The sequence below is a fragment of the Grammomys surdaster genome, unplaced genomic scaffold, assembly GCF_004785775.1.
Source record: "Grammomys surdaster isolate TR1022 unplaced genomic scaffold, NIH_TR_1.0 310, whole genome shotgun sequence".
Classification (NCBI taxonomy): Eukaryota; Metazoa; Chordata; class Mammalia; order Rodentia; family Muridae; genus Grammomys; species Grammomys surdaster.
Window position 1 is genome coordinate 880541 of NW_021604729.1, and position 70119 is coordinate 950659.

The window sequence follows — 70119 nt, forward strand, 5'->3', positions numbered from 1 at the left end:
CCTTGCCCTGACCCTTGCTAGTAGGAACTTAAAATTCCATTTAAGACCTGCCAGAGCATTGTGACACCCACTTGAAACCCCAGTACTGGAAGAGAAGCAGAGCTAGGAGAATTTGAGACCTGCCTAGCCTACACAGGGAGACCTGTCTAGCCTACATAGGGAGACCTGTCTGGCCAAACTAAACCAGACCAGAATAAGGCAGTGGAAGGCACAAGCAGAAGTGAAGGAGGCAGGAGAGCAGAGGTGGAGGTGGGAGCTATGGAGGAAGGTTTCTACTTAAATTATTCTCCGTGGGTGAGGAATTGCTTTAGGTCTTTGAGAAGCAACAATTACTGCCTTTAGCCACACTCCTACTAAGTAGGGAAATAACACTTTCATTACAGGTTAGTTACTCTCTCCAGTTATTTGTTGTCTGAGTGCCTTACTCTTAAGGGCTGACTGCTGAGTCTTACTCTTCCACTATCCTGCCTGCAACAACATGCTCTTGCTTCGAATTATGGCCAGGGTTCATAGCTCAAGCTTGTTGGAAACATCTCTCAATTTCCACCTGGGCATACGTTGTCTCCAACACCCTTGCACTTTTTGGGTCGCAGGAGAATCACGTTATAGCACCAATGTTTTCCCGTGTACTCCTAGAAAGGACATTTTACCTCCAACGGTTTTGGTGTTTCTATAGGATTTTGTTGCGTCAATTGGCCCCAGGTAAGCCTTGTTGTGCACCGCAATGGATGCGGTGCTTTTTTTTTTCTTTTTTTCTTTTTTAACACATGGCAGTAGAAAAGAGAATGGTGGGCCCAGGGCCGATACTCCAATTATTCGGCCACACCGGGCCACTAAGGCCCAACACCATGACGCAGGGAATGGAGAGTTCAGTTGCGAGGTGCTCGGGTCTCCTGGGCTCTCTCAGCCTTCGTATAAAACCTTATCCTTCCCCTAGACCACAGTAAGCGGTTGACGGCGGGCGCTGTTCCGCGGATGGGCGCGGCCGGTGGGTTGACCATAGAGTAGCAACGGCAGGCAGAGCGGCCACAAGACCCGGCGGCTCCTTGCTGCGCTTCCGGCAGCGCCGCATTGCTCCGGGCGCTGCAGCGTACGCAGTTTCCATGGGGACTGAACATGGCGCCGCGAGGTGAGACTCTAGAGGTGTGTGTCTTTGCCCTTTCTCCCACTGGTACCTGCCAGCCCCTCCACCTCTCTGCTTTCCAGAGCTCGACCTAATCCTCCATGTCTAAAAGTTGGGGTCTTACTCTTCACTTGTCCGAATCGGGCTTGGGTTGCTCTGACCACAGCGAGTTACTGCATGGATGCTCGGATACTGTACTCTTAAAAATCCCCGGCTGGCCCTGTTCTGGGATGGCTCAGTTACGAATCCTCCGACCTTGGACAGAATTAAGCTAGTTTCTGTGCCCGAATTTCCCCTTCAGAAGTGACAGGGTTGAATATTTGAGGTGCCTCTCAGCTGTGATTATAAGCAGAATTGTCAGAGAAGTCGACCTCAAAGTGATTCCCGAGAAAGGAGGTTAAAGACAGTTCCCTCCACATCAACACTCACTTCATTAGCAATCAGAAGTTTCTCCATCATTTACAATAACCATGTGTTTTCTTCAGATTACACAGAACCATTACATAGAACAGAGTAGAGCTCCAGCTGCCCTGCCCATTCTTTGTGTTGCTTTTTTTTCAGATAAAAGATTGTCCTCAACCCCTCTGGAAGTCCTGTTCTTTCTGAATGGGTGGTACTATGCTACCTATTTCCTGCTGGAGCTCCTTATTTTCCTATACAAAGGTAAGGCTGGGCCTAACTGCCTCTGCCCCAGCAACCCTTTTTCACTTTAGCCTACTCCAAGAACCTTCTATCTTCTGGTCCCAGGAGCATCTCCACTGCAAGGGAGAAGATGTCTCTCCAACTAATGGCTTTAGAATGATCAGATCAAATAGGAAGTCTTTCAGCAAGTCCTGAGTTTGAGAAATGTGGGCTTCTCCATCCCAACTCTTCCCCATCTCTCTTCACTGAAATATTCAGATCTGTGTACCATTATAATTCAGTCATTTGGCAGAGTCAGGACTTCTAGACTTAAAGCCTGTAGCTGTAACAATCTATACCTTGCTGAGTTATGAAATGTTAAGACTAGTATCCTTGTCCCTGTCCCCAGGTGTGTGGCAGTCCTTGTGGGAATATGGGGGCTGCTAGATAGTGTTTGTATACTCTGGCTTTTACACCTGTAGGTCTCCTGCTGCCATACCCAACAGCCAACCTAGTCCTGGATGTGGTGATGCTGCTCCTTTATCTTGGCATTGAAGTAATACGATTATTTTTTGGTGAGTGTCATTCAGAAAATATTTCCACTGTTTATGAGACATGCTGGAGCCTGTAACTTGATTAACAAGGCAAAGACCATAACCTAGGCTCACTATCAGAGGCTGGATCTGGTAATGTATACCATTGCTTCCTCCCTGAAGCTTCAAGCTGCTGCTTCACATTTTAGGTCAAGATTTACCTGTGTGTTTGAGTGAGGCTAGAAGCGGGTTTTGATCTTAGACTATTCCTTTCCAGTTGCCTGACTGCTACAAGAGTGCTTGCTTCTTCTCTTTGCTTTGAGAGCATAAAGCAGTGCATTCCTAAAGAGCTCTCAGATTCCCTCCACTTCTCTAAACAATGATTTCTCTAGAAGTTTTTAAACACCAGAGACACAGAACACAAGTGCTGATTACTTAGAACATATTACCCTAGTGTTAAAATACAAACCCAAAGGAGAAAAATGTTAAGGGACACTAAGAGTCACTTGAAATAAGTCATTATAGAGGAACAAAAAACCATGCTAAGGTGAGGATGGTGGTACATGCCTTTAATCCCAATACCCACAGGCAGAGGCAAGGGGATGGCGGATGGCTATGCATTCAATTAGACATAATGAGTTCCAGAGCAGACAAGGATGCATAATGAGATCCTAGCTTTAAAAAAAAAAAAAAGGACAAAACTTACCAGTGTGCTCAAACTTAGTAAAGAAAAACAAGGGAAAAAAAAAGCGAAGAAAAACAAGGTGACATTTTTGTTTTGTTTTACATATTGGCAATAGCAAGAAATATTTATACAGTACACTATCCATATTTGGCTTTTGGAATACATATTTTTTGATTAAAATTATTTTATGTCTATGGATATTTTGTCTGTATGTATGCCTGTATACCACATGTATATCTGGTGCCCACAGAAGTCAGAAGAAGGTCTTGGGCTAGAGATGGTTTAAAAGAGCTTTTAAACCTGTTTTTGCAGGAGGACCCCAGTTTAGTTCCCAGCATCTACATAAGGTAACTCACAATTGCCTGTAACTCCAGCTCCAGGGGATCTGATGTTGTCTTCTGGCCTTTGTGGACACACACAAACATACAAGTGAGAACTAAAAGTTGAAGGAGGAGAAGGGAGGCGGAAGAGGAAGAGAAGGAGGAGGAGGGAAGAAACAGGAGGGAGGAAGGAGGGAAGAAACAGGAGGGAGGAGGGAAAAAACAGGAGGAGGAGGAAGAGGAGGAGGAAGAGGGAAGAAACAGGAGGGAGAGAGGAGGGAAAAATAGGAGGAGGAGGAAGAGGAAGAGGAGGAAGAGGAGGAGGAGGAGGAGGAAGAAGAGGAGGAATAGGAGGAAGAGGAGGAGGAGGAGGAGAAAAGGGCATCAGATCTTCTGGAACTGGAGTTACAGACTGTTGAGCTGCCATGTGGGTGAACCTGGGTCCTCAGGAAGATCAGCAAGTTCTTTAACCACCTAGTGATCCATCTCTGTAGCCCTAAAGAACAGATATTTTTAATGCACTTAAATTATTTTCCATATTAATTGAAGTTTTAATGTACACATACATTTACATACACATGTAATTATAGCTATAGATATTTTATATAGTTTTTGTTTATAAATTGTTATGTATATACACGTGGATATAAATGTACAATGTGTACACGCACACACACACAATTTGGTTTTGGTTTTTTTAAGCTAGGAGACCAGGATGATCTTGAACTCTTAATTCTGACTTTAGCCTTCTGAGTGCTAGGATTATAGGTATGTGCTTCCATGCCTGGCTCATAGGTTACTTTTTTGTCTTTTTCTTTTTTGAAACAGGGCCTCTTTATGTAGCCTTGCCTGTCCTGGAACTCTCAATGTAGACCAGGCTGGCCTCAAACTCAAAAGACTTACCTGTCTCTGCCTCCCGATTTTTTTTCTTGATACAGAATCCTATTGTTCCCTGGGTAGAATCAGAGTGGAAACGGCCTCTGGAGTAAATGATGTTAATCATGTAATATCCTGAAGCTTCAAAGTTTTTAATTCAGTGGGACTTAAGTTTTATTATTTATTTTTAAAGATTTATTTATGTATGTGAGTACATTGTTGGTCTCTTTGGACACACCAGAAGAGGGTATTGGATCCCATCACAGATGGGTGTGAGCCACCATGTGGCTGCTGAGAATTAAACTCAGGACCTCTGGAAGAGCAGTCAGTGCTCATAACTGCTGAGACAGCTCCCAGGACTTAAGTTTTAAAAATGATATTCCCTGCTAGAGAGATGGCTCAGTGGTTAAGAACACTGGCTACTTTTCCAGAGAATCAAGATTTAAGGCCTAGCATCACATGGAGGCTCACAACCTTTTGTAATTCCAGTTTCAGAGAATCTGATGTGTTCTGACCTCCACAGGCACCAGGTCAGGTACATATACACAGTGCACATTCATATGCAGAAAATAAGCAATAAATTAATAAAATATTTACATATAATAAAAATTATTCAGGGTAATTTTTCTCTGTTCTGTCCATCTGTCACACCAGATACTTCCTGAGGTGAGGAAAAAAAACAGGCTGAGGCCAGGAAAAGCAGTCACCATTTGAAGTTGACTGTGGGGGCTCTTTTTTTATAGGTACAAAGGGAAACCTCTGCCAGCGAAAGATGCCCCTTGGCATTAGTGTGGCATTGACTTTCCCATCTGCCATGATGGCTTCCTATTACCTGCTGCTGCAGACCTACGTGCTCCGCCTAGAAGCTATCATGAACAGTATCTTGCTCTTCTTTTGTGGCTCAGAGCTGCTGCTTGAGATACTCACGCTGGCCACCTTCTCCAGGTATTACAGCTAAGGGCTAGACTCCCCACCCAGATATGGATGCATCGCTGTTTGAAGGCCTAGAAGATGTAGAAAACTGGATTTAAGGGGATGTCCATGGGGATGCTTTTCTTAGGTCCAGTAGATAGAAAGGTTCTATGTATATGTGTTCTGCATCTGTATTTTCACCTTTGTGTATACACAAATGTTCAAGTGTGTGTGTGCCGACCAGAGGCTGATGATATCAAGTCCATTCATAACTTATTATATTGGAGGGTCTTTCAACTTGAACCCAGAGCTCTTCAATTTGGTTAGAGCAGCTAGCCAGCTTACCCCAGGAAACCTATTTCTCCTTTTATGGGTGCTGGTCCTGCCTGTATGCCTGTGTGAAGGAGTCAGATCCACTGGAACTTGAGTTAAAGTTGTGAGCTGTTATGTGATGCTGGAAATTGAACCCAGGCCCTTTGGAAGAGTAGCCAATGCCCTTAACTGCCTTGCCATCTCTCCAGCCCTACTCACTGGTCTTTTAACTGTTTTTTTTTTTTTTTTCTTTTTACCTTTAGTATGGACAGGATCTGAAGTACAAGAATTCCAGCTGGTAGTCCATCAGGGTGACAACACATATCCATCTGGTACTTCAGCCACACTTGTGAACAGTGGTAGGTTGAGCTGACCTGGGAAACGTTTGTGTGGTTTTTCTTCAGCACAGACATTACCTGAGGCCAGTGGCACCATCTTTAAGGCAGGATCATCAGCAGGAGACTCTTTCCTTTTGTTGTAGGGAGGGGCAAGGCTGTCCCCATCTTGGTGTTTCTAACAGCTTCCTAATGACTTCACGTTCTCTTCTGTGGTCATCATGGCCAGAGCTCCTTGTGTGGACCATCTAGTTTTGTTGGGCTTCCAGCAGAACTTGAGCCACGGCACCATGCACATCTATCCTACATGACCATGGAAAGCCGCAAAACGGTGGGCTCTTGGGCTGATTCCAATGTGTGTTTTCCACCCCTCCTCAACCCCAATCCTGCTCAACGACATGGTGATTCAGAGCCCATTTAGTAGTTCATAGTAGTATTTTTCTATTCTGATCATGAAGCAAACACAAAATTTTTAATAAAAAATATTTTCTGGTACAGGGCTGGTTGTTTTTTCCCTATGATGCCTCTTTAGGTTTTATCTCTTTAGTGTTTTCTGAATCTGTGTTTAGTAGTAAGCTGTGACACAGACACTCATGGGGCATCCCACCAATCCTTTCCTCTCATCCTCTCATGCCCAAGTTGCAGCCTGAATCCCAAAGGCACTGTCATTTTGTCTTCTCCAGTTCTTTGGCAAAAGACGGTAAGTGCACTGTCTCTGCAAGTCTCCTTGTGTCTAAATTCTTTCCAGCATAGGCTAGTGTAGTAAGAAATCTACTTCAGGAAGCCCTGAGGTCAGTCTCTGTGTCAGGAGGATCCTATGCTGTTTTTTTTTTTTTTTTTAAAGCTTTCTGAAAGCTGTTATTTTATGGGTCCCACAGCCCAAAATGTTTTTGTTTTCTCTGTGTCCTTGCATCTTAGTTGTCTTTGAGACTACGGTGGACAGAACAACCAGAAAAAATAACAAAAGGGTCTAATAGGTACTTCCTCGGTGTTTCAGTCTCCTATCTTATGAACACCAATTTTCTGCTTCTCACACTTGCTTTCTTTAGCTTTGCTCTGGTTAGTGGCACAGAATAGAGGAACCTACTCTCTATGACTTCCTGACTTCATTTAGATGTTTATCAATTTCAACTTCTTTCCCAGGAGCACAAATGAACAGAAAGCACTGTGGTGACACACACAGCTTTAATCCCAGCACTTGGGAGGTGAGTTCCAGGACAGGCAAGGCTACACTGAGAAACCCTGTCTCAAAAAACCAAAACAATAACAAATGAATAGAAAGCTCAGCTAAGTGGAAGTGACTTATACTTCCAGTTTTTAAAATGCACAGGGGCTTTAGAGACTGTACTCCTCCACTATACAGGCTTAGAGGTGAGGAAGTAAAGGCACCTTTGGGAATATAAGCCTGTTTTACAAGTCAGTCTAAACAAAGTAAACCCAGCCAGGGCATGGTGGTGTATACCCAGATTGCCACCGAGGATGAAGTTTAATGACTAAAGTTGCTGATTAGGATAGGATGACATTTCACCTCAGTTATGTGGAAGCTTAGTTAGTCCACTGGTTCCCATGCTCTTGATGCTGCTGGAGCCACTTAGTCATACACAAGAGAGACCAAGGCAGTGGCTGGATGCAGTGGTATACCTTAGTCTCAAGCATTTGGAAGCAGAGGCGAGAGGGTCACAGTTTTGAGACCTTGGGGGGTCTCAAGACAGCTCCAGAAGCTTTTCCACAGACCAAGCATTTTGCTGTGATCATGAAGCAAACATTATATATAATACATACATGTTTTTACATTTAAGTTAGGGATGTGCCTCATGTTTATGGTTAGTTTCAAGTGATCTTGTTTCAAACTCCCAATGGTATATTGTAGGCATACCACTGTATCTGTTTCATCTTTTTCAGTGTTAAAATTATCTGGACTGGAAAGTGAGTGTGGCTACAAGCTGTGGGTGTTAAGAGGCAAGCTACTTTACCTGGAGGCACCAACATCCTGAGACAGTACATCTTTGGAGGCATAAAAAGTAGATGGCTGGAGTGTTAACTAGATGGAGCAAACCCAGCACTTAGCAAACAGCAGGCAACTAAGATGCAAGTGATTATTGATTCCAACATGAAAACACACATCTCAGCAGTAAGTTACTAAACTTTCTAGCTCCTCTAACGAAAAATTTTAAGCTTATCTGCTTTTCTTGATATCAATACACACTATCATCTGGACTGCACTTTTTGTCATATAATTCTACCCTTCACTTAAAAAAAAAAAAAAGTTAAAGTGACTTAATTGGGCATGGTAGTATTTGCCTATAATCCTAGCACTTTGGTGTAGGTGAAACAGGAGGCTCAGGAATTCATTGCCAACCTGGGATATAAAAGACTGTCTTAAAAAATAAAGGGCCAGCCGGGTGGTGGTGGCACATGCCTTTAATCCCAGCACTTGGGAGGCAGAGGCAGGCAGATTTCTGAGTTCGAGGCCAGCCTGGTCTACAGAGTGAGTAGTACAGGGCTACACAGAGAAACCCTGTCTCGAAAACAAACAAACAAAAAAGGGTCAGTGTGATGGCTCAGTACATTGAGGTACCAAGCTTGACCAGAGTTTGATTACCCAGGAGCACAAGGTGGAAAGAGAACAAACTTTGCAAGCTATCCTCTGACCTCCAGACATATGCCTATGTACATGCATGAAGGCAAGCAGACACACAGGCACTAATAAGTACATGTAAAAATGACTATAACAACAAACAACAACAACAACAACAAAACACCAGGTGATTGTTTTTATGACAGATGCTGAATCGGATTCCTCCATTCAGGTTTAGACACAAAGTTGAGTTTTAGAGACCAGCTCAGTAACATCCTTGGGTAGTAGTGACATTTCAGTACTTCAATCCCTTGTGTTCAAATGATAAATTGGTAAGATGCTACTACTTTGCCAGTGGGTCTTTATTTGTGTTGCTTTAAAAGGAAAGTTCTTCTGGAAATCCCCGAGTACTTCTAAGCTTTCTAGTTTCTACTTCTCAAATTTAAATGTCAATTCTGTCCACAAAACATATCCTTAATATGAAGGCAGAACAGCAATTATTCTCATTTTTGATGAGAGACTGAGGTTACATTGCTTGTCTATGGTAAAGGAGATGGAGGACCTAAGTGTTCTTCCCAAACAGGACACTACCAGAACTCCACAGGGTAGGAAACACAATCTGCAAGTAAGACTTGGGAACTGTGAGTGGTCAGGATGACTTAGAAGTGCTCCTTAACTCAGACAAAGGACAAACAGTGAGAGGTACAAGTAAAGAAAGATTCACATTGGACTCCTAGGGGGCTCACCATGTCAGCTACAGCTGTAAAGAAACCACTGCCAATCATCAAGTTACACTTAAGAACCTGAGGTTATCCTATATCACACAGGACCTGTATCAGTTCGTACCCATGCCCGACACCTCAACAAATCTATTCAATGCAGAATCCGTAAACAGCTCACACCCCATTTATTATTTAAAAATATTTTGTTACAAAAGGAAAAAAATACAATGCAGTATAAAAGATTGACATCGTCATCAAGTTTATTACACAATTTCCAACCTATCAGAAAGACAAACAAATCACCGACAACAGGGGGACAGGGCCTTGACCTTTTGAGGACTGGGATTTTTTTTCTCCTTTTGCCATGTGGAATAAAACTAAAAATTATGTCACTGAGTTAAAATAAAAGTGGGGAGAAAATAATTCTCTGGTTAAACAGCTTTTCTGATATTTTATATTTTGTTTTTCCTTAACTGTCACTTTACTTTTTTTTTCTTCTACATTTTAAAAAGACACCCTGAGCTGCTTTCAAGAATAAGCATATCACTTAACACTTAGCCAATCTGGCTGGGTGCCATGTTGGTGGAATAGGGATTGGTTTAGGGGACAGGAAAATAAGCCACAACTTGTAGCCTCTGTCCAAAGGGAATGTCTCTCCAACCTTGGAGGCACTCCCTCAGTGACTGAAGGGGTCTATCAGAAGTATGCTGGGAAGAGAGAAAGTATCCAATTCAGTCTCCCTCCCCCCTACCCTCTGAGTCTGAAGAGTCTCCAATGACCCTATGCCTTACATACCAAGTCCCATCTCACATGTCGCGTCTCTTTTCACATTAGATCTCACAGGCTCTGCAGATGCATGCAGAAAGAACATCACCCTATGGTATTCCAGGACTGTGGCTACCTCTATCAGGAGCAACCTATCACAATTTGGATGCTTAAAAAGCAATTCCATTTGCTTGTGCAGAAAATGGTCACCAGGGTGCTGGTCCTTACAACTCTGAGCTGAGTTCACTAAAGTCTGGCTCCAATTCTTCTCTGCTCCTTGTTAAAGGCTGGAATCACCTCCAGGCAATGTGACAGGGAAAGTATCAGAGTAAAAGGATAAAAAAAAAACCCCCAAAAACCAAAACAAAAACAAAAACTCACAGTTGTGACTTTACCTGCCTATTAGTGCTGAGTTATCCCACAGTTAAGTCAAAGTATGTACCTTGGAAATGCAAGCCTATGCTTACATCAAACCTGAAAAAGAGCCCATGTGAGTAGGCTACATACTGCTCAAATTGCTTTCTTCCCCACACTTCTGGTACTTTTATTAACTAGGGGGTCCTCATTACTGAGGTCCCACAACATCCCCAAGTCCAAAAAGGCAGTACCCTCCTCTAAAACAAGGAAGAAGCCTTCTTGGGGAAGGATTCCATGTTAAATGGAAAGCCTCAGGGAAAGGAAACACCTAAGAGCTGGTTATTGCAACAGACAGACAAGCCTGAAGCAGCAAATGGTGGTATCTGGCTGGCCTAGGCTTCCGGCAGATAGCAACCTCCTGGGTTCTGCTTCAGAGGGGCAAGTCCACTGAGGAGTCAGATAGCAAGGAGTCAAAAGGATTCAGCCCTCTAGGAGGCCAGGGAAATAAACCGTCAATATGTGAGGAGAAAACTGAGAACACTTGTCTTCTCACAGGGTAGTTTCTGTTCTCATGGTCCCTCCTCAATTGGCTAGGAAAGTAAAGGAGTTGAACAAAGTGGTATGTTAGCAGGGTTGGACCCTCTTGGCCCCATCAAATCTAGTAGTGAGGGCAGAACCCTGGGCATTTTTGGCACACCCAGTCACTTTCCTAAGATCCCATATAGAGGATCCATTTTCTCTGGGAAGGAAATTTTCTCTCAGTAACCTCACCACTGACTGCTCCTGGGCAATCAGAAACTCAGGTTTCCTTGGACAAAGCACCATTCTCTATGGAGACTATGGGCCGGACATGTTGCTGTCTTCCTGTCTGCCCTCATTCCCTACCCCAGCAAGTCTTAAGGTTCTTCCCCCCTGGCAAACAGGAGGTGTGGGATTGGGAGGGCTGCCAAGCCATCTTCAATCCTGTAGGGCAGGGGTTTTGCCTGGAGGAAGTTAGGGGTTTGAAAGAAGGGAAAGGGGTGGAGCGGCCTCCGTTCTTTAGTCCTGATCAAGGTGAGGAGATGCAAGTCCATTAAAAACAAATTGCTTCCACCCAGACTCCTGCAATGAAAGCACCAGAAGAGAACACTAGTTAGAGGCCACTCTCTCATCAGTGGGGGCTTATATGAGATAAACTGGCAATTCTTGAAATCACAACCTCAGTCAGAATACAGGCAGAGAAAGCAAGCTTAGCAAAGTAGAATAATGTGGGTTGTCTGGCACAAATAATGTGAGGGAGTGCCTGCAAGAAGCACAGTGAAGACATTAAAAAAAAACCCCAAACGGTGGCATATCACTTTTAGGTTAAGAGGAAAAAAATAGACAATGGAATAAGGTTTCTGAAAGCAGTTTGAGAATATTTTAGCTGGGAAAGGTCAGAAACTAACATTTTAAGAAATGTTGCTTTAAGGAAACAGGTTCAGAAAATTTATTCTGAGGAAGTCATAGCTTACCTTAAGGGCAAGGAAAAAAAAAAAAAAGAAAGAAAAGAAGAGAAAAGAAAGCAAGAAATGGGAGGGACAATAGCAAAATACCAAGTTGTGTATTTAACCAAATCCATCAATCCCCTAGTACCCAAGAGATCCTAGCAAGAAGCATGCACTTCCACTGCAAACTCCTCAATACCTGTTGTTTTCAAGTAGCCATGGTTAAAACAGACTACAAAACCACCCCCCCACCCCACATACCCCAACCAAAACCCCACAAATCAAACCAAAACACAGATTCCAAAACTTATTCATGTGCACATAAGACACACAGCACAAGAGCTGTTCCAGGCTGTACTGAATAAAATACAAATGATTAAGACTTTCTCCATCTAATAGTCGTGGGTATGGACTCAAAAATACAAGAACACTAAACCTGAATGACCTGTCCAAGAACTAAAAGGAGAGCATAGAAGAAGGAAAGAGTAGTAGTTATCAAAAACATCTGACAGCCTTACCTAATAGAAAAGCTCTACTAGGTCTTTTGTCACATTGCTAATCTTAAGGTCCCTAGCAACCTGAAACCTGTTGCAGCTCACATGTCTCTGCAGTGAGGACCAGGGGCAGCTCACATGTCTCACATGTCATTGCCAGATGGCAGTATGTTTTATATCACTTGGTGATATAAAATAGAACCAAAGGTCAAACGGAAAGAGGAGAATTAAATTCAGGTGTAGACAGTTTTACTAACTGAACCTGGAATTGCAGACATACACAAATGCTTAGCCTTTATAAAAATACCTTTGAAAAGAAGCTTCGTAAGCCTGGCAGTGGTGGGCGTAAACCTTTAATCCCAGCACTTGGGAGGCAGAGGCAGGCAGATCTTTGGGAGTTCAAGGCCAGCGTGCTCTACAGAGCAAGTTCTAGGACACAGGACTGTTACACATAGAAACCCCGTCTTGGGGGGAGGGGTTGGGTGTGGGGGGAAGGGGGAGAGAAAGAGCCATCCAAAAAGATATACACACATATGCTATGTAGAAGAGATCTGCATGCTGCCTCCTGAGCTGGCACTATTCTTAGCTGCTACTCAGAATTGGAATGATCTTTACCTTGCTGGCTTCTCCAAACGTGCAAGTATTTGTCTCAGTTTCTATAAAGAAAAACTGAAGCTCTTAGTGCCTTCTTTGTTTCCTAACATACAGGCTTCTGTAGCTTAGGCTTGCTTTGAAATCAAGACCCAACCTCCCTACCTTAGTCTTCCAAGTGTTGGGATTACTGGTATGTATCATCACAACTGGCTCAATCTTTAAACTCAATCACACCTGAACAGAAAGCTCAGTTTTCAATGGATCAGGAGATTATGGATGAAGTGAGGATGATTCTATTTCAAGTAAGAAACACCCTAAAATAATGGGACAGTTACAGAGAGTTGAACACACAGACCACTTAGGTATACCCTCAAAACTTCAAAGCATACACATGCATATCTTGAAGAAATGGCATTTGTGAAGTGTCCTTACAGAATGAGATGCACAGGATAACTGGTACATCAAGGGAACTGGTGTTGGCAGTAGTGTCTGAATGCATACAGAAGTCAAAGATCTCTCACTTCAGTTGGCCCTTCTGTCTCAAACCCCAGAGCTGGGGCCCTCTCCTGAGAAACAGAAGAGGATGCTGCTGTTCCATTGTAGCCTCTGCACAAAACATGCCTTTCCTGATCAGGGAACACTTACTCACAGGACAGAAATACAATTGTTTGTAAGTAAAGATGCTGTCAATGCTGTTCAAATCACGTGGAGGATTAAGTTCTTTACACAGATCTGTATACAACATGAAATCTTCTTACAACTTAGTAAATGAAAATAGAATTCAGACTACCATGAAAATTAAAGATGATTTTTTTTTCTTCTCAAAAGAGGGAAATCGCTTTAAAGCATCTGATTCACTTGTACACATATGTTATGGGAGACCAGGAAAGAAGTGATATAGAAAATTTACCCAAGAGTGAGTTTCCCTTATTTTGCCATAGGCCTGTACCAGTCAAATAGATGTTTTCTGTAACTACCAATGAAGGACTTCCAGATGGATCAATGAATCTTGCTGACAATTTCACTACCAAAAGGTTATCAAAGGAGCAAATCCACCAGAATGGTGATAGTCAGTCATCTATGCTAGTAAAGTACACCAAATAAGGCTCTAGAGACTACAACTGCTGCTTTGTATAGACCAAGTAACAACTCTCCTTCTGGTCATTTAAAAAAAAAATATTATTATTCTTCAAGATAGGGTTTTTCAGTGTAGCTGGCTGTCCTGGAACTTGCTTTGTAGACCAGAGTAGCCTCCAACTCTGAGATATGCCTGCCTCTGCCTCCTAAGTCTTAGGATTAAGGGTGTCCACCAGCCCAGGCTCTCCCAGGTTACTCTTGTCCCAACCAATTCCAAAAACTACATACCAATACCCCACAATTCCATAAACCATCATGTGAGGTGATTTTTTTTGGGGCAGGGGGAGGGGACGACAAGGTCCTACTATATAGTCCTGGCTGACCGTGAACTTGTAATTCTTTTGTCTGAGCCTCCTGAGTACTAGCATTATAAGTTTGATCACAACACCCTGTGCTGGCTGTTTTGGATTTTAAGTAATGCTTCAACTGTGCTAGCTCAAAAGAGAATTGATGGTGCTCCTTAATAAAGGGATAGACTAAGACACCCATGCCCACCTTGCCCAGCCCCAACAAGAAGGAAGGCCAAAGCCACTTGAGGGTTCCATCTTCATTAGCCTACATTTCTACAAGCTATATATATTAATGTGGACACCTTTCAAAACGCAACCCATTGCAAAAATCTAGAGACAAACACAGAACCCATTCAGAGCTTAGCTGCTGGCTCTATGCGGGTTATCCTACATTTGATAATTCTGTGAGATAAGAACAGAGAAAGCCTATTTGTTTTTTTAAATATATAGAGAAATAAGGCACGGAATTTGATGGGTGGGATGATCTGGGGGGAGACAAAGGAAGGGAAACCATAATCAGAATACACTGTGTGAAAAATATTAAAAGATTAAAAAAAAAAAAGAATCATGAAGCATGAAGCTTAAAAAAAAAAGGAACAGACAAAGGTATAAACTGAAAGTCACTTTTATCATTCCATTTACTTTCTGTAGAAGATGACAAAACATCCTCAGCTACAAGTCTGTTTAAGTGCCAGGCTGCTTTTAATACCGATTCTTAAGAGGCAGTGGCGGAAGGGATTTTCTGAGTTCCAGGCCAGCCTGGTATACATAAGGAGTCCAGGCCAGCCAGGACCACATAAAGAGACCCTGTCTCAAAAGACCCAGAGAGGTTGAGGCAGATAAAGCTAACAACACAGAGGGCAAACACAAAAGTAATGCTTTCTTGTCTGTTAGGAGGCTGTCCCTATGCAGAGTTTTACAGACTTTTTAAAAGGTTTGAGTTTACCAAGACCTATGAAAATGCATAAGAAGTGAGGGTTCCAGCCGGGCGGTGGTGGCGCACGCCTTTAATCCCAGCACTTGGGAGGCAGAGGCAGGCGGATTTCTGAGTTCGAGGCCAGCCTGGTCTACCGAGTGAGTTCCAGGACAGCCAGGGCTACACAGAGAAACCCTGTCTCGAAAAACAAAAACAAAACAAACAAACAAACAAAAAAAAACCACTGGCTGCTCTTGCTCTTCCAGAGGACCTGGGTTCAATTCCCAGCACCCACATGGTAGCTCACAACTGTCTGTGACTCTTGTTCTAGAGGATCTGATACCCTCACATAGACATACATATAGACAAAATACTAATGTATATAAAATAAAAGTAAAAAAGAACTACAGAGCCTGCTCAAATATATTACTTTAGAACAATCAATCAGGTAACAGACCAGGTAGATCCTTCTAGCCATATTCTAGTCTATTTTATACAGCTCCACAGAAACAGAACCAACATCCATTCTTTCTTACACCTCAAACAATCCTTGTTAGTAGCTTTCAGTTGGGATTGCAAAATAGTGTGATAAAAACTCAACAGTCACAGGCTCATCCTCCAAGATGGAGAGCTTTCTGTGAATGAAAATATAGAAAAGCAGAGCTGAGGACAGGAAGCCCAAATCCTGCTGAGGCAGTCCCTGAACCAGAAGAGCTGACCTACCTTTTTAATCATCCACACCAATTCCTCAAAACTCCCACCTTTAATAAAACTTACTAAAACCAAAAATATCTCAACATCTCTAAAGCCGTTAAAGATTTTTCAGAATCGTTTTCTACTCTAAAGCTTTTAATGGATATCAATTCTTGAAGTCAGTAATATTTTATCAGAAAAACTAAGGTAACAATCTCTTCTGCCTTGATCAGTTTTCCCTTTTACTTGAAAACTGGGATTTAAATGTAATAATACATGATATTATTATTGATAATGATAGTAACAATGGCTTTCATTTATTAAGAACTTGAGGGAGGAGGGCAGAACATTTCTATTACAAATTTTTTTGTTTTGAGACAGGGTCTTACTTTGTAGTCCAGGCTGCCCTTCAACTCATGGCAATCTTCCTGCATTGGTCTCCCAAGTGCTGGGATTACAGGCATGAGCCACCATACCCAGTTCACATACAATCCACTGGCCAGGAACAGGGCTTCTTTCCCACCTTTCTCAGTGGTGCCGGTCCCGTTCTCTATCCCGGTGTCTCTCATGCTCCCGGTTCCTCTCTTGGAAATAATCATCATGCCGGTCTTCATTATGAAGCAAGTCTCGGTGCCTCCTGCTACTTTCTCGGGACCGGCTGGGTGACCTCTCCCTGGACCGATGTCTTTTCCTGTCAGAAACATCCTTCAGCCTCAACCCCAATGGCCCACACCACATTCTTTCCAAATGAGGTTTTGTATCTCTCAATGTTTGCCTAAAGTCTTCTCTATCATAGGGACACTGTCGGAGGATCTTAGCTTCTTGATGCTTAATCTTTTGGGGGGAAATGACTGACAGACCTTTCTAATGTACTGAACAGACTATTTAGAATTTTCCAATTATGATTTTACCTTTACAACAGGTCTGAAAGCCAAGTACTAGGACTTCTCCCCTTAAGTTCTCAGAAAGTTGCTAACTTCCACACTCAAGATGGCCATACAGATAATTAGCAACAGAACTGAGACTCAAACCTAAGCCAAATGGTTAAAATCCCCATGTGTCCACCTAGCCCCAGCCTCCCAATTCCCTGACCCCATGGTGTCAAGACTGAACCTACGGCTTCATGTGCTAGGCAAGAAGTCTGATCACTGAGCTATGTCCCCTGATCTTGAAGCCTATGTTCTTTTTTAGATTCTTTCTCCTAAATGAGGCCACTGCCTCTACTGAACGAAAGTTGTAGACATTAGCAATACTTAATTAATGAAAATGTCTCATTAATCTTTTCTCCTTAAAGATGTGAATGTAAGGGGCTGAAGAGATGGCTCAGCAGTTAAGAGCTCTGACTGTTCTTCCAGAGGTTCTGAATTCAATTCCCAGCAACCACACGGTGGCTCGCAACCATTTGCAATGGGATCTGATGCCCTCTTTTGGTGTGTCTCAAGACAGCAACAGTGTACTTATATACATAAAATTAATAAATAATTCTAAAAAAAAGAAAGAAAGGAAAGGAAGAAAGGAAGAAAGAAAGAAGAGAAAAGATGTGAATTGAGCCCAAAGCAACCAACTCACCTAGAAGAGCTTCCACTGGCACCCACACTGTATGACTTGGCCTCTATGCCATGAAGACAGTCCTTAAGAGAGGAGATGAGGACCCGGCAGCGCTCATCATTGGCGACTCGGGACTGTTTGATAACTGCAATGGCTGTGAGTAGTGTCTCAATGGCGTCACTGTAATCCCCTGATAGGATGGAGAGAAAGGCCAAGGATGAGCAGAAGCAGCAACCAAACTGGACCAAAAGGAGAATGCAGGAGGATATAAATTGTCTCTAAAGAGCCATAGTAAAATGGACAAAGGAGACATAGTAGGTATGAAACTGAGTAACAGCTGTAGTCTAGTATGAAATCTGACATATTCTAGTGGCCTTATAATTAGTGAGTGCATTCTTGTCCAAGGGCCACTTGACAATACCGATGAAAATAAATTGTCCTAGAGCTGGAAAGATAGCTCAGCTATTAAAATCACTTGTTGCTCTTGTAGAGGACCTGGGTTTGATTTCCAGCACCTACATGGCTCACAACCATTCATATCTCTAGTTTCAGGGAACCAGATGGGCCCCTTGAATCCCAGGAATGTATGTGGTATATATACATATGCAAAACACACATAAGTTTAAAAAATAAACTATTTTTTTTTAAAAGATTTATATATTTTATGTACATGAGTTTTATTTATTTATTTTATGTGTATGAGTATACTACAGCTGTGGGCATCAGATCCCATCACAGATGGTTATGAGCCACCATGTGGTTGCTGGGAATTGAACTCAGGACCTCAGGAAGAATATTCAGATCTCTTAACCACTGAGCCATCTCTCCAGCCCAAAAAAGAGACTTTTTTTTTTTTTGGTTTTCCCAGACAGGGTTTCTCTGTGTAGTTCTGGCTGTCCTGGAACTCACGCTGTAGACCAGGCTGGCCTCGAACTCAGAAATCCACCTGCCTCTGCCTCCCAAGTGCTAGGATTAAAGGCGTGTGCCACCACTGCCCAAAAATAAACTATTTAAGCCAACAATTCTAAAAATTTTCTGTTCACACAACTATGTATGTTTAACCACGTTTTAATAATATTGTTTATTGTTTTATCTTTGCTAGGCTACATCAACTAAGGAACAATGGCTTCATAGATAAATTATGAAAACTGATGAGATAAATCTGTAAGCAAAAAGATCATCTATTAAAAGTGTTTAGCACAATGTTAGACACACAGGAGGTCTCAACAAGTAATAGAATTAAGCTATATTAATAAGATAGGTGTCTAAAATATAGAAAGCAAAAGATAAATACTGCTTTTTTTTTTTTCCTGTGTGGTACTGGGTGCTGAACTCATAGAGCTTTGAGCATACTAGGCAACTGATTTGTCACCAAGCTACACATCCAGCCTTGCAGTTCATTTTTGTAAGAAATAACCAAAATTATACATATGTTGTGATATGTGTACTCATCCCCCAAAACTGCAGGAATACCCACCATTCAGAAGGTAGTCTTGGTAGTCCTCACATAAAATTCATTTTTTTTTTCTTAAACACAGTATTGAGTCTACATATTATTTTTTTCAAGACAGGGTCTCACTGCATAATACAGAGACTCACTTGCTTCTGCCTCCTAAGTGGTGGAATTAAAGGCGTTGACACTATGTCTGAATCTATACATTATTTTAAATTTATAATCAGACACACACACACACACACGTATATATAAAATATACACACTATTATTTGTATATGTAATATAGTTTTCAATGAAAGGGTAACACACTGAGAAATTTGCTGTTGGGTAGTTTCATCAATGTTGAAACACCACAGAGTGTACTTACATAAACTAAGGTTTCACTCGATGATATACACAACACACACAAACACACCATATATATATTTCTATGGGACCATTGTGGTGTACAAACTGTCTAAAATATCATCTCTCTTTCACATACCTACACTTGTACATTAAAAAAAAAAAATCATGCTGCCTTCAATAACTAAACCTTTCATTTCCCAAATGTGTACCTGACTCAACAAGTCCACAGAGAGGTCTGCTGAAAACAGTAACTGGGTGGCTTCCTTTACACAAAGTAACAAGAACAGAATGGACAGAAACTATGAAGAAAACATGGCACTGTGAAGGACCAGGAACACTGGCATATCAGCTCCACACAGGCAAGGAAGTTCTGTTTTAGAGGCACAGAGAATAAATATTATAGTTTCTATGATTGGAATAAAAAAGAGAGAGAGAGATAAAACTCAGGGTGATGGGACTGACATTGAAAAAGAAACAAAGATGGTTTCTTCTAAACTCCTCTGTGTATTGTATAACAATGAACATGCATTAATTTTTAATTTAAGAAGTAAAGTTACGTTTTTTTGATGAGGGAAGAGCTGAGAAGAACACATACTTTGTTTTTAAACTCCTCTGTAGAATCAAATTGAAACCAGAGGTCAGAAATTATGGAAAACAGGTTAACAGTCAATTTGAACTTACTTCTTTGAATACTAACAGTCTATATTACATTTAGATCCATGTGGGAAACCCGCAGGAAGAAAGTGAGAATGACTTGGACCAGAATTCCAAACCCTTCTGTTCTAGTATGCCAGGCCATTGCTCTACCCACTGAGGTACATCTGTAAACTTTCCATTCTGCATCCTCTTCTTTTATGTCCAGGGCTTGCAGAATCCTAGTTGCTGATTCTGCATGTACTGCTGAGAGTAGGGCAAGTTAGCCGAAAGGGTACTATACCTTAAGGTAACAACAGACTTGCCTTCAGAGGACAGTCTATTCACAGGCCACCAGCTCTGCCCAGGCTTCTTAGTGGTACAGAGCACCATCTAGTTGAGGTCCCACGTCTAAAACCCCAGTGCTTTTAATGCTACTTGGAGGTGGAGCTATTGCATAAACACAAAGTCTAAAGATCACTTCTGAGATCAAGATCTCTCTGAGACAGCAATTACATTCCATAATAAATACAAACAGGAAATAGTATCTATTACTCATAGTCAAGAAACTGAGTTATTGTCTACAAAGCAAGTCTTGACATTTGACTGGAGTTTTCCCAAAGCCAAGAAATCAAGTCACATACTGCTTTTGAAGTGCACATCTTCTGACCTCTAACAGCACTCCAACTCAACTTCTTAGAGTTTTCCAGATGGATATGACAAAGGGGAAAAATTTAAGGCAAAGGCAATAAAGTAAGAGTTAATTACCTGCACTAGCTCCAGACACTGCTTTGGAAATGGCACTGCTGGAAATTGCTCTGTTGCGCTTCATTATCTCTTCAAATTCAGCCTCACTCACTGTAGAAGGTGGAGGGCCTGAATCTCGGCTGCAGAGAGACAATTACACAGCTGACTGCCCACAACCTTTGTTATTTTCACCATATTCTATAGTACTATTATTCAATACTTCTCTGGGTATGTCTTAAATGTTCATTCTTTTCTTCAAGGACAGGATTTATATCATATATGTTCCTAATTTTGGTTTAACTCAACAGTAGTAATCATTGTAGCATTTGCAGCAGTTATTTATGGCACTGAGTTTAAACAAGCTGCTTAAATGGAGCTATGAAAAATATGTTTTTGGTCAAGCAGGTAAGATGAAAACAGAAAACACTAAATAAAAGACAATGACAGAGCTGGGGAAGCTCATACAGTGCTTGCCATGCAGGCATGAGGACCTGAGTTCAAATGTTCAGAATCCACATAAAAATATCAGACACAGTGGAGCATGCTTATAACCCAGTGCTGGGAAAGAGGAGACAAGTGGATCCCTGGGGGTCACCGGCTAGTCAGCTTTAGTTTACTTGGGTGAGCTCCAGGTCAATGAAAGACTGTCTCAAGCAAAGTGGACAGAATGTTTGAGAACGACACCAAAGGTTGTCCTTTGGCTTCCCCATGAAAGTGTACACAAGCACACATGTAGCCGCATACACATGTGCATCTGCACATACAGGCATGCAAAACAAACCTCCGGGAGACACTAACCTATGTCCCAGGACTCAATATCATAGTGAGAATATACAGGAAAACTACCAGCATTCAGTGCTCATTCATGGAAAATGTCTAAAACACTCTTTGCTTTTTTTGTTCGTTTCTTCTTCTTTAAAAAATTTATTATTTTGCCTTGCATATATGTCTTTGTGATGGTGCCAGGCCCCCCTGGAACTAGGAGTTACAGACAGTTGTGAGTTAACAATTGGGTGCTGGAAATTGAACCCCTGTCCTCAGGAAGGGCAGTCACTGCTCTTAACCACTGAGCCACCTCTCTATCCCCTTTGTTTTTTGAGACAGGGTTTCTCTGTGTAGCTCTGGCTGTCCTGAAGTCACTCTGTAGACCAGGCTATCCTCAAACTCAAGAGGTTAACCCACTCTGCCTCTGGAACTATGAACCATCACCACCACCAACCGACAAAACTCTGTCTACTATTGCTTGGTATGGTAGTAGATGCCAGGACTTTAATACCAACATTCAGGCAGCAGAGGCAGGTAGGTTGGTGAGTTTGAGGCCAGCTGGTCTACCTTGTCTCAAAAACAAACAAACAAACAAATGTGTACTCTATTATCCTGGCTCAAAGCTTCAGGGAAAAACAGTTTTTACCTGCCATGGTGATTATAGGGTGTAGAGGCCTTCATGTAAGTATCTGGTGGAGGCCCCACTGTAGCATTTGGTGGGGGGAAGAAGGCTGGATTGAGGTGAAGGGCTGGTGGGATGGCCCCAGGGGGAGGTACAGCCAGATGAGGAGGTAATCGAGGAGGAGGGGGCATGAGATGCTGGTAGTGGATACCAGGAGGAGGAGGAGGGACACCAAAGCTTGAGGAGAGAGGTGGTGGGGGTGGAATTGGGGGTGGGGGCAGACCCATTAGGGGAAGGGCTGAAGGAGGACGGTTAAAGTAGGGCAACACGCTGGGGGGCTTATCCACACGAGCAGATGAGGGTACAAGATTCTCAGAGGGGGTTGCCCGTCCATCAGCAGAATCACTAGAATCTCTGGAGTGGGCCCGTGGAGGTATTCCTGCAAAGCAAAACAGAGCTAATGTTACTGCCCAGGCAGGCTTTGGATTTAGCAATAGGACCAGCTCATCTCTCAGCAAGTCTGTTAACACATAAAAGAATACAAGTGAAGCAGCTAAGAGAGAAGAAATGAATGATCTGGTGCCTTTCTATTGGCCTCAGAAGAACAGAAGTATTTTAGTTAAAGTCAACTCCAAAAAGCAATAGCACTCTTAAGTCTTGTATGTCAATGAATGTCCTCATCTAGGATCCTCAAAGTGCTTAAGACATTTAACTCTTAAACTTGTTTCCTATTTTCAAATAAATATATATGCTCCAAACAACCCATAAGGAAATGATGATGTTTAAGCATGCTCACTGATGTTCTGCTGGATTTTACCTGCCTTGAAGCCTATGGTCCCAAGAGTTCAGAGACTCAAGACCACTACGAGTTATACTTTATTGTGCTGAATTCTAGAAACATTCTCTTTGCCATGGAGCTCTAGTTAGGGAACTGAAGAACAAACAGGAAAAGCAGGAGACAGAGTCATTCTCTATCTATATTTTATTCAAAGAACTAGCTCTGCCTAGTTAAAGTAGACCCCAACAGATCATGACATTATGGCCTTTAGAAACTTTCAGATAGAAAGATTCTTAGCTAACACAGAGGAGCAGAGTACTTCTTAAACTAGAACTTACATTTAGGGCCAATGCTCAAGGCAAGCTTATGCTGGGATTAACTGCAAGACATACCATCTTGACTTCTTCACTAACAGATATTGCCAGTCTGATACTGGTCCTGTTCCTTATGTTTCAAACAACACGACAACCTGCTCCTTTCTCAAGCTGGTATACACCAAACAGGTTTTAAAGCATGTCTAACAGTTAACAACTTTCTCAGGTACTGTTCCAATATTGATTTGTATATTTGGTTACAAGTCCTAGGCTGTCAACACAAAGGACAGTTGTTTCCATTAAAGAGGCTCTATTTTCACTGGAAGGACATACCCCATCAACACAAGGAACTACTGTTTTAGAGCTAAGTACAAAGTAGTGACAGCAGGTATGTGATGAAATGCTCTGCTACCACCCACTCCCTAGTAGTGAAAGAAAAGGAGGCTGATTGTTTCAGGTAGGCCCTTGCATGGTAGCTGTACCTTGCTTGTGAAGTCAGGATAAGCCAAGACTGGTCCTCAGGTTTAGAAATCTGATTTTAGTAATTCACCAGGGAATAATCAGACCCCAGGAGACTGGATTATGCTATTCAAACTGATACACAAACCAAAATAGTAATGTATTAGTTGATAATGACAAGTATTTACTGCCAAGCAAACTGGAATACCTGTCAGCTGGTCAGTGCACCCTCTTCTCAGGAGGAGAGCCTTAGTAGGAGACCAAGGTAGTAAGAGATTGATGAACAGGGTGAGATTAGAGGAAGTCAGAGGAACTTAAGGGAACAAGATAACAGAATACTGCATTTTAAAGAAAAACTAATGTGATATACTTGCCAGCCAACTAAGTATTCAATAACTGTAAGCATTCCCTTTTCTCTAGGACAACAATGGCGAAACAACGCTTAACTTTTATTACATAATACTTCTTGTGTTTGATTTTTGCAGAGTGCACCAAATATATATTCACGATAGAATCATACCTTAATTACAGTTAGGATGTCTGCTTTTTGAGAAGCACATCTTAAAAAGCAAGCTCATTCATGGTGTGCCCATTTATGCAAGAATACAGAATTGACCAGTGATAGGAACTTTAACCATTTTTTTTTTAGTTCAGATGGGAAAGGGGCCCCAAGAAGTGAACTGAATTGTTCAAAAAGCCAAAAGGAAAAAGAGTCAAAAGGCAGAACCTACTGACAACCTGAACCTGACTCCCAGCACTGTCTTCTTTACACAAATCTCATTCTTAGGCCCACTCACTAATTGTGCCACCAAACCATAACCAACCTGGCCCCAAATCCTCCACAGCGACAAGCCCACAACCTCCCCCCATCATACAGATGGTCTCCACGTACCCCCTCTTGGGACTCGGACGCACTCACGTTTCCGAGCCTGAGCCTCAAACTGTGATAAGTTCTGCCGGGTGGCCGGCCTCACATCTACTTTTTCTCCATTAAGAACTTTTCCTGGTAAGAGTTCCAGCAATTTGTGGACAGAATTTTCAGAGGCTACTACCACCTCAGCATACCTTAAGGAAACAAAGTAAAAAAGGAATAAAACATTTAGACACTGGACAAAGGAAAAGGTATCCTGCTAAGTTATTTAAACACCCCTCCACCCCCACTCCCTATCAGCAACAAGAAGGTGCCACCCTATAGATTTCCTGTTTGTCCTTACTTTTAGGAATTTAAAATTAACATTCTTTCCCTTCAACAGACGGATGTTCAATTTCATTCCAGCTAGGTCCCAAATCTTTGGCAGTTTGTCAAAACCAAGGTAGTAAGCTAGGCCAGGGTGGAAGTGGGTTAGAATCCAAGTTCAAACATGTATATTAGATCTGTCACCCTAATACTACAAATGCAAAGGGGCTCCCCAGCTCTAGATCTCACCCTTTAGACTGGCCATTTGCACGGTTCTCTGCAAATTTCAACTCCACCACATCATAGACTCCTATAGATCGAATAACCTGGATCAGCTGCTGGTCTGTGGTCCACTGGGGCCGGCAAGATGGAAAAGGGAGAAATGTCAAGAGCTACATGCCTACTACCCACCCACCCAGATGTTCCAACTCCTGTTCCCAAATCTAGGACTCCAGCCACAACCATGACCACCCACAGGAAACCCCAAAGCCCAGTAATATTTCCAATCAGTGCAGGCTTTTCCTGTAGTCCTAAACTCTTAAACCCATTTAATCCCACAACCCCTGTTTGGGGATTAAGACTAAAATTTATTTTAATTTTGACTGACATATGAGTTGGTTGATCATCATTTCAAACAGATTGCTAGCAACTTTAATTACAGACCTGACAGGCTACAGTTGACCATGCCAGGAAGATTCCCATCAGTATATACATTTCCTGATTTGGCACCCCACCACCAGCCCCAAAACATCTCACACCATAACTTTTACAGAATAGTTAGCACATATCCCAAATACACTATAGCTATCAAGGTCTTTGATCCCCATCACCCACCATTATCACAGGACCATCTAATGACCACCAAGAGTTCAAGGTGTTCACTCTGATATCTCGTCCCATAGATGACCCTGCTAGACATAAAGCCCCAGGGTCAGGGGCAGTAATAAGATGGCAGAAAAGGCAACTACCCACTTAATCAATGCTTTCTTCGGCACCAGTACGTCCTCAGGATAGTTCTCTTTCAGAGATCAATCCAACCTGATCCCAGGAAAAAGAAATCCAACCCCATCAGAGCACAAAACAGTGCAACAGTGGTTTCTGAAAATGCCATCACCTCCCAGTGCTCTCCCTCCAGCCCACCTTTAAGATTTTTGGTTATCCTTGCTCACCCAGGAGAAGCTGCCTACATAGACAGCCGCTCGACGACTCCGCAGGCCACTATATGTATACAGAATTGCAGGGGTCTTGTTGTTTGGTTTGGGAGCAGGCTCCTGGCGAACAGGAGGGGGTGGTTCCGTGCTACTGCTTCTGTCATCTGAAGGCTGTGAGGCAGCCGTCAACACATCATCATATAGGTCAATCTGATCTGTATTGTTGAACTCCGAGTCCTAAAAGAGGGAAGATTGATAATGGAGTCTTCAAACTTTCAGTTTGTCTCTTCTGCTTCATTCTAGCTGACTTAGAACCCTATAATTAAACGCTTTGTAAAGCAATGTACAATACCTCCTTGTCCCACCCTAGGAAAAGGGTACAGAAGACTTAGGATTTGAAACTCTTAGTATTACTTAGGAAAATTTCAAGATTTTATTTGTAATGGGCAAGTTTGAGTTTAGCCTCCTATGAGAACCAAAGAAATAGTAAATAAGCAAACAAACCAATATGAATAACGAGATACATTTCCTGAGGTACATGAGATCAGTGATGTTAGATCAAAGACCACATCTTAGATATATTAAAATATGTTTTTAATATCAAGTTATATATTAGTATTATATTTAATAAGAACACATTTATCTAGAAATATAAAGCAGAGGAAAGAATGCAAAAATGAGTAGGCAACAAAATGAAACAAACAAACAAACAGACAGACAGAAATCAAACAACTGGGAGTTATCCTTTGGATATACAAATGACCCAGGGAAACGTCCAAGCTCAGAATACAACCTCAGCTTTCTTCTTTTTTCTTCTCCCTTCCCTTCTCCCTCCGGCCCAAAGGTTGATTGGTTATTTATTTATTTAATGTAAGTACACTGTAGCTGTCTTCAGACACTCCATAAGAGGGCATCATATCTCATAACGCATGGTTGTAAGCTATCATGTGGTTGCTTGGATTTGAACTCATGACCTCTGGAAGAGCAGTCAGTGCTCTTAACTGCTGAGCCATCTCACCAGTCCCAACCTCAGCTTTCTAATAGCCATCCAAGAAACATAAAAAGACAGGAGTAGAGGACTCGAGATATAGCTCTGTTGTAGTAGAGTGCTTGCTTTGCACACACAAGGCTCTAGGTTCAAGCTCCAGTATTTGTGTGTCAGGTATAGGATTTGCCCTTGTGGACTGAGATACAAAAAAGGACTTGAAACTGGTCATAGGGTCACATGTGCCAGTAATCCCAGCATTTGGGAGGTAGAGGAAGGAGATCAACAGCTGACAGCTAGCTTCATATTGAGTTTGAGACCAGCATGGGTTGTACCAGACTATCTTATAAAAAACAAAACAAACAACAGAAAGCCAGCGAGATACACTTGCTATCAAGCCTGGTGACCTGAGCTCAATCACCAGAACTCACATGGTGGAAGACAAGTTTTGTCCTCTGACCTCAACAAACATGCCATTTATAAAACAAATGGAAAAATAAAAATCAACCATCAAAATTCTGAACAAACACCCCACCTCCCAAAAGACTTGATGACTCTATCCTGTTCAATACTCTAGTCCTCAGAAGCCATTCTTAGCTTTCCACATCTATCAGTTTTCCATCCAAACTTAACCAGCTGAAAACACCCTTCAAAATTTTCTTTAAGATGGGAGCAGGAGAGTTAGCCCAGTGGTTAAAAACACTGGCTATTCTTCCAGAGTACCTGGGTTTGATTCCAAGAACCACTGGCAGCTTATAAATAACTATAACTCCAGTCCCAGGTGATCTGATGTTCTCCTCTGGCCTCTGAAGGCAATGCACACATATGATATAGACATATATACACGAAAAACACCCATTACACATAAAATTAAAAATACAGGGGTAGAGATTTTGCCTACCAAAAGGCAAACCCTGGATTTTGCTGTTAGCAAAGCCTAAACAATCACTGTCATTATCTAGAGACTTTTTTTTAAAGTATGTAAAAGGAATGCATGAAGATTTTGCATGCAAATACCTTCTCCAAAGGGTACTGCCTAGCATATAAACATGCTAGGAAAGGTCTCTCTTTACCACTGAGCTATAGTTTTGGTTTTTATTTTTTAAATTTTGAGATAGGGTCTGGCTAATTTAGCAAGTTATCAAGACTGGCCTTGAACTTGTGATAACTTTTACCTCATTCTCCTTAGTAGCTGGTGTACAGGATTATAACCATCATGCCCTTTTTTTTTTTTTTAAATAGACTTAAGCACCTGAAGATTTTGTTACAGAGAAAGATCCTGAGACAAACCCTCTAAGGATATTAAGGACAACTAGATTTTATACCACTTACCAAGGTTTTTTAAAGAGAGAAAAAAAGATTTTTCAAATGAAACTTAAAGGTAATAAGAAAATAATAGTATTTTATATACTCAAAGTTGGCAAACTAAGATTCCTTTTATGCAGTATCTGTGATTCAAAGATTTATCTAAGAGTTATAAGGCAAAAGTCATCACTGAGATCTGGTTAGTTAAAAAAAAAAAGGGTCAGTGAACCAGTATGAAGACTTCAACTTGGGGAGCAAACACATCAGTGGGAACCTTTTCATACTGTTGGCTTAAAGGCAATCAATGGGCTCTTTGAAAAACTTCTGAAAGAACAAAAAAGGATCCATCCTATAGGACCTCGCTTGTGTAGAGTACACTTAAGACAGAAAACCCAATGAATTTGAATGTTCTAAGTTTCAATGGTCTATCCAAGCCATGGAATCTAAAAAAGCTAGCAGTAGCCAGACATGGTGGAATCGCCCTCAATCCTAGTACTTCAGAGGCAAAGGCAGGCAGATTTCTGAGTTTGAGGCCAGTCTACTCTACAATGAGTTCCAAAATGACCAGGGTTACAGAGAGAAAGAAATCTTGTCTTACCTGACTGGATTGTAAAAAAAGATTAAAGAACAAACAACAACAACAAACCAAAAAATATAAACAAACAAAAACCAAAAACCCATCTATCCCACAAAAGAAGCAAAAATCAAATACACACCCATATTTTATAGGTGGCATTGCTAAAATTTTTGTTAAGTTTAAATTGAAAATATGTATTCAATATTGAATAAATATTTCACTAAGAATTTTGTTGTCAAGGATACACACAAAAAGCTGTATTATGTCATAAAACTTCCTAGTAGGAATTTGATTTTGCCCTCCAATATGTTCAATTTTCCTACCTTCTAGCTCCTTCTCAGAATCTGACCCAATGAAGTAACTAACTTGGATATAGTTTTCTCAGTAAAACCATTTTGATTATTGATTACTTTTTGTTTGATTTTTAGAAGGCCGCATCAATTCTGGGCCTCATAACCACATCTCCATAGTTCTCAACACTTCCCCCCCCATCTCTGTTGCCCATTATTCTGTACTGTTACTGTCCATTGTTGTTATGTGTGTGTTTTGATATTGTAGCCAAGCTGGCCTCCAATTTGTAGCAATCCTGCCCTAGTCTTCAGAGCACTGGGAATGGATGAATATCACCATGTCTAGCTAGTATCACTTTTACTTTTAGCTACTACAAATGGCACCTATTTTCCAGCACAGAGATTCACTCTTTCCCAACACCTCACTAGCTCTGGCAGTAGTAAATCCTACAGGAGTAGTTGAAATCCTTCCTGACATAGAACCAGGTATACTTATAAGGCCTATCTTAGCATGAGAAGGAACAAACAGAAAACTCAGGAGAGTAGCAGTTCTCAGTCACCTTTCTAGTTTGACCCTGTCTAATTGAACAGTATGAATCCCAGGACTCCCAATGCAACAGCAATAAAGTAACTCTGCAGAAGGTTTTTGCAGTACATGCTGCCAGAGTTCAGAAGCAAATACCACAGGGTTCCACATAGTAAATGTGCTAATTTTCCTCGGGGACCAAAGTGCTCCTGAGGGAGTTGTATGCAGGGCTAGCTTGGGACAAATCAGTAACTGTCTGCTAAGACATTTAAAAACCCAATTCACATAGGTTGACTTCTATCTAAGCCAACTTTTAACAACTCTACCCAGACCTTTAAATAATTTAGCAGATTACACTAAAACCAACTTAGCCAAAAATTCACTTATGGAAATGGGGTACCCCTTTCTTAACTTTTAGAACGTAAATCATTCAAAGTCTATACTTGCTTCAATTTTCCCCATATCAAGCATTTTCTGCTTAGTATAAATGTCCACAAACTAATTTTGGCTTTAGAACAGAAGGTCCTTTTTAAAAAGTTAATTAATAAACAAATTACTGAGGGTAATAATGTGTACCTTGACAAAACCATGTCATGTCCACTAGACAAAAATTGTGTCTTGTCTATGACCCCTAAGTTATAAACCATTTATTACTTTTTAAATTTTAGATCAAATATGGCCCATGGTCAATGACTGTCTATTCTCCGAGGTCAATTAGTTGCAGTACCAGTCAACAACACAGATTCAGAATTGGGGGTATCTTTCAGTAATACAGAACTAAGAGAGTCTTGTTAATGAAAAAGCCATAAATTTCAAATGGCAAAAGTCTGACCCAAACAAACACATAAAACTCAGGAAAGCAAGACTAGTAGTTAAGAACACTTTCTATTTGTCCAGAGGAGTCTGGTTACTAGAATCCACATCAGGTAGTTCGTGGTCACCTGTAATACCAGCTCCATTGAACCCCACACTACTAGGCTCCTTGGGCACCTGCAAACTACTCACATGCACAAAATTTAAAATAAAATAATGGGACATATGAGCCTCTTTTGTTGCCTATCAAAGTCAGGCTACAACCTAGGCATTCTAATCCATTCTTTCTAGGTCCTTATGTGTACCCACTGGAATATACCAATAAGAAGAACCAGCTAGCTCAAGGATAGCTAAAGAGAACCTGGAAGATAAAAGTTTTAAATAGAAACTTTCTGTTGAGCTTCGACCTCAAGATCAAAGATCTCAACCTTACAGATTACTATTTTAAGGAACATTTAAAATGTAAAAACACAAATTCAAAACTAGGATGGCTGAGTCTTTGACTTGCCTTTAAACTAGTTTATTCAATGGTTTTTACCTTCCTTCCACCCATACCAAAATGCCCACAGACTTCTCAAGCTATTTAAAAAGATTGAAAACACGGAGTGGAGCTGGAACTCCCATCTTTAAAGCAGTTGGTATACTGTGTCTTTCAAAGTTATCTCTTGTACTGTCTACACCATTGGGAGGGGACTAGCAGGGGGAGGGACTAACATTCTGGAGCCGCAAGCCAAGAGAATAGCAAAGTAACAAGTATCAAATTATCCCCGCAATAATGCAACAAATGTAATTTTCATTTTTAATTATGGTTGGTCATTCAATTTTGGAATGACTGGGGAAACAATTCCACAGGCTGACTCACCATTCTATTACACTTGGGTTTTTATTTGCTCTTAAAGCAAACCCTTTAAAATTGAAGCCTGGAGGTTCAAATTAACATAAAGAGGAATGGTCAGTCGTCTTCAAAGCCTCCGCTAGGGGGAAACGCTTCGATACTAAAGGGGAATTATTTTGAGCTGATAAACTGCCAGTAGACTGATGGAAGAAAACCTAAAACTGCTACTAATTCCTCTCACCTGATTGAACTCTTCATCAGCGTATATATCAATCAAATCCACTCCTTCTGACATGGCTCCGGAAATACGCTCTCGAGCCCGGAGAACGGGCAAAGTAAGAAAGATGCCACTACGGTATTCAGAAAAGGGTAAAAAATTTTAAGGCACAAGGGTCCCAGGCTGGGAGGAGGGCAAGGGTCAACAACCTCTAGTCTCCTGAGAGGCAGCATCCCGCCAGCCCGGAGCCTGGCCCCACCCGCTCCGCCCCGCCCCCAGCCTCGCGCCGCCCCCAGCTCTCCCAGGCCGCTCGGGCTCGCGGGGCTCGCTGCCCATCACCCGCGGGCCCGACCCGAGATGCGCCGACCCGGCGCCCGTAGCTGCCTATGGCGCCACCGCCAAGTCCAGGCCTCGACTCTTGAGAGGGCCCTCAGGCCGCGCTGTGAAGAACCACCGCGGCAAACGCCGCAAGCTCAGCCCGTCGCACCTGCTAGGCCCAGGGGGCGTCCCAAGCCGGAGCCCCCCGCGGGCCCGGAAGCTCCCGCCGCCTCCACTCCAACCGGGCCCGGTCCTCGCCCTCGGCTAGGCCTGCCCTGCTCCCTCCCACAGCTCCAGGACCTCAGCCCCTCCCTCAGAGGCCCGCGCTTCCCTCCACCCGCCGTCTTCCGCCGCCGCCGCCACCCCAACCGACCCCCTCCCCTCCGCGGCGCCAACCCCGGCCCTCCTTCCGGCCCCGCAGGCCCCCGGCCGCGCGCCCCCGTTACCGGGAATATGGCGGCGGCCGCGGAGAGTCCCGACTAGGCCCGAAGCGCGCGAACCGCTCTCCGCCCCAGGTCCCGCCCCCCCACCGGCGGCGTCACACGCACCGCTACTTCCGCCATACGCTAGGAAGCGCCTTCCGGCTTGGGGGTCCACCTACACTGGTGAAGTCCTCAGATCGACCGCCCGGAATTCCCGGAAGTGGCCCGGTTGCCAGCTTCCTGTGCTATAGGGAGAAATGGCGGTGGTCACCTTGATCCCGACGCTGGCGCGGGTGAGAGAGCCGAAGTTTTAGGGTTCGGGGCGGGCGGCAGCTAGGACTGTTTCGTCCTCCTCTGTGCCGTGGAGACTGTAGGGAGAGTTCACCTACCCCACAGACCAGGGAAGGTCCACTCAAGGCGAGGCGCATACTGGCACTAAACATGCAGGTCATTTTCCGTTCTTTACCGAGCCCACAATGTGCTCGAGTGAGAATACTGGGTAACATGTGGTTAAGTGGCCAGTCACCGTGCGAGACTCAACGCAAATCTCACTTATGTCCCCTCCCTCGAAAGCCTAGCTTTCTTGAGTGCGGTCTCCCGTCTCCCTTTTTTTTTTTTTTTTTTTTTTTTTAAAGCCGGTTTAATTTGTTACTCAGGCTGGTCTCAAACTCACAATTCTTCTGTCTCATCTTTGTTTTTAAATGTCTGCATGTTTGAGAATTTTCCGGTTTTATTCCAGTAGTGTTGAAAGCTAGTTGGTATGGTTTATCTTAAACTTATCAAGACATGTTTTATGACAACTTGTAATCTCCTGGGCATATTCATCTTGTATGATCTCTTGTGTGGAATGTCTGTATATATCAGATATACTTAAATTAGTATTGTTCTGGTTGTCTAGTATTGATTCCCCCATCTGGATGTTCTATTCCATATTAAAATGTGGCATTAAAATCTGTTGTTTTCTCCCCCTTCAGTTCTATCAGTGTCTCTTTCATATATTTGAGTGCTTTATTAGATCCACATGTATTTATGATTATTATGCTTTACTGCTAAGTCCTTAATACTATATAATATTATTTATTTCATATGACAATTTTGTTGTTTGTGCTAAGCGCCAAACCCAGAGTCTTGGATGCTCTGTAACCTCATTTTTTTTTTAGATTAAAAAATATGTACATATGTTTATGTGCCTTTGTGAGTTTATGCATACCATGTGTGTAGGTGCCCATGAAGGCCAGAGGAGGGTGTTTGTGTGTGTACAGATACCCGCCGAAGTTATATGCAGAGAGGGAATGACCTTGTATAGCTGGTTAGTTTTAGAGACTTTGTTAAGCCTTTGAGTTGTTTGCTTCCCGAGCTTAAGGAGCATCCCTGTAGGGTGTATTAATTACTTTTCTTTAGAGCATCCTGTGTATTGGCTGGGCATGGTAGCGTAAGGCAGAAGCAGGAGAGTCTCCGAGTTCAAGATCTAGATGTCAAGTTCCAGGCCAGCAAGGGCTACAATAGAAGAAGAAAAGAGAGAAAAAGGAAGGAGGAGGCAGAGGATTTTATCTTAGAGGAAATTCCTACACGACACCTGTCATGCATGGAAACCCTGGGTTTGATCTCTGGCATCATATACAACAGAGTATGGCATGCATGCCTATACTTATAGCACTCTAAAGTTGGTGTCAGGAGGATGAAAAGTGTAAGGTCATCCTTGGTTCTTTAACTGGTTCAGGACCAGCCCATCTGCTGCTATGAAGAGATGGGAACTTGAGACAAGAGAATCCCTAGAAGTTCACAGGCCAGCCAGATTGTCACACACAGCAAGAACAACAAAGAGGCTGTCTCAAAAAAAACATAAAGGGCAAGAACTGACACCTGAGGTATGCCTCTCACCTCTATACATGCACCCATCTTGCACACATATAGATGTTTTTAAAGTGAATTTTCAAGTGCATTTTCTTAGAGATGATAGTCCAAAATGCTTAGGCTATGTGTGGCTTAGGAGACTGGAATTTTCACAGCATGCTGTATTCATTTACTGGAGCTGCCTTACAATAGAAATTTATATTCTCAACATTCTGGAGGTCAGGATTCCAGGATGAAGATGGTGGCACAGTTGTTTTCTCTAGTGGTCTCACTCTATGACTTGCAGATAGCCACTTTTTCATTGTGCCCTCATGTGGTCTTTCTTTATACCTGCACATTTCTGACTTACTAGACAATTTATGCCTTCTGGACTTCTTAGGTTTGTGATACTTGAGGTCTTTTGGGCTTTTTGAATTTGAATGTCCATTTCTTTTCCCAAATTTTGGATGTTAAGAAATTGTCTTAGGTATCTCTTTTGAACCTACATTCATTGCTCCAATGGTAGCCCTTGCCACGTTGCCTGCATACCCTGGAAGCCTAGGCCTCATTTCTGGTTTATATTTAGAAAAACTATTGCTGTTAGAAATGACTGGTTCATTTTTCCTGTTCAAAGTGCAGTTAATTTCTCACAGTTGATGCACCAGGCATTTTGAGATCTGAAACTATTAGCCATTTGGTCATATTTTTTTTTTCTTGCAAATGACCAAATTTCCCACAGTTGAAGCATGAGGCATTGTGATACTGGAGACCTGTAGTAATAACTTGTCCTATGATACTTGCCTGGTACACGTGAGAACTGATATCAATCACGTCTCTTATCTGCTTGCCCATGGATGCTGCCTTTAATGGTCTGATAACTTTTTTACATTCTGTATTTGCATTTTTCATTTGCCAAAGTGCCTATCAACACCTTGCTAGGTGAAGGGCCACATTCAGAGGTGAAGAGCACTATATGATCTTCCAGAGGTCCTGGACTCAGGGTCTGATACGACTTTTTTCACAGCAGAGACTAATCTTTGAAGAAAAAAATAAAAGAAGGCTTTTCCAGAGCATTGTATAATTTCTGTAAATGAGATAGACCTTTTCCCAGATTCCTCAGCTTTGTCCCAAGCTCTTTTTTTTTAAAGATATATTTATTTTATGCACATGAGTACACTGTAGCTGTCTGTCTATAGACACATCAGATCCCATTACAGATGGTTGTAAGCAACCGTGTGGTTCTGGGAATTGAACTCAGGTCCTCTGAGCCATCTCTCCAGCTCCTTGTCCCAAGGTCTTAAAGCTGCTAAATGACACTGTTCTATAGTAGCACCATCAAATTGGATCTATTCTATCTGTTCTATAGTAGCACCATCAAATTAGATCTATTCTATCTATCTATCTATCTATCTATCTATCTATCTATCTGTCTATCTATCTATCTATTATATGTACAGTATTCTGCCTGCATGTATACCTGCAGGCCAGAAGAGAGTACCAGATTACATTATAGATGGTTACGAGCCACCATGTGGTAGTTGGGAATTGAACTCAGGACCTCTGGAAGAACATTCAGTGCTCTTAACCTCTGAGCCATCTCTCCGGTTTGGGATCTATTCTTTTTTTTTTTTTTTTTTTTTTTTTTATTTATTTTATTTTATTTATATGAGTACACTGTAGCTGTCTTCAGACACACCAGAAGAGGGCATCCAATCTCATTACGGATGGTTGTGAGCCACCATGTGGTTGCTGGGATTTGAACTCAGGACCTCTGGAAGAGCAGTCAGTGCTCTTAACCGCTGAGCCATCTCTCCAGCCCCGGATCTATTCTTGTATGTCTGAATGTGGTCCTTCAACTAGCAGCTGGTCTTTGACAATATTCATTCCCTATTGCTCTATTTCACTGGTCAATATTTGTGGTTTCTTCCCTCTACCACATTAATCATTGCAGTTGTGGATCAGCATCTAGTACAGCTGTCACCAATCCCTTCCAGTCTTAGGGAATAATTCTGAGTAGTCCAGTAATTTGAAATTTGTTTCACATAAAGCAGATGATTCACATATGAAATCATGGCCTCTTTAAAGTGTGTTAGATCTATCATTTCTATAGGATGCCATCCTGTCGTTAGCAGGCAACTACTGGGAAAAACTGATGGTGATGACCTTGTAACCTAGGGTCATCTCTCCTTTAACTCTGGTGACACAGTTAGTTCAAGATTAACTCTTTTTTGAAACAGGCTGTTTCATCTTTTTTTCTGACCCTGTTTCCCTGCATAGCCTCCTCCCCTTGGCTACCCACCCAGCTTCTTGCCCTGCCTAGGGCTTTGGGAAAACCAAAAGTGCATTCCCAGGCAGGGCCTGGATCTGCCTTCCAGCACAGTTTCTTTCCCTCTTTTCTCTCAGGGGAACATCCCGCTCTCATGCTCAGTCACTGAGTCTGGGTCTTTTTGTTCTCCCTCCCTTTTCTGGTGCTCCTCCGACTCCCAAGAGCTTCCACCTCTACCTCCAGGTTTTCCAGTTGCATAGCATTCTCCCATTTTTTTTTTTTTAATTGAAATGGAATATAGGAAGAAGAAAAACCAGAAAATCCCCTCTGGAAACAAAGCGGGGGTTATCCCAGCGAAAGGAGCTGCAATAATTTTTTGGCTGGTGTATTGAAAAAAAAATATTCCTTTGTCCCCTGCCATTTTCTCTATGCCATTTGAAATCAAATTTCCCATTTTCCTATGCCCATTGTTGGCACCACTCGTAGCCAAGCTTTTGACTACTTTGTGGGTTCGTTTTTCTTCGACCCTTCTCTACCCCTTTTCTTCTACCCTTTTCAACACTAGATGGGAGAGAAAAAAGGATAGAGGGGAAAGGGGAAGACATTATTGCTAGACTACTTCCTGCCAATTAAGGGTGTTGAGTTTCTTGGGGCAAGTTTGATCTTCGAAGTCAGAGTACCTAGTTTCTTCTTGTCGTTTCTTCTTTGCACACAGACTACTTAACAAACAGCAACCAACCCTGCCTCTCAGGGTTCTAGCCTTTATATACCCTCTGAAAAGTTCCCAGAATTTGAAGCATCATAAACTTGGAGAAGTCATAGCGGTTGTAGACAATCTAAAGCAGCCTTGTATCCTACGTCTGGGATTAAAGTGAAAACATGTTCCCATAATATTTCTGTGTTTTTTGAAAGAAACAAAATTCTCACTACAAGAGTCTTTATGAGATGTAGGTATTCTCTGGATTCAACAGGTGAGTGGCTAGAATACAACTGCTGTACAGTTTTAAAGAAATGCAAAAGGAGACAGTGTTTCTGCTGTGATAGTTTCTGGAAAGATTGGTTGACACACATCTGGAGTACTTACTCTGTTTTCTGTCTAGAGGTGGATGTTTCCTAATTTAGGAGCATGTATTTGTGGTGTTTCGATGCCTGTCCTCTCTAAGCCTTAGATTTATTGGTTTTCGGTTCCTTGACTGTAAAGGAACCAAAATCAGCAGGGCTATGTGAGATCTAATGCATTTAGCACCTTATGTGTTGATTAAATAACAGTAATAGTAATCATTGTCTTATAAAGATGTTTGTGATTTGTTTGTTTCAGGTACTGTCAAAGCACAGTCTGCTGTCTCCTTTGCTTGGTGTGACATTATTCAGACGCTTCTACAGAGGTGACAGCCCAACAGATTCTCAAAAAGACATGGTTGAAATCCCTTTGCCTCCGTGGCAGGAGAGAACTGATGAATCCATAGAAACCAAAAGAGCCCGCTTACTCTATGAGAGCAGAAAGAGGGGGATGCTGGAGAACTGCATTCTCCTCAGGTAGTAGGGAAGAAGGCTCTGGTTGTCACTTCTCTTTGACAAGGCAATCTTATCAACCTCATTTTCTTTCTCATTTAGCCTCTTTGCTAAAGAATATCTGCACAACATGACAGAAAAGCAGCTGAACCTCTACGATCGCCTGATTAACGAGCCTAGCAATGACTGGGATATTTACTACTGGGCCACAGGTATGTCACATGACGAACTGCATCTTGGGATAGTAGGATAACAAGTCTATTATGTCTGAAGTAGTATCTTAGCAAGTGTTTTCTTTTTTTTTTAAACTGGGACTTTCTGTATAACCCTGGCTGTCCTGGGACTTTATGTAGACCAGGCTACCCCTGAAATCACAAAAATCTGCCTGCCTCTGCCTCCTTAGTATTGGGATTAAAGGCCTGTACTACTAAGTTAGGCCCTGTTTTCATCCTTCTTATTCATATAATAGACACCAAACCCAAACACTGTTCAAATTTTTCCAGAATGTGCAAAATTTGTTTAATCAATGTTTCTCTTAAAAATATTTTAAATTAATTTCTTTATTTTGTATTCGTGTCTAAGTAAGCATACATGTGCATAGGTGTTGAGGACAAAGAATAACTTAGAAGGGTTGGTTTTCTCCTTTTCACCATGTGGGTCCCAGGGATTGAAAGGAGGTCATCAGGCTTTGCACCAAGGCCTTTTCTGCTCTCAGTTAAGGTTTGTGTGGGGCAGATGGAGTCCAGTGTGGCTTAGGTGAAGGGAATGTAGTAGTAAAGCATGTGAAGGCCCAGGGTCAAAGGCAAGGTTGAGGAATAGGTTGGGAACCCAGTGAGATGGGCTGGGCCACCTCCTGCAGGACAAGCCAGTTGAGTTGAGAGACAAGGTGTCAAAGTAAGGTTGTTTTGTCTTTGAGACAGGATCTTACCCTAAAGCCCAAGCTGGCCTTGAGCTCACAGAGATCTGCCTGCTTCTGTCTCCCAAACCCCATCCCCCAAATGCTGGGATGAGTGGCTAGGCAGGTTTGTTTTGAGACAGTGACTCACTGTTTGGGTCAGGCTGGTTTTGAACTCATGATCCTTTTATCCCAGCCTCCTCAGGACTGGGTTTTACAGAGTGTTGGCATACAGACGTGTGTTACCATACTTAGCTAGGATAATGGTTTTTTATTCTAAAAGTCAGCTTAATGAAAAGATGGAGGGCTCATCCAAATTTTACCTTGATACTGGGGGCTAGTGAGGGGCTCTTAAAGGGAAAGTTTAAGGAAGTAGGATCAGGGGCTGGAGAGATGGCTCAGTGGTTAAGAGCACTGACTGCTCTTCCAGAGGTCCTGAGTTCAATTCCCAGCAACCACATGGTGGCTCACAACCATCTGATGGGATCTGATGCCCTCTTCCAGAGTGTCTGAAGACAGCTACAGTGTGCTCATATAAATAAAATAAAATAAAATAAAATAAAATAAAATAAAATAAAAGTTAAAAAAAAAAGGAAGTAGGATCAGAAGTATGCAAATAAATCAAGTATTTTTGAATTGGAGCCCACAGACATTATGGAGATTGACTCTTTCAGAGTAATGCTCTCCAACTTCCTGAGTTTCTGTGATTTAGACAGTTTCATGTTAGTGTAATGTCCATCTTAAGCTGCGTATTAATAGACTGCCTACTCATAACTGGCTGTAACTCCAGCTTCAGGGAATCTAAAGCCTCTGGCCTTTTATGGACATGTACACTCATGTGCACAGACACATAGTCAAAATTAAAGATAAAGTAGATCCTTTCTTAGAATATAGGAGTCTAGATGCTTATTTGGTTATTTGAAAACCCAGAAAATCTTAAATATTTACTCTTTAGCCCTATGTAGAACAAGTTTAATGATGGCTTTAGTATAAGACATTTGAGATTGACCTTTGTTGCTTATGTTAATACTTTGTTCTTTTGTATTGTTGAATAATATTCCAGTGTGTAGATTATACAATGTATCCATTGACCAGTAAAAGGATTTTAGGGTTTCCAGTTGTAGACAGTTATGACTAAAGCCTCTATAAACACTTGTGTACCAATTTTGTAAACAAATGTCAGGTTTCCTTTGAATAAATACCCAGAAGAATCATCAGATTCTTGAGTATGTTCACTTTTATGCCACAGTTTATCCATATGGGCCAGACAGTAAATATTTTTGCTGCTGCAGGCCATATGGTCTCTCATAACTCTATAACTTCATCTGTAGCATGCAGTCAACCGCAGATAGCAGGTTTACAAAGGACTGTGCCTATATTTCAATAGATGTCACTCATGGACACTAGATTTGAACTTCATATACTTTCCAATCATGAAGTACTATTCTTTTGACTTTACCCCCTCAACCATTTAAAGATCATTCTTGCTGGGTGTGGTGGCATACACTTTTAATTCCAGTACTTGGGAAGCAGAGGTAGGCTGATCTCTGATTTGAGCCCAGTCTACTCTACATAGGGAATTCTAGGCCAACTAAGGCTACATAATGAGACCCTGTCTCAAAATAAAAAGTAAAATTCAATTTTCGCTTTTAAACCATTACAAAAACAGGCAGCTGGCCATAATTTCTACTTATTTTAAAAAATATATTTATTTATTTTTAATTTATGTACGTTGGTGTTTTGTTTGCATATATGTCTATATGAAGGTGTCAAATCTCCTGGAACTGTAGTTGCAGACATTGGTGAGCTGCCATAAGGGTCCTCTGGAAGAGCAGCTAGTGTTCTTAACTGCTGAGCCTAGCCCCTAGTTTTCATTTATTATACTAAGACTCAGGGAGTATCTACTATGTGCTTCTATTTCTATCATATTTTGAGAAAGACAAAACAACAGAGACAATAGATACCAGTGATTGCCAGGGGCAAGGTATAAAGGGACACATTGTCATGTCAGTGTGACAGCCTTGCTGGTGGGACTTGAAGGGTGTAACATCTGACATTGCTAGAAGATATAATCTAATAGTAAACTTCTTGCTCCTTTGACTCTTGAAACTATTCTGTCCCTTCTTCCACAATGATCCCTGAATCTTAGGTGTAGGGGTTGTGTTATGGCTGTATTAGTTGGGACTGGACTCCACAACTGCATTTTAATCAATTGTGATTTTCTAATAGTCTCTGTTGCAAAGAGAAATTTCCCTGGTAGAGGGTGAGAACTGCTCTTTCTGTGATATAAGGATGACTATTTAGAATGTAGTTAGGGATTATGCCTGTTTAGTGCAGTGGCAGTTGTAGGTTTTTCCAAGCTCTATGGTTTCACTTCCCCTGAGTAGTTGGCTGGGTTTTCAGCACCAGGCATGGTCCCCTCTTGCTGGGCAGCTCTTCAGTCCAGTCAGAGGACGGGCGGTCACCGCTGCGCTCTGCGTGCCATTATTGCACCCGTACAGTTACCTTGCCGTGTTGCTTGTGGTTCAGAGATGTCGTAGATGAGTAGGAGTGTTGATTGCCTCCACCCTTGGGAAATTGAATGGTACCTTCTTCACTCCTTGTCTGTGGTAAAGGGACTTTCCAACCCATGTTTATTAATATAAGTTATATTAATAAAGTTATATTATTATAACTTATATTAATATAAGTTATATAAGTTATTTGACTTTCAAATCCTGTACTAGCTTTCTGTCCCAAAATGAAACTAGACAGTTTTGATTCGTTAACAATTCAAGAACTTTTTGTCTCCCTGTGTATTGGTATATAATATTTCATAAGTTGTCATTTGGTACACAGGTTGTGAAGTGCTCTTTCCTCGTCCATTTTGTGGAAAAATATATGCAGAATTGATGTTATTTCTTCCATAAATATGTGATACGATTTGCTAATAATGTTATCTGGACTACTGGTTTTCCCTCCTGGATATTTTAAACTATGAAACGAGTATTTTTTAGTAGATACTGAATGATTATAGCTTCTGGGGTGGGAATTCAATCATCTGTCTTTCAGAATGTTTGTTATTTCATCTAAGTTGTCAGGTATGTAGATAAGGTTTTATTTGCAATGGCTCCTTTCCTGGACCTGTAGTATGCCTCAGTCAGTGGCCTGGCGACCTTCCTCTGGCCTCCACATGCATGCTATGGCATTTGTGTTCCTTCCCATTGTGTACCCCTACACTTACTAAGAATAAATGATAAGCCAGGAATAGTGGTACACATCTCTAACCACAATACTTGGGAGGCAAGGCACGTAGATCTCTGTGAGTTTGAGGCCAGCTTGATCTACATAGTAAGTTCCTGAACAGTAAGACTTTGTTTCACCATCCTCCCCAAATAAATAGTAATGTATATCTTTTATATCTATTATTAGTAATTTGTTTTTTTTCTCCCTCATTTTTTTCTTGATCAATGTACCCAGAAGTTGCCATCAATTTCATTGTCTCTTTCAGAGGGCATGCCTTTTATTTCATTGGTATTTTGTGTTGCTTTCAGTTTTCAGTTCCAGTGGTTTCTGTTCTTCCTCATGTTCTTAAGTGTCTTAAGTGTGATTGGCATTTCATAGTTGTTTAAAGTAAGAGCTAAAGTTTCATCAGAAACCTTCTTTTCCACCATAAACATTTGGTCTCTCTAAGCCAATGGTTCTCAACCTTCCTAATGCTGTGACCCTTTAATACAGTTCCTCATGTTGTGGTGACCCTGACCATATAATTACTTAATTGCTACATCATAACTGTAATTTTGCTATTGTTATGAATTGTAATATAAATATCTGATGTGACCCACAAGTTGAAATCTCTTCTGTAAGCACTGTTTTAACTTCCTGTTACATATTTTTACATTTTCATTTATGTTTCATTATCATGACATTTTACATTTCAGATTATTTTATAATTTCTCTTATGACTCTGTTCAGCCCATGTTTAACTATTTGGTAAATTGCCAGATTTTAAGTTTGCTTTCGGGCCTAAAGTACAAGTACCTTGGTAAATATTCCATGTACACTTGGATGTGTGTCTTCTGTTCTTCAGGGCAGTGCATTCTGTAAGCGTCAGCTAGGACTAGGTGGTTGATGGTGTTGCGTTCTTCATGGTTTTCATTTTCTGAGGGCTTGTTCTATCAGTTACTGAGAGAGGAACATTGGAATCTGCTATAATTGTGGATTGCCTGAGAATTCAGTAATCCTCTTCCCTTCCCTTGACCTTTGCTTTATATTTTCAAGGGTCAGGTGTTAGGTGCAAACATGTCTGGGATTTTTTTTAATTTATTATTTATTTATTTTTGTGTTTGCGAAGGAGTAGCACCTGTATTCCACAGTGTACATGTGGAAGTCAGAAGACTACTTATGGGGGTTGATTCTTTGCTTCCACCTTGTAGGTTCCAGGGATTGAATTCAGGGTCTAGGGTTTGAGGGCAAGTTCTGTGATTAACTAAGCCAGCTTGCTGAGCCTTCAGATTTCTTTTGATTAGTTTTTGCCTAGTGTGTACCTGTCTGTTCAGATTGTTTTCCTCTTGCTTTGTAAAAAATTACCAAGTTTTTAAGTTTACTAACTTTGGAGCCACATCAGTTTCTTGGCTCAAAGTTCTATGGGTCAAAAGCTCTGCCCAGATCTCACATTCTGAAGTCAGTGAGTCAGGTGATGTGTGTTTCCATCTGGAGACTCAGGGAAGAATCTACTTCTAAGCTCATTGACATATTTTTCTGAGAATTTGTTTTCTTGACATTGGGGGGCTGACTTTCCTAACTGATCTGCCAGCAGTGAGTGTCTTTCAGCTGTTGAGGGCCTTGCTCCATAGCTCTCTCTGCCTCAGGAGTGGCTGTCTTTCCTCATACTTCACATTTATCTGACTTCCTCTTCCATTATCAGCTAGAGTACTTACATTATAAAGTCACAAACTGCTTTTGTCTTTATATCTACATTGAGTTTTTCTGTAGACAGAATGCATGTTCTTTCATTTTACCCAATCTGACAGTCTCTGTTTTTCACTATTGTGTTTAGATCTTTCATATTTACTGATTCTCAATGTGTGAACTCTACCATTTTTGATTGTTTGTTTCTTCCATCTGTTCTTTGTCTCTTTCTCCCTTACTTGTTTGTTTGTGTGCATATGTGTGTGTGGGGGGGGTGGGTATTGCCACTCCTGGCTTATTTATGTCCTTAAAGGTTTTTAATGATTGCTCATGGGTTCACAGTATATGGTTGTAATTAATCAGAGTCTGCCTGCAGGACACATGAGCCTCATGTATAATGTGAGGCCTAGACAACAGGGTGTGCCCCCTGCCCTGCCCTGCCCTGCCCTGCCCCGCCCTGCCCCGCCTTGCCCTGTCCCGCTCTGCCCTGCCCTCAGCTCTTATGCTACTGCCATTCTTTTTACTTTAAGCCTGGAAAACATTTCTCCTGTTTTACTGTGGGCAGTAAAGGGGGAAAAATCAACTCTCATTTGGCTGTTTCTGGAGATGGTTGTTTCTTTATATAAATCTCTGTTCCTGTTCCACCATAATGCCTCTGTTGAACTTCCCTTGCTATTACTTGTAGCACAAATTGGCTACTTTAAATTCTCTGCCTTGGGTATGAAACTGAAGGCTCATAGGTTGGTTTGTTTGTTTTCCAGCAGTTCATGAATGTGTTTTTCTTTTGCCAGGCTATCAGCATGTAATTCCAGTTCAGGGAGTTCTGGCGTCTACTTGTAGGCTCATGTGGTATATGTACACACAGAAGCAAAATACTCACACCCATAAAATAAATAAACAAATCCAAAATTAAAAAACCATTTTAAAACTTTAAGCGATGAGATTATACTGTGCTGCCCAGGCTGACCCCAAACTCCTAAGCCTCCATCAAACCTCAGCCTCCTGAGTAGCGGGAATTACAGACACAGGCCACCATGCTAATTTAGAAAAGAATTATTTAGCTCTCAATTTTGGGGGGTTCAGTCACTAGGTGATGGGCTCCAGTACTGGTAAAACTGAGGTATGTAGGTGAGGCAGCGCATGATGCAGCAAGTCCATGATGAGCAGTGTTCTTCCATGGCCAGGAGGCATGTGTCAGGTGTGTTGAGGGGTAGGAAAGGGAGGGACTGGATACTGCTATTTCCTTTAAGAACATACCTCCAATGACTGGAAGACTTTCTAGGTCCCCAAAATTTCCACTACCTACCAATAGCACCAAGCTAGGGATACACAGGGGACATTGTCCTTGCAGGGACAGTCCCCATCCTAACAATAGCAGTATGTCTAGGTCTTAGTTTTGGTATTTATCCTGTTTGGAGTTCTCAAGATTTTTATGGCTTTGATTATTATTGGAAAATTCTTCAGCCTTCTTCATGTTCCCTTTTCCTTTTGTAATTCGGATTGTGCTTTGAACAACTTGTGTCCACAGTTCCTGGCATTTGTTCTCTGTGGTTTTCTCTTTGTAAATCATTTTGGGTCCTTGTTATTTGGCAACATCTCTTGGCCTGTCTTTCATGGATTCTTGAATTGTGTCAGATGTCACAATGAGCCCCTTGAAGTCATTTTGCATTGCTGCTGCTGTGATTTTATTTTTAGCTTTTCATATGACATTTAGACTTTCTAGCTCCCTGCTGGAATTCATCTGTTCTTATATTTTGCCGCTTTTTCCACCGGAGCTTTTGATATTAGTCATAATTACTTTCGGTTCTTACTGGGAGTCAACACAAGTTATCCCTGAGTCTGTTTATTTTTTGCTTTCTTGTTGTAGTTTCCCTCCTTCTAGGTTTATTTTATTTATCATCATGTATATGTATGTGTGTCTATATGCTACATGTGGGTACAGGTGTCAGTGGAGGCCAAAGGCATTGGCTCCCCTGGAGCAGGATTACAAGTGGTTGTGAGCCACCTGAGACAGGTGCTGGAATCAAACTTGGGTCCTGCGGAGCAGCAGTATATGCTCTTAGCTGCAGAGCCATCTCTCTAGGCTCAACATCACATTTTTTGTTTGTTTGCTTTAAAAAAATTGAAGTGTGTGTGTGTGTGTGTGTGTGTGAGAGAGAGAGAGAGAGAGAGAGAGACAGAGAGAGAGAGAGACAGAGACAGAGAGACAGAGAGACAGACAGGCAGTGCACCTGTGGAAGTCTGAGTGTGAAGTTCTCTTTTACCTTAACATGAGCTTTGGGGATGGAATTCAAACACAGCAAATAGCTGTGTGGAGTTTGCTATGTGCTTCCAGGCATTCTCCTGTCTTGGTGGAGGAATAGGAGCACTTGGATTACATATGTGTACTTGCATGCCTTCCTATATGTGACTTCTGGGCATTCTAATGCACGCCTTCATTCTTGCATGTCAAGTGCTTTACTTACTGGGACATTTCCTGAGCCCTTTGTTAGCTTTTTGAGTTGAGGTTTCTTTTTGTATCCTAGGCTGGCTTCCAATGCTTCTCCCTCTCCCTCTCCTTCCCTCCCCCTTCCCCCTCCCCCTCCCCCCTCTCTCTTTCTCTCCTTCACTTCCTTCCTTTTGAGACAGGGTCTGTGTAGCCCTGGATGTCCTGGAATTCACAGAGATTTGCCTACCCTTTACCTCCAGAGTTCTTGGATTATAGGCAAGTTCCATTTGACCTGACGTTGGTTTTAAAGTCTTGATCCTTCTGCCTCAGTTTTGCCAATGCTGGGATTAATAGGTATGTGCTAACACTCATGTAAAGAGCTCATACAGTGGAATGTGGGTTTTTTTTTTTTTTTTTTTTTTTTTATTGAGACAGGGTCTCATGTTGCTATGGCTGGCCTGGCATTCACTATGTAGCTAGGGTGGCCTTGAGCTCATAGAGATCTACTTACTTTTGTACTAGAATTATAGGCCCACAATCCAAGTGGTACATATCTGTAATGCTAGTACTATTATAGCAAATACTCTGGAAGCTGGTAGGCCAACCAGTTTAGAACATCCAGCACAGAAACACTGTGGGAAGAGAGACCTAACCTCCAAAGCTATACTATAGCATGCATGTGTTGCATGCACACACACGAATGCATGCACGCATGCACACACGCGTGTGCATACAGTTTTAAAAAGTAAAATAGAGGCTATTCTTGAAGAAAACCCAAAGCACTCACATGGTTGCTCACAAACAACTAAAATTCCAGTTACTGGAGATCTGATGCTTTCTTTTGGTCTTCACTGGCACCAGTCATGTACATGGTACACATAAATACCTGCAGGCAAAACACTCGTACACACAAAATAAATACTAAGAAAAGAATTATTTTATAGATTTATTTATTCATTTAATGTATATGAGTACATTGTTGTTGTCTTCAGACACACCAGAAGAGGGGATTAGATCTCATTACAGATGGTTGTGAGCCACCATGTAGTTGCTGGGAATTGAACTCAGGACCTCTGGAAGAGCAGTCAGTGCTCTTTAACCACTGAGCCATCTCTCTAGCCCAAGAGAAAAAAAAATTTAAACCCCTCCCAAATCACAAAACACCGAGAACTCTCCCTGGGTGCTGGGCTCTGGGCAGACAGAATCTAAGTTCGAAGGGATTCTTTTTAGCATATTTTTAATCCTCTGGAGACTGTCACCTAAATTTTGCTGGTAGGAGGCTTTGCTTGTAATTAGCATCTTGGACAACTATCTCTAGGGTAGAAAGAGAGGTTGAAAATGATGAACACTGCTGAACTCCTACCACTAGACAAGATTTGCATTCTTGCTTTTTGTCTTGTAGCCCTGTTGCCTGTCTACTAACATCTCATGCTGCAGATTTATGTTCATTCTTTGGGCCTCTCATTTCTTCCCAGAAATTCCCATTGGCTTAAGTTTACTGTAGTTAGTTTTTGTCATTTGCAACCAAGGATTTCTTACTGATAAAGAGAAGAAGCAGAACTTTTATTTCAGAAAGTTTATAGCTTAGAATGGGAGGGATGGAAATGGAGCCCTCAAAACATGAAAGAATAAAAGGAAATGCATTACTGTAGTCTCCCTGTATTTGCAGGGAGTTTATTCCAGAATTCTCAGTGGATTTCTAAACCTGGAGGATACTGAGCCCATGTAGTCCATGCTTTTCCCATGTATGTACCCTGCAGTGTTACCTGCTACACAGCACCATGTCTGTGCCCCAGCGCCTTCTTTGTACTCTTGTGCTTTGGGTTTGTTATTGATTAAAAAGAGTATGGTTATCCACCTTTAATCCCAGTACTCAGAAGGCAGAGGCAGGTGGATCTTTGTGAGTTTGAGGCCGGCCTGGTCTACCTAGTGGGTTCCAGGACAGCCAGCAGAGTTGCTTAGTAAGACCCTGTCTCAAAAAATAACTAAGCAGTGATGGCTCACACCTTTAATCTCAGCACTCAGGAGCCAGAGACAAGCAGTCTCTGAGTTCCAGGACAGCCAGGGTTGCACAGAGAAACTTTGTCTCAAAAACAAACAACAAACAAAAATGAAAAATGTGGTTACTTAAACATAAGCTTGCAATACTTATGCATTCACTATATTCCCCAAACAGAAGTGTCTAAGTGACTCTCACGAGTAGCATACACAGTGTGGGTGCATGGATAAGCATGAGTCATACGCAAGACAGAAAGAGCAAGATGGCTTAACATTTCATCAACCTTCGACAAATTGTTTAAATAAAACTCACTATTTCTGGAATCTTGTATTTTGTCAAACTGTAGAAGACTCAAGGTAAATGATATTGTGGATGGTAAAACCACAGATAAGGGGGAAACTACTCAGTGTACCCAGAAGACGACTGAGGCCAAATGCAAAGCCAAACAGGACAGCCAGGATTGTACAGCCAAGGGTCATGAGATTTGTTCCTTATGGACCAGATAGTAAATATTTTAATCTTAGGCCATATGAGCTCTGTTGTGATTCCTCAGCTCTGCCATTGTAATACAAAGTAGCCTGGATCATAATGCAAGCAAATGAGAGCAGCTGTACTAACAAAGCTATTTACAAGTATAGACCAATACAGTTTGCCAACCCTGGTATATAGCCTAGAGTATTTGGAGGAAGAACAGAGATAGCCCATGGTCTATTTATCCATCTGTGGTTCTTGGCCATTGCCAGAGTTTCAGCTTGATTTTTGTTTTTGCTTGCTTTTAGATTAAAAAAAAAAAAAAGATTTACTTTTTCTTTTCTCTTCTTTTTTTGGGGGATAGGGTGGGGTGGGGTGGGGTTTCGAGACAGGGTTTCTCTGTGTAGCCCTGGCTGTTCTGGAACTCACTCTGTAGACTAGGCTGGCCTCGAACTCAGAAATCCACCTGCCTCTGCCTCCCAAGTGCTGGGATCAAAGGCGTGCACCACCACTGCCCCGCTGATTTACTTTTTCTTTAAAATATTATTTTTACATTGTACGAGTGTGTGTGTGTTCAGAGGATTTCTTGTGGGAAGTGGTTCTTTCTACCATGTGGATTCAGGGACTAAACTCAGGTTATCAGGCATGGTGGCAAGGGTCTATCCATTGAGCCTTTGAACTGGCCCTAAAGGTTTACTTTTTATTTTTATTGATATATGTGTGGGTACCTGTGGGTGGCCAGAAGAGGGCATGGGGTCTCCTGGAATTGGAGTCAAAGGTAATTGTGAGAAGTCCAATGTAGGTGCTAGGAAGCCATCTCTGGTCCCCTTCAAGAGCAACAAGTCATAATAGCTGGGCCATCTCTCCAGACCCAGTTTGTTTGTTTGTTTGTTTGTTTGTTTGTTTTTTGAGATATTGTTTGACTCTTTCCCAGGCTAGCCTGGAACTCACTCAGGCCCAGTCTGGTCTTGAACTTGCAGACATCTTCCTGCCTTAGCCTCATGTAAGTGCTGAGACTCTCTAGGTAGGAGCACTGTATGCAGCTCATAGCTCCACATCTTTTACATGAACATTGACTATGCACAATTCTTTTTGTCCACCCTTCTGTTGCAGAAGCAAAACCAGCCCCAGAAATATTTGAAAATGAAGTCATGGAACTGCTGAGAGAATTTGCCAAAAACAAAAACAAGGAGCAGAGACTGCGTGCCCCAGATCTGGAGTATCTCTTTGAAAAGCCTCATTAAGCTGGATGCCACTGCCTGTTATGGTGGTCAGTATATGGCTAGAAACTGCTTCTGGCACTGACCTTGACCTCCTGCTTCTCCTTAGACACTTGAACGTCTCCCAGGACAGACATGTAATGTGTTAGATGACTCATTCTAACCTGTGCTTGTCTGTACAGCACTGGTCAGACCCCTTACCTGGCTGCTGTGTGCTGTGCTGCAGGTGTGCCACAAGAGGGCACTATAGGGAAGCCGTTCTGCTGCCTCAGCCCCAACAGTACAAAAGACTGCTGCTGAAGGAAGAGCTGACCCCATCCATCCTCCTCCACCCTGGGCTTTGTTAAGATAAAACTGCCCACTTCCAACCTGATAGGTAGTTCTTTTGCCAAAGAATATTGATCCAAGCTCGTGAAATGAGCCCATCAAAGGCACAGCAAGCGGAATGAGGGCACCAAAGCAGGAATATTGTGAGCATCCTGCTTAAGTCAACATCTTCATCAAATTTTCGCAACATATATGTTTTAAACTGAAAGATAGTTGAATATTGAAGAGTATCAAGAGAAGAAAATTGACAGTTCCCTAACCTTCACAATTATCTTCATTTTTGTCTGTTTCTGTACAACCTATAGTCATGCTTATAATGGGGTTTTACAAGCTTATAGTCATAAGTTTTCTGACTTTGTGGCATTTTGACAAACTTTCCCCTCATTCTGACATCCTTTCAAATTATTTTAGTTGCCCAAATAATAATGACACATAAGAAGTAACATATTAACTGTGTGTTACAGGTCACGCCCATAATTCTAGCCCTTGGAGGACTGAGGTAGGAACATCACTAAGAATTTGAGGCCATCCTGGCACACTGTTAGAATGAAGTAGCTAGGAGGGTTGTGCATTCCTGAAGGTATTCTTTCTGCAGGAGTTCTGCCCTCAGCTGAGAAGAGGCAGTCACTCTGGCTGGTATGTGAAACTGTTGGCTAGAGAAAGCAGGCCAGAACTGAGAGGCTTGGATGGTAGCTACAAGAGCTATAGGAAAACAGGAAAAAGTTCCTGGCCAGAGATGGTAGAAGAGGACCAGCCTTCAGTAAACTCAGCTTTCCCACAGACAGATAGCATTGAGCCTGTTGATAGACAAGAGAGTGCCTTGGAAGGAGTCAGTAATATATCCATGATTGAAAAGGCAGGATTTGGGGCTGGAGAGATGGCTCAGCAGTTAAGAGTACGGGCTAGCTGTTCTTCTAGAGGACTTAGGTTCAATTCCTAGCACCCACAAAGCAGCTCACACCTGTCTAACTCCAGTTTCAGAGGATCTGACACAAACAGAGATGCAGGCAAAACACCAATGAACATTTAAAAAAATCATAAAAAAAGTAAATAAAAAGATGAAAGCTGGAATATATTATTGTTTGACCTACATCCAAAGCTCATGAACTTTCTGCTCGACAGCATAGCTTCTCTGTTAGCATTTAGTAGCAACCATCTCTTCTGGACAATTGAAGGCAAGAATGACAGTTCTGAGACAGCTCTCTATTGTGCTATGGTGGATAGGAGGCTACCAGCTACTTCCCAAAGTGAGGAGATTCTACCCAGAATCACCCAGGCCCCCATTGTAGCTCTGGTAAGAAGAAGCAGTGTAGCACGGCAGTTATAAGTTCAAGTGTTCACTTTATTGCTTAGCTGCTGGATAAACTTACTGGCTTTGGTTTCTAACTAAGGGTGATAATCACTTAAGTCTCAAGATTGCTAAAAGCTATAATAGATAACACTGGATGTCATCTAGCACCTGGGATAGCATAGGAAGACAGGAGCCTTTGTTCAAAGCCTCACCCTGAGACTTGAGCCTGTCTTCTAACAGATTGCCTATCATCAGCTGCACATATACATACATGCAGGCAATCTCATCTGAAAGATGAGCCTATTAAAATAACCGCAGAGTGCCTTGCTAGAATGCAAAGTAGAAAGAAAAAAACCTACCCTGGTGACAAATCCTTTGATGGAAAAGTTTTAACACTTAAGCAAGGAATAGGAATGAGATCTATGGAGTAAAAGCAGGAGCTTACAGAGATGCTAGCCCTTTGGGCTTTGGATGTCCTGGGGCGGTGGGGGTGCTAATCAGACAGGTTTATGTATAGAAGCGCCTGGACTGTAAGGAGTGCACAGGAATTGCGTAGCACCTTCCTCATCTATCCTGGGCATATTATACAACAAACCCCAGAAGCCAAGTACGCACCTCAGTTCTCATCCCTTCTTATCCCCATTTCGTCTCATTTCACATAGTGTTCAGCTTGCACCTGGAATGGCATGCTTCTAAAGGAATTGTTTTCCTTCCAGGCTGCTGGCTTGTGTCATCTTTGAAAGTGAAGGATTTTGCTAACTTCAGCTGCTCAGTGTCAAGCCCAAGGGTGCTATGTAAACAGTTTTTTCTTTTATTAGACATTAAGTAAAACTAGGCCAGCCACAGTGCATTTCCAAAAAAATTAATAAACGTATTGCCAGGGCCAGCAGCCTCCCAGGACTCACGAGAAGCAGCAACTAGACTCATTGTTCTTGGTTTGACATGTTGCTGCTCAGTGACCTCATTCAGAGCCTGTACTGGGCATGTGAGCATCTGACCTATCCTGTGAGTCCCCTCGTACAGGCTCCTCCAGACACATCAAACCAGGTCAAGGCTGCTTCCTTCCCCTCAGTTCTTTACCTCTTGCAGGTTGAAACTACAAGTGTGTGCTACAAAGCTAGTGTGATGGCTCAGCTGGTAAAGGTGCTTCTATCAAGCCATAGACCTGAGGTCAATCTCTGGGATCCACATGGTAGAATCCACATGGTAGAACGAGAGAGCTGATCCTCCAGGTTGTCCTCTGACCTCAATATGCATACTATAGCACTCACAAAATACAAGGGTGTGCTACGCACCCCGCTTCTTAGTATTTAATAAGGATATTCACCTATGGGGTTGGAGAGAGAGCTCAGTGCCTACTGCTCTTGTGTTTGGTTTCCAGCACCTGTGTTGTGCAGATTACAACTTCCTGTAACTCAGCTCCAGAGGAATCCAACCTCTGGCTTCTGTGTGCATCTGCACTCACACATATATCCAACACAGACCCATAATTAAATGGAATAAAAATCAAGATCAAGAAGGATGGCTCAGTGGTTAAGAGCAATTGCAGAGGTCCTAAATTCACCTTCCAGTACTCATCAGACAGCTCATAACCACCTGTAACTAGCTCCAGGGCATCTGACTTCCTCATCTGATGTTAGAGAGTACCTGCACAAGTGTGCACTAGAACACACACATGCACACAGACACACACACCCTGGAACACACAAGGAAAAGAACAAAGCTGTTAAGACCACATATTGGGGGAGGGGAGAGAAGGGTGTAGCTCAGTGGTTGAGCACTTGCCTTAGTGTGCATGGAATCTTGGGTTCAGTCCCCAGCCCTGCAACACGTCTATAAAGCTGACAGCAGGTCTTCAGAAGCTCATGCTCAGAGTCCTAGAACGGCCACTGACCAGTCAGGTGACCCTGGCCACATTTCTTCTCCAGCTTTTCGTCTGTGGCTGTGAAGTTGAACCTACCCCTGTGCAAGGGTAAGGACTAAAGGAAGGAATGCATAGGAAGTGCTCACCGTGGCACTTGGCACCCTAGTGACACAGTGGTAGCCATAGTAAACGATTAAATCTGATCATGTGCCAGATTGCTAAGGGTTTTATGTGGATTTCATCATTTAGTCCTTGTTTACCATTTCCCACTATTGGTAGGAAATAAAGGTTTGTAGGATGGGCTGCTTGCTCAGAGTCACAGGCAGGAAGTGATAGGACTAGAATCCGAAAGGAAGCAATGGCCTGGGAGCTACCATGTGCCACATTGCAGCAGGGCATAAGCTCCTTTCTCCTCTTCATCTTGCCCCTTTATGGCGCTTGCTGCAGTCTTTGGGAAGGCTACTGATGGCTTAGCTGTAGCTGCCCTCCAGTGGCTCCCTGTAAAACTAACTGTGTTAGCCACGTCTTGTAATGCCTGCCACTACTTTTTTTTGTTTTGTTTTGTTTTGTTTTTTGTTTTTCAAGACAGGGTTTCTCTCTGTAGCCCTGGTTGTCCTGGAACTCACTCTGTAGACCAGGCTGGCCTCGAACTCAGAAATCCACCTGCCTCTGCCTCCCAAGTGCTGGGATTAAAGGCGTGCGCCACCACTGCCCAGCTTCCTGGCACTATTAAAAGGAGTCCAGATTTTTTTTTCTTTTTGCCTCATGTTTTTAAAAGGTACAGTCCACAGCTGGCTGACTCTTGCTTCGGGGCTGTGGAAGCAGAATACCAGAGCACTGGAGCAGAAGGATATGGAGGACCAACACCTCATCTCATAGTGACCAGGCAGTAGAGAGAAACAGGAAGGAACAAGATGGTATGTCCCCAGGACCTATCTCCTCTTACTAGGCCTCACCTCTTTTCACTACCTCCAGTTAATAACTCCATAAGGAATGGGGTCAGAGTCCTCAGGAGCCAGCCAGTTACTGCCCCCAAACCCGTCAGCTGGCAATGCTGTCCCCTCAGTGTATGAGCTGTGGGGGACATTTTATATTCAAACTAATGAGTAGCCTGGGGAGTTGATTTTCACAGAGAGATGGCCACAGCTTTAGCCACTGCAGACTTAATTACTTAAACCCTCCAAGTAGGACACACGCAGCCAAGCTCTCCCTGACAGTTTGAGCTCAGACTTCCTTTGGGCTTAAGGAGAGGGGAGCAGGAGGGAAGGATTAGTATTCCCATCTTGCTTTGAATGTTTCCTCCTCTCCTGAGTAACAGAGACTAAGTCTGGATCTTACAGGGTTGTCCTGTCACTGGCTGGCTGTTTCCTCAGAGTGGGGAGGGGAGTTGGATGAGTGTTGTCAGAAGCACGTAGGGACCTCATCCTATGGTCCCCAGATTGGCTTTCACCCCATCACAGCTCCTGCTCCAAGGCTGTTGCTGAAAAGCCAGCATTGGTCCTAAGGTTGGAGAGCCTAAGGCTAGCCCTCTTTTGAGCCAGACCCATGGTCCTGACCCTTGCTGCTCCAGGCTCCCATCTCTCAGCAGAGTCATGCTGTGGAAAGTTTTAGTGGATAGTGAATTGGATACCGTGTCTCCTAAGTAGAAACAGGATGAGTGAGGCTCAGGAACGTAATTGGAAGGATATACTGTAATGGTTTTCACTAGACACTGGGGATGGAGAAGAATGTGCCTAGCCTTTCCTTGAGGCACTCATTGTTTTCCTCTTTGCTTTATTTCATTGATTGCCAAGCAGTGTGCTAGACTCAGTACCAGACACACAGAAAAATCAATGAATGAGTTACAGCTCACACCGCAGGGACCACTGAAGAAGGACAGCTGAGTAAAAGGCATGCAAAGCCTCATCTTGTGTCTCAGCAACTGACCCCCAAAGGCAGCAGCAAGACAAAAGCTAGCCTTGGGTAGAGGTCTGCCTTAGCAGTAGCTATGCAGGCCATAGGACAGTTAAGGTTATACATAGAATTTCCTTGTTCTGAATTCTGCTCACCAACTAGGATTGCCAGACAGACTCTGACCCCTGGCAGCCTTCTCTTTTGCTGTGCAGCTGTGGTGACATCAGCCGTAGGTCTGAGATTGGCCCCAGGGTTGTCAGTGGTTATAAAGCTCTTGTGGTGAGTGGTCACTCTAGTTTGCATGATTCTGCTGACATCCATCAACCTGCCCAGGCCACATGTGTGGAGAGTGATGCACTTATGTCTAAGCCATCCCCAGTGTCACGTGAGTCTGGTTAAGACAAGAAGAATTAGGCTGAGCAGCTAAGCACAGTCACGGCTTTTGAAAAGGACCTGAGTTGGGTTCCCAGCACTCACATGGCAACTCATAACTGTCTGTAACTTCAGTTCCAGGGGATCCAATATCTTCCTCTCGCCTCCTCAGGAACTGTACACACATGGTACATAGTCATACATGCAGGCAAGATACTCCTGCATAAAAATAAGGAAATCTTAAAAAAAAAAACCACAACAGAATTAGCCACATCCATCGTTACTATTCATAGACTCTGGTTTATTAGTTTATCCCACCAAGTTTTGGGGTAATTTGTTATGTACCGTTATAGCCACAGTCGGTAATTGAGGTAGATGGTAAGTTGGGCTCCCCATGTAGCCTTGCTTACAGGAGAAAAGTCATTGACTGCCCAGTGGGAATGAGAATCTTGCCTCTTGAAATGGAGAACTTCCCACTTCATTTTTTTTGTTTTTTTTTTAAAGATTTATTTTATTATTTTATGTATATGAGTACACTGTAGCTGTCTTCAGAACATGGCATGGGATCCCATTACAGATGGTTGTGAGCAACCATGTGGTTGCTGAGAATTGAACTGAGGACCTCTGAAAGAGCAGTCAGTGCTCTTAACTTCTGAGCCATCTCTCCAGCCGCCTCAATTTTTGTTAAAGAGTGTGTGTGTGTGTGTGTGTGTGTGTGTGTGTGTGTGTATAAGTTCTTTTCCTCCACCATCTTTCTCTCCACTATGAGGATTCTGACCATTGAACTCTACAGGCTCAAGATGTTGGAGTAAGTACCTTTCCCCACTGAGCTATTTTGCCAGCCCTCATTTTTTTAAAAAAAGTACTTAGTACCTTCAACTCTAGTAACTTAGTATATCAGTCTTACCTGAACACACACAATTTCTCCTTTACTGTTCAAACAGCAACTAATGCTATTGAATATTTACTCCAACCAGATATTGAGCTAGCAATGGCGACAGTATACTGCTCCTAGGGACAGCTTGCTCTGCCACCCTTCTTCCTTATAGCCAAGGACTAGTATGTCAAAGGAAGACCCCGCCCCCCCACCTATCCGCTGTACCCACCCCCACCTCCCACCTCCAAGCAGGTGACCAGGTCTTTGGTGGCTGAGTGGCTGGACAAAGACAAGGCACACAGCATGAGATGAGAATACTGCATATCACCAGCCCCTGTGTTCAGCTCAAAGACTCTGGACTTTGAGCTGAACACAGGGGTTGGAGCAAAGGGTCCCCCCTCCTATGGCTTAAAAGGGTCTACACAGAGCAGAAGGGCAACCTATATTCTTTCAAACTGTGAGTGTGAAAGAAACACCTTTCCTGAGATAACCTGGAGATTTGGCTCAATAGTCACTTCCTTGTCATTGTTTGCTGCAGTCTGACTGACACATCTTAGGACAGTTGGCTCATGGTGTGTCACCAGCCCAGCTTAGTAGGACAGACTCGTCGTGTGTCACCAGTGCAACTAGGGACAGTGGACTCATGGTGTGTCACTAGCTTTCCACCTCATTACTCTAGGATAGTGTCTCTTCCCAAACATCTCTTTTCAAGTGCACAGTGACCTCTATGCACTTAAACCGAGTGGACCTCAGGCATCTGTTACCATTGCGTCTGTCCAGTAGGAGAAAGCTCTGTCCTTGGCTTTATGATCTGTCATTTCCTTGGGATTCCTGCTGCCTCTCCAGTCACACCTCTGACTCTATGAATCACATCCAAGTCATGGAAAAGGATGCTCCTTATGATGCTAATCTCTCTCTGGATGCTGTCAGTAACGACCTCATTCATGCCAGGGTTTCCTGACCACCTATATGTGAGTGGTTCTCCTTTAAACTGTACTCATGAGTTCTAGCCTGCTAGTGTGGCACCTCTACCATGCCTGGAAGGCCTTAAAGGCTCAACTGAAGGGAGGAGTGAGAGAGTGAAGGAAAGGAAAAAAGAAGGAAGAGAGGGGAGGGGAAACCCTTAAGATGACCTCCAAGAGTTCCTTGCGGTTGGGATGGTTTGGATGATTATTCCCCAAAGCCCACATGCTAAAGTGATGTTAGTCTCTGATACTGACTAAGATACTGGGAAGAGTTGCAATCAGTGGAAGGTGGAGCCTTGGAGGAGGAAGGACATTAGGTCACTGGGATACTGTGCCTCAGCCCAGTTCTCCCTTTTGCTTCCTGGCTCCTGTGAGGTGTCCACCTTGAACCTTGCCACGTATCCAGGAACAATAGGACCAAATGACCATGGACTGGACCCTATAATATCACTAGCCACATAAACCTTTCCTTCTTCTAGGTTGTATATCCCAGGGATTACAACAAGATAGAAAACTGAGTAAGACAGAAGTTCTATGTCCTATCTCTTCATTAGGCCTTTCTAGGTTCAAGCTGGCTTTAGCTCTGTAGCTCAGGCAGGCCTTGAACTTGCAATCCACATGCTTCCACTTCTGGAATTGTTGGTATTACAGACCTGTGTCACTGGCTTGCTATATATCTCCATCTTAAACCAATCCCTCTCAGTTTCTGTGCTTTAGCTTCTAAGGTGCACCCAAAACCTCAGTGCTTCTTGCCACAGGGCCTTTGCACAGTCTCTTTCCTCTCTTCCCTGCTTCATCCCTTTCTTCCTTCAGTTCAGAGTTCAGGTGCCAGTTCTTCAAAAACACCTTCCTCATCCCTCAGGTTTGAGTCTATCTAATGAGTCTCTAACAGAAGCCTGTGTCCCTATTTGGATTTTAAACATCATAAAACAAGGGCTAGATCTGTTTTGTTGTGTTGTTGTTTGGCTTTGTTCCCTTTCATTATATAGAGCCAGGTTTATCACCTGGCACACAAAAGGTATTCTAAATTATTTAAGAAATTCCCAGTTGAGTCAGTGAAATGACTCAGCAGGCAAAGCCGAATGCTGCCAAGCCTGATGACTTGAACTCTATCCCCAGGTCCCACATGGTAGGAGAGAGCTGACTTCTACAAATCATCATCTGACTTCTATACATATAAGGTGGCACATGCACCTACATACATACACAAAAATTAATTCATTGGTTGATTAAAATGAAGTGACTAGGGGCTGGAAGACTGGCTAAGAGCACTCATTCTTGCAGAGGAGCCCAGTTTGATTCCTGGCACCCACATGGCAGCTTACAATCACCTGTAACTCATTCTATGGGGATGTGACACCCTTTTCTGGACTCCATGGGCAAGAAGCTTACACATGGTGTGCCAGTACACTTGCAGGCAATATGCTCATACACATTTTCAAAAGATAAAAGAATGAAGTGATAGAGGGCTGTAGCTCAGGTCATAGTGCATACCTGGTGTACCAGAGGTCATAGGCTTTGCCTCCAACACAGCATAAATAGGGCACGGTGGCACATGCTTATAATCCCAGGGCTTAGGGACCTGAGTCAGGAGGGTTTCTAGCTGGAGGCCAGCCTGGACTACAGAATGAGACTCTTGTCTAAAACAAACAAACAAACAAACAAACAAAAGTCTACAGATAGGGGAGTCTGATTTGAACCCCAATTTCACAGCAGTAAGAGTCGAGGGTCTCTCTGGGGCTGCTGAGATGAGGAACCTGACCCTTCTCTAGTTACAGAAGTTCGGTGTGGGCAGTAACTCACTGCCCTCCACTTCCATAGGGAGAAGGGCTTTAATGAATGAGACCTGTCTCTCTTGCCAAGTAAAGTGCTACATACTTGATTGTCTCCCTGGCTCTGAAGATCCGTGATGCTAAAAGAAGAGTTCCAGGTGTGCTTCAGGAAACAGATGTTACCCCATAAGGCCCAGGAGCCACCAGGCTCTTCAGCCAACCCTGCTTAGGGTGGGCAGGATGCTTCTCAGGTGGACAGAAATGGCTGGCTAGCCTAATGACAGGAACACACACACACACACACACACACACACACACACACTTGTACTACCAGCCTCAACTGGATGCTTCCCCAGCTTTCCCAGAAGACATGCCCTTGGTTTGTCCTCAGAAGGAAGGGGCTGAGTACTGAGGTCTCCCATCTGTACTGTCCCTGGATTGTCTTAGTCAAATCACCAGCCAGGACCCTATGTATGGAGGTGGAGAAGGTTTAAAAGATTTTAGTTGTTTGCTCTCACACAAGTATCAGTTTGCCACCAAAGGGAATAAAATGGTGGTCAGTGTCCAGAATTTTTTGTTTCAGTGACATGTGTGCAGGAATAGTTTCCAGAAAACCAGAGAGCCCCTACTCCGTAATAGGGCTCTGTGCAGCTTTTCGGGAGGCTCTGGAGATGGGAACCTGGGTTGCATGACCTGCTGCCTGGTCAGTGTCAGGAGTACAGCAGAGCGGTGCCTCCTCCCCTAGTTTGGTGAGTCAACACCTCAGCCTGAGTCTGAGTCTGAGACCATAAAGCTGAGAAGTGCTTGCCGTGTGTGAAGTGTGCTGCTAATAAATCTCACTCAGATCTCATACAAAAATGCAGGAGCACTTATCATCCCCACTTAAGCTGAGGAGCAGAGGCTGAGGTGTCATGCAGCTTGCCCACAGTATCTCTCTGGTTTGTCTGTATCGCTCCTAAAACAACAGGGAGCCATCTCCCATTGGGTGCACCATACTGCTGTTTGGGGCCTGCTGCCTGCATCCTGCCAACTCTCTCTTCTCTGAGGCTACTGCTCAAGACCTCAGTCTCTACTGGGTGCTGCAGCTCCCAGGCGAGGTCCCATTGGACCCCGAGACTCACCCCTTGATCCTTCTGGTAGCTGGTAGCACACAAGATCCCACTTTTTAAATATGGCCTTCATTTCTCCAAACAAAACACAAATACAGCTGGAGAGTGATCTCTTGTTGTGACTGCCAGGAACCATCAGGGAGCTCTGTGCAAGGAGAGACTTTCGGGTCTGTGCCTCGGAAGGGATGCCCCAGACAGGAGAGGGATTGCTAGTGGAGGCGCTTGCACAGGCAAAGGCAAGTACTTGGAGGGTTCAGTGTGTGTTTGGAGAGGGCTGCAGTGTTTATGGAAGAGAACAGAGGGCATCTGATGAATAAGTGATAGCTTGGGGCTTCAAGGGAGAATGGCAGATTATATATGGCATGCTAAAACTGCACTCAATTCTAAAGTGAAACAGTGCTTTTAGGTTCTCATTATTAGGATGAAACAACTGAGATTATTAACTTATAAATACAAGAAAACTGTTTGGGTCACGATTTCAGAGGTTCTGGTTTAGGCTGGGGCAAATCCACTGCTTTGGTCTCTGATGGGGATGTCAGCCAGCTAAGGCAGGAAATGTGTGACAGAGAACTGCTCACCTGGAGGCCAGGAAGCAAAAGTCCAAATCCCCTCCAAGAACATGCTTCCAATGACCTAAGGACCTCTGGTGAGGCTCCACCTCTTAAAGGGCCTTAGCACCTCCTAATAGCACCACTGTGGAGAGAGAACAAGACTTTAATACACTAGCATTTGAGAGACATTTAACATGCAAAATATAGCAATATAGTGTTTTAAAGTTATGATGCTTAATCACAGACTTATAATTCAGTGGTAGAGCACTAGTCTAGCATGCCCCCAAGGCTCTGGGCTCCATCCCCAGCACCATAAAATAAAAGCATGTAAGTTAAAATTATGGTGTTTGGGCCAGGATATGTCATAATGGGTAAAAGTACTTATTGGGAAAGCTTGATCTGAATTCAAGTCCTCAGAGCCTGTGTAAAACTGGGTTCAGTGAGAGTGTATCTGAAGCCTCAGAATGCCTATAGCAAAATGGGAGGTGGAGACTGGAGAGTCCCCTAGAAACTCTCCAGCCAGGAGCCTGGAGTGTGAAGTACTCATGCACAATGAGAAAGACTCTGCCTCAAACAAAGCCAGTGTGAAGGGCTGACACCTGAAGCTGTCACCTGAGGGGTTTGACCTCTACACATATGCTGTGACCCACAGGCATCCTCACATACAAACATACTCGTGGTGATGCCTCAAGCACTCAGTCAGCCAATCAATATTGAAGATAACAATGCATAAAAGTCAGGATGGGCTGAGTTGTGTATAGTGACACCAGAACTTGGCGGCCCCTAGCAGCACATGTCTGCTTCTTGCTTGTGTCATGTGTCATCGAGGGCTGATTGTGGGTTTGGCAAGACATCTTTATTACCCTCACCCTGGTCTTCCCCCAGACAGAGCACTGCATGTGCTCATGTGGGAACATTGCAAGTGTCAGACAGGGATGTTCTAGTGGGTTTAGGCTGTGTTTTGGTCCGTTTTCTGCCGCTCTCATAGAATACCACGGACTAAAGTCAATTAGAAACAGAAGTTGATTTAGTTTACATTTCTGAAGACTGGGAAGCCCAGAGTAAGGTGCAACATCTGGTGATGACCTTTACACTAGCCATCCAGTGAGAGAAGGACAAGTCAGTACCTGCTAGATAGAAAGGGTGTCTGCTCAGGGGTCCCTACCTCTTCGTGTAAAGCCACCCATGCTACCCTCATGGGTCCAACCTCCCTGACATCATCGTACTCCATCGCATCTGCTCCTGTCTGTTAGGTTCCACATTTACTCTGCACCCTTATGCACTTCACCTGGAGTGGCAGACTGTAGCTCCTCCCACAGCACCAGCCAATCAACTACAAGACAGTCTAAGAATGTACTCCCCATCTTATTTCCGGTCCGCTTTGTGCTCAGCGCTTTTTCTGGATCCTCCACTCCACTCTGAGCCATTTCTCCATGATTCCACCATGAAGCCAAGGAGACGGGCTTAGGGAGGGGAGGCCTGGCTTTGAGCTATGAGTCCAGCTCAGATCCCTGGACTCCACCAGACCCTCCCTCCAACCCCTTCCCTGACTGTCTGTCTTGCTGGTGGCTGTAGAGAATCTCCCTTGCTGAGTGCGGTTAAGACTAGATCCTGCTTGCTCTTCCATGCCGCATCTTCCGAGGGAGTCATAAATTTTTAAGTGTTGTGCAGGATCAAGAAACTCACCTGGAGGAGACAATGAGAGAACAGAACAGGCAGAGCTAGAACAGCCATCAAATCAGTGCCGAATCGTTCTTCTAGGAAATGTTCACGGAGGCTGAAGAGGGAAGCAGAGTTAAGCTAGGAGTGCAAAGGAGGAGAGAGCCACTGCCCATCCTGGGAGTCAGTGTCTTTAAGAGGAAGGGAGCTGGGGAGAGATTGCATGTAAGCTAGAAGTCTCATGCCAATTCAGTTCCCACGTGTGTGTGTGTGTGTGTGTGTGTGTGTACACATCTGCAGTTCTATGTGGAAACCAGAGGACAACCATAACTGTCATTGCTTAGACACTGTCCACCATGTTCATTTTTAAATTGTTTTCATGTGTGTGTATTCGTGTTGTGTGCACACATGGGTGTGCACACACGTGTGTGAAGGCCAGGGGTCAATGCCAGGTTTCTTCCTCAGTCACTACCCACTTATGTTTTTTTAGATGGAGTTTCTCTCACTGAACTCGAAACTCACAGATCAGCTAGACTGGCTGGCCTGTGAGCCGCTGGGATCCACCCTCCTCTATTCTCCTTCAGGGCTGGGATTACAGGCATGGGTTGCTGTCTCCAGTCTTCGTGTGTCTTCTGGGAGATAAGCTCAGGTCGTCCTGCTTGCATGGTAAGCACTTTACTGACTGAGCTGTTTGCACAGTGGGCCTTGTGATTTGAGACAGAGCATCTTACTCCCTTGAAATTTGCCCAGTAGACTGGGCTAGCTGTCTAGCAAGCTCTCAGCATCCTCTTATCTCTGTCTTCCAAGTAGTTTTCAGGCACATGTCACTACACCTGGCTTTTTTCTAAATATGTATATATCATGTGAGAGAGAGAGAGAGAGAAAGAGAAAGAGGGAGAGGGAGAGAGAGATTACTTATTGTGTAACAGATTCTTCTGAGATTGAAACATTCCATCCTGCAGGGAAGATCCCTAATCAGGATGATTAAAGGACTCAAAATAGCTTTAGGAACTCCCTAAAACTGACCAGATTCACTAGGCCTCTCTCTGCCAGCTATAAAAGCTGAGAGTTCCTCTCAGACAAGCCAAGCTGCAAACAAGACTCTCAGATGAGCCAAGTTGCAAACAAGACTCTGAGACCAGACCAAGTTCCTGGAAGAAGCAGAAACTAGCCAAGCTGCCTGGAAGAGGTTTAGACCAATGGAGGCACTTGGAAAGGACACTCTTCAACTTGTTGAACTGCCTACCTACAGCCTGTGTACTGTGCTCCAGGTTCCCAGTTTTTATGAGCTGTCACCCATGCTGGGGTGGGCCTTGGTGATTGCAACTGTCTTTGAGTCATTTCTGCTCTTCTATGCAACCCCTCACTCACATGCCTGTAAGTAACCCTAATAAAACTCATTGGCTCACCCAGCTGGACTTTGGTGGTAGATACCTATCTGGGACTTTGGTCTGCCGTGAGCTACCTATCCAGGGTGTGTCCATGCCTTCCCCACCAGAAAAAGTTTGGTTACACACCACCACATGTCTGTGGTACCCTCGGAGGTCAGATGGCATCAGATATTCTTGAACTGGAGTAGAGGTGGTTGTGTACCATCCTGTGAGTACTGGGAACTGAACCTGGGTCCTCTGCAAGAGCAATATACACTGAGCCATCTCTTCAGCCCTCTCCTCCTTTTAAAAAAAATGTGGGTGGGTTCTGGGAATAGACCTGGGGTCTTCATGCTTGCCTTGCAAGCATGCTACTGATTGCTACTGATTGTCCTGTCACCCCAGGCTCTCAAAGCACTTTTGAAAGGTTGGTCCTGTGCTGGCATTCCTGCCTCACTGAGGCTTACTGGTACCAATGCAGAGAAACTAAAGATGGAGCCCTGTCTGCTGGCATCTCTAGACATGACCAGTCTATTGAAACAGTCACACCACCTGCCATTCCTTAGAGTCCATAGAGCGGGCACTATTCAGACTTCGATTCCCTCACTGGCTCTATCCTCTCTCTTTTCCCCAGACCAGAAAGCAGCCACTCCACTGTTCTGAATAGGATAAGTCTCCTTGGCTAGTCTGTGACAGATGCAAAAATGTGTCCCTGAGCCCCCAAAGCTAGGGTTCTTAGAATCTATATTTACTTTCCTTTTGAGTTAAGGTTTCACGTTGCCTACTTGAACTCACTATGTAGCAGAGGCTGACCTTGAACTTCTAAGATCCTCCTGCCTCAACCTCTGGAGTGCTGTGATTACAGGTGTGTGCCCCTGTGTACTGGCATCACCAGTTTTATACAGTGCTGGGGATCGAACTCAGGGCCTCATGAATGCTAAGCAAGTGCTCTAGCAACTGAGCTACATCCACATCCCCCTGCTTCCCATGTTCGATGTTTTTCTTTTGTGAATTGTTTGCCCAGGGCATCTGAGAGTCTGAAAGACAGGAAATGAATTAAGGCCAGTTATAATGGCACACACTTTAAAAAAATATTTATTTTCATTTTATGTACATTAACATTTTGCCAGCATGTACTTCTGTTTGAGAATGTCGGATCCCCTGGAACAGGAGATACAAACAGTTGTGAGCTTCCTTGTAGATGCTGGGTATGAAACCTGGGTCCTCTGGAAGATCAGCCAGTGATTTCAACTGCCAAGCCCTCTCTCCAGCTCCTCACATGCACTTTTAATTCCAGACTTGGGAGGCAGAGGCAGGTGAATCTCCGAGTTCTAGGACAGCCTGGTCTACCAATCAAGTTCCAGGACAGCCAGGACTATACAGAGAAACTGTCTTGAAAAACACTTGAAACCCAACCAAACAACCAGCCTTATAAACAAACAAAAGGATTAAAAAAGCATGTCATCAAAAGTAAGATTCTTAAGAGTTTGGAGAACTCCTGACACAGACCATGAGGTGCTTTTAAAGTGATTAGCAGCATGGCCTTTGGGGCAGTCGTACTTGCTTCTGACAGTGGCTGCTTCCTTTACGAGCTGTGTGACCCCCAAACAATCAGGCAGTCTCTCTGTGCCTCAGTTTTTTCATCCATGAAATAGAGGATCTGATCCTTTCCACTTGCAGGTAGTAAGGTGTAGATGTATTAACATGTAGGGAATGATGAAGATGGTGTCTGGTACCCAGCAAATCCTAAGTCAGTCAGCCTGTGAGGCTCTTGCTTGAATGCTCCTATTGGATGGTACCCTTCCATTAAGCTGGGATCTCTTCTTGAGAGCTCTGCACTCTGAGACCAGCCATCAAAATGCACCAACCAAGGTCAAACCACGCATGCTTGATGGTGTGACATCTTACATGCTCCATTTAACCCTCTTAGGGGGACCTGCAGCCCAGAGCATAAATATCTGAACTGAGTCAGGTCTGGAAAAGGGAAGGATGTTGCCCTCCTGCCTGAGGCAGCCATTACTTTGCAAAGCCATTAAGTTGAACCAAGTGGTGTCAGAGTTCACCGCTGCAGCCCCAGCACTCTGCAGAGTATTACCCGGCAGGAAGAGAATGGATTCTCCCGTTAAAGCTGCATTCCGATCCAAGTCCCACCTCTTCCTGCCTGTGAGACTCCAGTTGGCCTCTCCATTTGTAAAATGAGCTTATTAGCAATAATTTCTAATTGCTGGTAAGGCCGGAGTAAAAACTGATATGGTGCAGCGGGGAGAGAACTGGAAGTGTGATTCAGTTGACAAAGTACTTGCCTAGCATACGTACACAAAGTCCTGGGTTCAAACCCCCAGCACTGTATAAACTGAGTACTATAGCCCATGCCTGTGATCCCAGCACTTGGAAGGTGGAGACTGCAGGGTCACAAATTCAAGGCCATCAATGGCTATGTTGCAAAATAGACCTGAAGCCCTGTCTCAAAAGTCAAAACTAGGAGATGATTCCTAGGTTTCTGCCCAGCATGGTGGTAGCAGTTAATGAATAGTAGCAATTATGGGAAGAAAGTGGGATGATGTGGGTCCTGGATTTTCAACCTAGATTGAAAGGATTGGTTGTTAATGTCTCTGTAGAGGTGGAGACACTTGGTGAGAGGGCCAAGTTACACAATTTGCTACAAGGACCTTCATCCATATAGGCATCCCTTAGGCTTCAGCCCCTCATGAGAACCAGGCCTGTCCAGTTTGTGCGGAAGAGTGGCTGTGTAGGGGTGCATAGGCGAAACAGGCACTAGCCATTGTCCACTCTGCCGACTCATCCAAAGAATCCCAGTTCTATGAACATCCTCATTTGCAGTTGTGCATAACAACCATTAGATGTCGCCACACAACAAAAAAAATAAGGTCTACAGCAACCTGGGGCTCAGCCGTGGCCGCTTTTGTCAGCCCAAGAGTCTCTAAAAGGCCAACTAGAACTTCCCTCCCACATCTCTTCCCCGTACAGGATTCAGCCACATAGAATCGGTTCCAGAACCTAGGCTGAAGACCGCTCACTATCTGCTGTTACCTTCCTGGTGGAGCAACCTCGTCCCCCTTTGCCTGTGCAGATCGCCAGACATGGTCATCAGGCATTTCACTTCCCCAAAGACCTTGATCTTGTGAGTCAGACATGTCATCTCAGCTTGCAGACACAGAAGCAGGCTCGGAGAAGACCTACAGAGGGAATTTTGAGCTCAGTCTCAGAAGAGAACTTTCTTTCAGCCCATCATCAGACCTTGTCTGAGATCCCGTGGAATTCCTGTCTTTAACTGTTTGGCCCAACCCTTTGCCTAGTGACCTGGGAAATGGCTCAATAGGTAAAGCCCTTACCTCACAAGCAGGAGGGCCTGAGTTTGGATACTTAGAAAACTACATATAAAGCTATGTGTGAAGGAATGGACTTTTAATTCCAGCCATGGCAGGATGGGAGACAGAGCCAGGCAGATTCCTAGAAGCTCAGGGACCAGATAGCATGACTTATGTGGTAAAGTTCTAGGCCAATGAGAGACTGGGTCTCAAAAATATGTGGAAAGAGCCTACAATGGTTGATGTTCATTGTCAACTTGACAGGACATAGAATTTACTGGAAGATGGGCTACAGGCTATGCTTATGGGAGGATTATTTTGTTTTGTTTTTTGATGCAAGTTCCCCCCCCCACCCCGTCTTTCTCTGCAGGCCTGACTGTTCTGGAAATAGATATATAGATAGGGCTTCAAACTCACAGAGGTCTCCCTTCCTCTCAGCTCCTGGATCAATTGATGTGGGACGATCTATTAAAATTAAGGATGGGATTATTCCCTGACCAGGGAGGGTAACCTGGACCGTATAAAATGGAGAAAGTTACCTGAACAGTAGAATGTATTCACTTGCTATCTTAGAGGGCATAGGGTTTCCTGTAGCTGGAATTACAGATGACTGTGAGTCACCTGAAATGACATTTTCTTCAAGAGTGGAAAGCGCCTTTAACCACTAAGCCACCTTTCCGGGCTCTGCTGTCTGCTTTCTGCTTGTGCATGCAATGAGTCCAGCTACTTCAGGCTTCTGTTACTTTGAGTTCTCTGCCATGCTGGACTATACTCTTGGACTATTAGCCTGAATAAGCCTTTTGTCCCTTAAGTTGCTCTTTTCAGAGTATTTTGTCTCAGCAACAGGAAAAGAAACTGAGACAGTGCCTTAGTTCATACACTAAGGCTGCTCTCTGATATGCACATGCATGCATACATATATTTACACACACACACACACACACACACACACACACCACCTGTGATGGTTTGAATATGCTTAGCCCAGGAAGTGACACTATTAGGAGGTGTGGCCTTGATGGAGTAGGTGTGTCACTGTGCGCATGGGCTTTAAGACCCTCATCCTAGCTGCCTGGAATCCAGTCTTCTCCTAGCAGCCTTCAGATGAAGATGTAGAACTCTCAGCTCTGCCTGCACCATGCCTGCCTGGACACTGCCATGCTCCTGCCTTGATGGTAATGGACTGAACTTCTGTGCCTGTAAGCCAGCCCCAGTTAAATGTTGTCCTTATAAGGCTTGCCTTGGTCATGGTGTCTGTTCACAGCAGTAAAACCCTAACTAAGACAGCACCTCTCTCTAGAGTTTTCTCCTAATCTAGTATATGGCCTTTATTTACTGGTGCTTTGCTAAGTGGTTCATGGCAGCTGTCATTGTCTTCATTTTCCAGGAGGGGCTGTTAAGAGACACATGCCCTGTACCAAGTCTCCTAGGTACTCTGTAGCAGAGCCAGAGCTTGTGTCTTCAGAATCTGAGCTGAAGTAGAGGCTGTGACCTCTACTCCAGGGGTGCCTAGAAGAACACAGCTCTCTGCCTTTGCCCTTTGCCCTGAGTGGGCCCCACCAGTGGCAGTCTTAATCTTCCCATGTTTCATGTATGGAGTACCCATGAGCCTCTTTGTTGGCAAGCTGGAGGCAAGGCTGAATGCATTCAGTCCTCTGGCGTGGTAGCCCCTGACCAGGACCAGAGTCATGGCTTTGGAGGGGAAGAATCCAGTGGGTCTCAGTTTGTCCTGAAGCCCCCCTAGATGATTATAACTTCTGAATCTGGAGTATAATGTGCTCATGATCCCTGGTGCTAGTAGGAATAGTGTGGATATAGTAGGATTTATTTATGTGCCTGGCTTATATATGCGCATATATCCTAGGCAGTGCAGCCTCTTTCCCTCAGTGTTCCTTTTCTTCATAGGCCACTTGTTCCAGAAGAGAAGTTCACATACTCATGACAGCTAAAGGCTTGAAATCTACAGGATGACTGTTAAACCCTGTTGTGTGAAAAATTATTTAGCTGGGCGGTGGTAGTACATGCCTTTAATTCCAACACTTGGGAGGCAGAGGCAAGCCAGCCTGGGCTATAGAGCAAGTTCTACAGCTAGGGCCGCACAGAGCAATCCTGTCTTAAAAAAAACAAAGCAAAACATTATTTAAGGTTCTCATTTGGGACACTGTACTGGCTATTTGTAAGTAGCCATGATGGTGGAATTGGCAGATACTGAGCCGAGTTCCTTTCCATCCCTGGAGATCCAACTGTCACAATGTTTACAAGACTGAAAACCAACTTGAGGCTTTCATGCTGTTAACTGAAGTCTCTGTAGAGCTGGCCAGGAACATTTAGACCACAGCTTGCAAGTAAGTACCAATGCTACCAGTGCTGCTGCCCCTTCCTTTCAGCAGGTGTTGAACCGTTACTTTCTGTCAGAAGTCACACACTTGGTTAAGATGAGAAGCGATGGAGTAAAGAGGAAAGACACCTCATCAGAGTCAACAGGCCTGCTTGGAGCCTCGATTTTAACCACTGCTGTGGTTATTGGCCATTTACCAAGAGCCCCAAGCTCATGGGGGAGTTTGGGAAATTGTAAGAGATCATGTGTGTAAAAGGGCTTAGCACAGATTTAGCTGGAGCAGAGCATAGTAAACATTAATTTACCAAGAGGCATAAGAGTGGGATCAGAATCCAACCGCCTGGAGTCTCAACTGTTTTGTTTCTTTTGGAGGAGGGCAGTGTTTTGTTTCATTTTGGGTTTTTTTTTTTTTTTGAGTTCTCTGGCCAGTCCAGTGGGTTGCCTCTTGTTCCCCAGCGAAGAGAAGATAATAATAGCCACCTGGAAGAGCCACTAGGAGGATGGGGATAAACGCTGTAAAGTATCCACCGTGAGAAGTGGATACTTTGTAAATGGGAGAGATTGTCCAGGACTATCTTTTATTTCACATCAGTTAGGTAAGCAACTCTTTGTGGTCTTGTGCAGGTAGTGTGGGCCAGAGCCATGGAGGCAGGGGCAAATTTGTGCTATGCCTGGCCTTCCCTTCCTGGACAGGTCAGCCCCTCAGTGGGCCATGGCTTGAGAAGGACTTCAGAGGCTTGGGACGCTGTTGCTAGGTGCTGGTTGCTAAGCAACACTCTGTTTCTTCTAGCTTGGCCGTCTCCACCTCAGGAGGGCCAGCTTCTCTTGAGCAGCTCCAGCCTCTTGTGGCCTCTGCGGACCTCAGAGCTAGCT

The 70119-nt window shown here is 43.3% G+C and overlaps 4 protein-coding genes across 10 annotated transcripts in view; 3 read left to right on the top strand and 1 right to left on the bottom strand.

Annotated features, from left to right (window-relative positions):
- The first annotated feature begins 1078 nt into the window (after window positions 1-1078).
- Window positions 1079-6212, top strand: Tmem216 (transmembrane protein 216). Of its 3 annotated transcripts, XR_003712675.1 has the most exons (6): window positions 1090-1129; window positions 1685-1786; window positions 2227-2319; window positions 4902-5103; window positions 5646-5741; window positions 5864-6212. XR_003712675.1 is itself a non-coding variant. In XM_028777519.1 (5 exons), the coding sequence occupies exons 3-5, from the start codon at window positions 2274-2276 to the stop codon at window positions 5659-5661; spliced, it is 264 nt and encodes an 87-aa protein (XP_028633352.1). In that variant the 5' UTR covers window positions 1079-1143; window positions 1685-1786; window positions 2227-2273; the 3' UTR covers window positions 5662-6212. The 3 variants fall into 3 exon arrangements, 2 of the variants coding, with proteins under 2 accessions (XP_028633352.1, XP_028633351.1); XM_028777519.1 differs by having other exon boundaries at window positions 1079-1143; window positions 5646-6212; XM_028777518.1 differs by having other exon boundaries at window positions 1085-1129; window positions 5646-6212.
- A 2967-nt stretch (window positions 6213-9179) lies between these two features.
- On the bottom strand, window positions 9180-32121 carry Cpsf7 (cleavage and polyadenylation specific factor 7). Of its 5 annotated transcripts, XM_028777457.1 has the most exons (11): window positions 32040-32121; window positions 31300-31408; window positions 25746-25964; window positions 25549-25614; window positions 24826-24929; window positions 24292-24464; window positions 21873-22287; window positions 20483-20601; window positions 17299-17467; window positions 16253-16420; window positions 9180-11240 (listed from the first exon to the last, which is right to left on the bottom strand). In XM_028777457.1, the coding sequence occupies exons 7-10, from the start codon at window positions 22133-22135 to the stop codon at window positions 16258-16260; spliced, it is 714 nt and encodes a 237-aa protein (XP_028633290.1). In that variant the 5' UTR covers window positions 22136-22287; window positions 24292-24464; window positions 24826-24929; window positions 25549-25614; window positions 25746-25964; window positions 31300-31408; window positions 32040-32121; the 3' UTR covers window positions 9180-11240; window positions 16253-16257. The 5 variants fall into 5 exon arrangements, 4 of the variants coding, with proteins under 4 accessions (XP_028633290.1, XP_028633287.1, XP_028633286.1 ...); XR_003712667.1 differs by lacking the exon at window positions 25549-25614 and having other exon boundaries at window positions 16119-16420; window positions 32040-32094; XM_028777454.1 differs by lacking the exon at window positions 25549-25614 and having other exon boundaries at window positions 24319-24464; window positions 32040-32115.
- A 33-nt stretch (window positions 32122-32154) lies between these two features.
- Sdhaf2 (succinate dehydrogenase complex assembly factor 2) lies at window positions 32155-50948 on the top strand. The gene is made up of 4 exons (XM_028777503.1): window positions 32155-32308; window positions 37433-37650; window positions 37729-37838; window positions 49423-50948. The coding sequence occupies exons 1-4, from the start codon at window positions 32273-32275 to the stop codon at window positions 49551-49553; spliced, it is 495 nt and encodes a 164-aa protein (XP_028633336.1). The 5' UTR covers window positions 32155-32272; the 3' UTR covers window positions 49554-50948.
- A 19077-nt stretch (window positions 50949-70025) lies between these two features.
- The window catches only part of Ppp1r32 (protein phosphatase 1 regulatory subunit 32), an 8635-nt gene continuing 8541 nt past the window's right edge, over window positions 70026-70119 (top strand). Inside the window, exon 1 of the mRNA XM_028777554.1 lies at window positions 70026-70119. This exon is cut by the window's right edge and continues 7 nt beyond it. The gene's annotated coding sequence lies outside the window, so the exon portion shown is untranslated.

Coding starts and splice junctions, on each gene's coding strand:
- Cpsf7 (XM_028777453.1), bottom strand. CDS start 31,353: ATGTCAGAAGGAGTGGATTTGATTGATATATACGCTGATGAAGAGTTC. Junction 24,465..24,825: donor GCAAATGGCCAGTCTAAAGG/GTGAGATCTAGA, acceptor TGTTTCCTTAAG/GTATGCTGAGGTGGTAGTAG. Junction 17,468..20,482: donor AGTGTCTGGAGCTAGTGCAG/GTAATTAACTCT, acceptor CCATCCTATCAG/GGGATTACAGTGACGCCATT.
- Tmem216 (XM_028777518.1), top strand. Junction 1,787..2,226: donor CCTTATTTTCCTATACAAAG/GTAAGGCTGGGC, acceptor TTACACCTGTAG/GTCTCCTGCTGCCATACCCA. Junction 2,320..4,901: donor AGTAATACGATTATTTTTTG/GTGAGTGTCATT, acceptor CTTTTTTTATAG/GTACAAAGGGAAACCTCTGC.
- Sdhaf2 (XM_028777503.1), top strand. CDS start 32,273: ATGGCGGTGGTCACCTTGATCCCGACGCTGGCGCGG. Junction 32,309..37,432: donor TGATCCCGACGCTGGCGCGG/GTGAGAGAGCCG, acceptor TGTTTGTTTCAG/GTACTGTCAAAGCACAGTCT. Junction 37,651..37,728: donor GAGAACTGCATTCTCCTCAG/GTAGTAGGGAAG, acceptor TTTCTCATTTAG/CCTCTTTGCTAAAGAATATC.